The 70,085-nt window shown below is 34.7% G+C and overlaps 8 protein-coding genes, 1 long non-coding RNA gene and 1 other non-coding gene across 11 annotated transcripts in view; 5 read left to right on the top strand and 5 right to left on the bottom strand.

Moving 5' to 3' along the window:
- Positions 1–9,738, bottom strand: part of LOC109165537 (DNA repair helicase XPB1-like) — a 14,467-nt gene extending 4,729 nt beyond the window's left edge. Inside the window, exons 1-15 of the mRNA XM_019314343.1 lie at positions 9,606–9,738; positions 9,412–9,455; positions 9,237–9,306; positions 8,975–9,143; positions 8,626–8,848; positions 8,484–8,540; positions 8,077–8,220; positions 5,413–5,493; positions 5,236–5,323; positions 4,243–4,580; positions 3,973–4,048; positions 3,694–3,887; positions 886–1,049; positions 634–706; positions 132–245 (exon numbers count right to left, since the gene is read on the bottom strand). Coding sequence (XP_019169888.1) covers positions 132–245; positions 634–706; positions 886–1,049; positions 3,694–3,887; positions 3,973–4,048; positions 4,243–4,580; positions 5,236–5,323; positions 5,413–5,493; positions 8,077–8,220; positions 8,484–8,540; positions 8,626–8,848; positions 8,975–9,143; positions 9,237–9,306; positions 9,412–9,455; positions 9,606–9,618 — 1,848 coding nt within the window. The 5' untranslated portion in view covers positions 9,619–9,738. The remainder of the gene's footprint in view (positions 1–131; positions 246–633; positions 707–885; positions 1,050–3,693; positions 3,888–3,972; positions 4,049–4,242; positions 4,581–5,235; positions 5,324–5,412; positions 5,494–8,076; positions 8,221–8,483; positions 8,541–8,625; positions 8,849–8,974; positions 9,144–9,236; positions 9,307–9,411; positions 9,456–9,605) is intronic.
- Positions 9,739–12,808: 3,070 nt separating this feature from the next.
- TRNAR-UCU lies at positions 12,809–12,881 on the top strand. The gene has a single exon. It is a non-coding gene; the product is annotated as a tRNA-Arg (tRNA).
- Positions 12,882–22,907: 10,026 nt separating this feature from the next.
- LOC109164948 lies at positions 22,908–25,218 on the bottom strand. Of its 2 annotated transcripts, none has more exons than XR_002051449.1 (8): positions 24,999–25,218; positions 24,626–24,819; positions 24,363–24,449; positions 24,138–24,269; positions 23,607–23,741; positions 23,438–23,511; positions 23,202–23,323; positions 22,908–23,111 (listed from the first exon to the last, which is right to left on the bottom strand). It is a non-coding gene; the product is annotated as an uncharacterized LOC109164948 (long non-coding RNA). The 2 variants fall into 2 exon arrangements; XR_002051450.1 differs by having other exon boundaries at positions 24,635–24,819.
- A 4,426-nt stretch (positions 25,219–29,644) lies between these two features.
- Positions 29,645–32,992, top strand: LOC109165855. Its single transcript, XM_019314812.1, has 8 exons — positions 29,645–29,712; positions 29,843–29,963; positions 30,834–31,364; positions 31,853–31,997; positions 32,100–32,230; positions 32,340–32,402; positions 32,492–32,563; positions 32,651–32,992. The coding sequence occupies exons 3-8, from the start codon at positions 31,173–31,175 to the stop codon at positions 32,723–32,725; spliced, it is 678 nt and encodes a 225-aa protein (XP_019170357.1). The 5' UTR covers positions 29,645–29,712; positions 29,843–29,963; positions 30,834–31,172; the 3' UTR covers positions 32,726–32,992.
- Positions 32,993–36,967: 3,975 nt separating this feature from the next.
- On the top strand, positions 36,968–39,064 carry LOC109165852 (peptide deformylase 1A, chloroplastic). Its single transcript, XM_019314810.1, has 4 exons — positions 36,968–37,578; positions 38,050–38,139; positions 38,228–38,295; positions 38,569–39,064. Exons 1-4 carry the CDS (start codon positions 37,144–37,146, stop codon positions 38,807–38,809), a joined length of 834 nt encoding a protein of 277 aa, XP_019170355.1. The 5' UTR covers positions 36,968–37,143; the 3' UTR covers positions 38,810–39,064.
- A 91-nt stretch (positions 39,065–39,155) lies between these two features.
- LOC109165853 (metallothiol transferase FosB-like) lies at positions 39,156–40,124 on the bottom strand. Its single transcript, XM_019314811.1, has 3 exons — positions 39,886–40,124; positions 39,697–39,802; positions 39,156–39,595 (listed from the first exon to the last, which is right to left on the bottom strand). The coding sequence occupies exons 1-3, from the start codon at positions 40,038–40,040 to the stop codon at positions 39,350–39,352; spliced, it is 507 nt and encodes a 168-aa protein (XP_019170356.1). The 5' UTR covers positions 40,041–40,124; the 3' UTR covers positions 39,156–39,349.
- A 746-nt stretch (positions 40,125–40,870) lies between these two features.
- On the top strand, positions 40,871–42,067 carry LOC109164759. Its single transcript, XM_019313308.1, has one exon. The coding sequence runs from the start codon at positions 40,871–40,873 to the stop codon at positions 42,065–42,067; it is 1,197 nt and encodes a 398-aa protein (XP_019168853.1).
- A 14,730-nt stretch (positions 42,068–56,797) lies between these two features.
- On the bottom strand, positions 56,798–59,056 carry LOC109164927 (signal peptidase complex catalytic subunit SEC11C). The gene is made up of 8 exons (XM_019313485.1): positions 58,881–59,056; positions 58,389–58,501; positions 57,957–58,028; positions 57,772–57,807; positions 57,617–57,662; positions 57,441–57,528; positions 57,158–57,215; positions 56,798–56,995 (listed from the first exon to the last, which is right to left on the bottom strand). The coding sequence occupies exons 1-8, from the start codon at positions 58,948–58,950 to the stop codon at positions 56,948–56,950; spliced, it is 531 nt and encodes a 176-aa protein (XP_019169030.1). The 5' UTR covers positions 58,951–59,056; the 3' UTR covers positions 56,798–56,947.
- A 604-nt stretch (positions 59,057–59,660) lies between these two features.
- Positions 59,661–61,770, top strand: LOC109165843 (DCC family protein At1g52590, chloroplastic). The gene is made up of 5 exons (XM_019314796.1): positions 59,661–59,939; positions 60,161–60,218; positions 61,073–61,180; positions 61,352–61,444; positions 61,541–61,770. The coding sequence occupies exons 1-5, from the start codon at positions 59,747–59,749 to the stop codon at positions 61,620–61,622; spliced, it is 534 nt and encodes a 177-aa protein (XP_019170341.1). The 5' UTR covers positions 59,661–59,746; the 3' UTR covers positions 61,623–61,770.
- A 1,157-nt stretch (positions 61,771–62,927) lies between these two features.
- On the bottom strand, positions 62,928–63,939 carry LOC109165842. Its single transcript, XM_019314795.1, has 3 exons — positions 63,677–63,939; positions 63,484–63,591; positions 62,928–63,389 (listed from the first exon to the last, which is right to left on the bottom strand). The coding sequence occupies exons 1-3, from the start codon at positions 63,836–63,838 to the stop codon at positions 63,051–63,053; spliced, it is 609 nt and encodes a 202-aa protein (XP_019170340.1). The 5' UTR covers positions 63,839–63,939; the 3' UTR covers positions 62,928–63,050.
- Positions 63,940–70,085: the final 6,146 nt, after the last annotated feature.

Raw genomic sequence — 70,085 nt, 5'->3', positions numbered from 1 at the left:
CATTATATATGCATCATAATAAATGCATTGGTTACAAGTGTGCAAACTAACACAGAATATCAATACAGACCAGACAGATTTTATGACAATGATGTTTGTAATGATAGAACAGTGTTGTACAAGAAGCAAACCTTTGCCCTAAGAATACGCCCAAGACGTTGTGCTTCCTGTCGTCTCGAACCAGCATGAGATGAAATTTGTATTATAACATTTGCTTCAGGAATATCTATAGAATTATCACCGACCTGTAAATGATAGAAGCCATTAAACGGTAGACGAATTAAGGGTGAAGAAAAGAGAACAAGTTTCTATGAGAAAATGGCGATAAAGAAGATCATCCAATTCTCAGCTTCCCACAATAAAAGGCATTCAATTTGACATTAAAAGTTTGCTACAGTAATGTCAGTAAATATAGCAGGCAAAATAGGTCGGATACAACTTTTCAAACATAAAATGCCCTGCTTCCTAAGAAAATAAGAACCAGACAGCATATTTCACCATAGAGCTGCATCATCACTTCAGAAAAAGCCCATTGAACAACAGCATGTCAAGTTGCCTTAAAATACTTTAAAAACACAAAATCCATATTTTATCAGTTCAGGGAGAAATGAAATATCTGCTTCTAGAACATACCTTAGAAAGGAATATGGTGTTCACATCCTTGCTAGTTTTAAATGCCTCAAGAATTTTTGTTCTTTCTATATGGCTGTTTGTAAGGGAAAAAAAATATTACTATAAAATAAACAGAATCATAAAGAGTTCATAGTACATTAGCTCAACTCGAATTATTTTAAATTATAGTACCCCCCTCTCCCCCCAAAAAAACCCAAAAATAAAAAAGTTTTTAAAAAAATTAGAGACTTAAAATGAAGAGTATCAATTGACCTTGTAGCACCATAGATCATAGGTTTCCGAAGCTTCATTGCATATTCGGTGAGAGCAAATAGATTGTCAGCAAAAACAATTATCTTATCCCCACGCTGTTGTTCATGGAACCGGATAAGAAACTCACAGGCCCTGAATTTGTTTGGATTCATCACATAAAGTGCCTGGAACATAAAATTCAACCAGGAGTAAAGGGAAGATCTCAGAAAAGTACAATAACAATGGTTAAGAAAGGGAGAAAAGAATTGTGCAAAGCTTGTAAACCAGATAGCTACACTGCTATACATTATACGGGAAAATGAGAAGTAAAGAAAATTTATCCTTTATTCAGAATGTTTATTACATTCAGGTCATTCGTATGAAGCCTGGAATGAGTGGAACTAACTTAAGATTGCTGAAATTGAAGTTATTTTTGTTCCATTATGTGTCATGGCTTTTCCATTTTTAGATTCATTGTCACTTCAACTTGGGATCCACTTAACACCCAACATTTGAAAAAAATTACAATAATGGAAATAAAATAGTAATGAGGATGAAAATAGGTTAAAAGGGAATACATTTAATTTAAATTTTGAATACTTAAATACTGTGCTCAATAATGAGATTAAAAAAATTTAAAAAAAAAAAAAAAAAAAAAAAAAAAAAAAAAAAAAAGAAGTAACTGCAATATCTAAAACAACAATATTCTCACTGAAAAATAACAAAAACAAACCTTGTCACATAATCTTCAAAACAATATCCATTTCCCCATTGGGGGTGAATAGCAAAGGAAAACTTGTGAACTTTGCTAATTAATAACAAACCCACATAACAAAATCATTAACCCATAAAATTTAGATATTTCAATTATGACTAGTTGAAATCAAGCGTGCAACTAAACTAACATAGTAGAAGGTGGAAGCAATAAGAGAATCAATAACAAAGAAATAGTATTTTCGATACTCAATAATTTAAAAAAAATGAATGTACAAATATTCTAATTTTAGGGAAACTAGGAATCCAATAATCTCAAGGATTGCCAATCACAAGGAAACTAATGCAATGAAGCAACTACTATTACTTGTACCATTCCTAAACTTGAATTTAGGAAAGCCAAAACTCAATTTAGGTGTACCTTAATTATTCCAACAATAATATAATGTTGTTTTTGTCATAACACTAATAAATTCTCATATTTCAGTTCAAAATTTAGTTTCCTCTCAAATTTAAAACTTTTTTCTGTTTTATTACGTGAAAAATTGAAAGAACATATTTTTTCTATTATTGACAGACCAGATTAGAACTTTTGAAACATCAAGGGGCCTAAATGTATTAGCGTTACTGTCAAAGATCCTTGGTAATCCAGCCAAAATTATCCCTTGCATAAAACAGTTTTATTAAAGAGATATGGTGAAGAAAAAATCAATGTTGTAAAAATCACTAGGCACTCATCGGGCGTTTGATGGGTGCCTAGCACCAAGGTTCACAACTAAAAAATATATATTTTGATATTTTTGCATATGGCATCCTGATTTTTTAGACTTCTAACAAATATTTTAATATTCATCCCATTAAATATAAATGTTCAATAGCACATAATAATACTCTAAAAACACACAACACTCTAATCATAACACATATAAACAAAACAAACAAAATTAATAAATAATAATAATAATAATAATAATAATAATAATAATAATAATAATAATAACGGCCACCTAGTTGACCAATTTACCCATTATTCCCTTCAGCCTAGGGGTGCCTAGTGCCAATTTTTACAACACTGGAAAAAAATTAATATTATGGGTGCTAAGTTGCTAACCTTTAGCATAATAATTTCTAAATAGGTACTTATTGAACTAAAATGAGATAATTGCCTAGATAAATATTATAGACTCAGAAACCAAAACCAAAGTCTGTAGCCTTCAGTTCCAGGGGTCCTATTAGTAAAAAGGGTACTGCACTTCAAAGACTCTTTGTACTGGCTATCTGTGTTTTGTTTGTGCTTAGATCTTATGGAGTACTAAAGATACTTTAGTCCTTTTTTAAGGCTTTTGCATAAAATATCAAAGATCTATATGAAGTGATTTATAAACCAAGTTTATTTCAATTTGGACAATAGTCAGTGCGTAAGTTTTCCTTAGGACTTCCATTGTCTCTTTATGAAGTTGGCAACCACAAATTACAGATTACACCACTACAGAATTCACAGAGCCTAGTTATCCAGTAACAATCTGAGTTCCAGCTTCACCAACCCTCAAGTAAAGACATTCCCATCACATTATTAAAACTAACAGCAAATTTGGATCGCAGGATAGGGACAGAATGGAATAGCATTCCCAAGAGGCCAAGAATAGGTATATTCCATTGTTTGTTAAAACTTTTTATTTCTGAGAATAGTTATTCCCCTTGCAAGCTTAAGGCAGTAAATTACTGTTATAGGATATTCTTGAGTTCTTAGGAATAGCCTTTTCTTTAAATCTTTATGATACCTAAATTATCCTTATTTAATTAAAACATAAATTATTCTATTTCTATTCCTTAAACCCACCAAACATTGTAATAGAATTCTTGAAATTTGTTCCTTCAATGAACCAAACAATGGAATAGGATGTATATTCTATTATTGATCTATTCCATTCTTTATGGAATAGGATTCCTATTCCCTAATTTCATTCCATGAACCAATGTTGCTGTAAGGACTTTGCAAATTAAAGAAAAGAATTTATCTATTGAAAAAAAAAAAAAAAAAAAAAAAAAAAAAAAAGTCACAAGGCGAAAACTTCAAATGTATTGACCATGGAGAAGTTGTGGAAGAGTACAAACCTGCTTCTTCTTAGAGTTCTCCTTCTTCAAATATTCAGCAAAAAATTCCTTTGTCATTGGACACCAAACCTCAGCACACTGCACATTCGCAATAAATCCTCCCTTCACTAAGTCCAACCAATTTGCCTCGTACAACTTGGGGCCAATAAGAAAGTTGAGATCTGTGATTCTTTCATCCTCTCTGACAAGTGTTGCTGTAGATCAAAATAAACTCATTCAATTTCCACCAAAACCAGTATAGATGATTTGATTATGCATGTAAGACTATATCGCCAATACCAGTGAGTCCAAGTTTGCAGTGAGATTTAGTAATGCTGATAACCTTTCGAAACATGTGTGCTGGAACCACGTGGACCTAAAAAAGATATCATAAAGAGAACGGAATATATTATGGCATGAAGTGTGCAATTGCAAACATATAGTCCAACTAACCGGAAAATCTCAAAAATATTTTGCATTTACCAGCAGGGCACAATATTTGGACACAGATCTCATAATTGTCACACTTCCATAGGGAAAATGTTAGGTGGTTATATGACTAGGATTTACCTCGTCCATAAGAAGCAAACCCCACTCTCTGTTTCTTATTTCTTCAATGATCTTCTCAGATTCTTCAGAACGTTTTCCACCAAAAGCAACCATGTTATATGTGGTCACCACAACACCAGCATTACCACGGAATCTTTCTTTGCTATCAGATGTGAAACGGCATATCTGTTCTTCTCGAATAGTTGACCATAACTTGAACTGGAAAGCCCATTGATCCACAGAGACAGCATTAGTTGCTAAACAAAGACAGCTTTTTTTAATTCTGGATGCTGCAGACACTCCGACTAAAGACTTCCCAGCACCACAAGGCAAAACAATGATACCTGATCTAGCTCTACCTGAAATGTGAAGCAAAAAATTCAACTGATCAAACTTAACTCTCATTATCTTTAGCGGAGACAATGAAATGGTGAGTTGCACAATGATCATCAGTCTCAAGTAGAAACACAGACAAATAGGAAATTTATTGGAAGATTTTTAAAAAATAAATAATAATAATAATAATAATAATAATAATAATAAGAAAACCCAACAACAACTTTTTTGCATCAAACAGCTGAACACGCTTTGTTCATTGTAGTCTCTATTCAAAAGAAGTAGCAGAAACATCTATTTACTACTGCTGCACCCATAAAATTTTCAGGAAAAAGTATTGCTTAATGTTTAATCCATTACAAAGTTTTACTCTTATAACTATGCTACAAACTCTCAACATGCTTTGTTCATTGTAGTCTCTAAAACAAGAAACTTCTATCTACTATCGCTACACTCAGAAACTTTTCAAGAAAGAGTATTGTTTAATGTTTAAGCCAGTTAACAAAGTAGTGTGCTGGTAGCTGTGCTGCAAGTCTCCTTAGCCGTTCCCTCCATTATATGGACTTGAAGTAGCATAGTTACAACTGAGAGAAGAATCGCTGGACATACTGCACAATCCACCTAATAATTGACAAGCACATACACCTAAAACGTTTCATTTTGGCACAACATTCTTACCATTTCCAAACATCTTACTGAGACTCTTTTCTTGATAAGGTCGTGGTTGTGCATGAGGTTTCAATTCCATATCAAGATCAGGATTGACCTGAAACAATAAGTGAGCATTGAGAATGATATATATATATATATTATGGTTTTTGCAGTTCCTACATAGGAGAATTGAGGAAAACTCACCGTATCATTTCTAAAGTCATATTCCTCTAACATGGGATAATTCAAGGCATTTGGCAAGCAACGTTGCTTCACATTTTCAACCTGTCATACAAAAGTTTAGCATGTTATCTCTCAAAATGAAAATACAATGGATACCTCTATAAGACATTGCCATTCTTCTAGATGGCAAATATACTTTCATAACACTAAGCTGCATCATACCTGATACATGTTGGGGTCATGATTATTTAGGAAATTATTATGATTACATAAGTCCTATTTTATTAAAATTACATTACATAGTTTAGATATTAAGAAACTACTAAATAGTTATTTAGCTTATTACTTAATTTAGTTATTTAGAAACTACTACTAAATAATTATTTAGTTTATTGATCTTAGTCTTCAAATTAGTTTAGCCAATTTAGTTATTTGGAAACTACCAAATAATTAATTATTCTTACTTTGGGAATCCTTGTAATCATCAGCCATATAAAAGTGAGTGTTATTTGGAAGAATGGAAAAGCAAAAATTTAATCCCAAAGAAGGGACTAAGGGAGTTTTGGATCTCAAGCAAACTTAGCGTTTTCTATTCCTTTTCGTTCTTTTCTTTCGTATTTTCTTACCTATGACGTGAGCACATAACATTGGTCTGTTACCAGTGTCATGGGCGTCACATGGTCCAAGTTTGAAGCTCTCAAAGAATCCATGAATAAGTAGAAACAGTTAGTGAAAGAGTTATGCAGGCATCGCCTTGGAGAATTCAGTGAAGACGCGGATGAACTAAGTTTATTGCTAAATTCCTCAACAACCAGGGCAAAACACCAAAAATTAATATGCTCATTCCCTCCGGAATTCAGCAAATAGAGGGTGATGTTACTTCACTCAACATGGATGATTCATCATTCACAATCATTGTTGATCACCCACATGTGGAGATAGCGCCGATGCAACTCTATTTTTCAGCCGATCAGCCTCATGTTGATGATAATCCAACACAGATTTAAAAAAAAAAAAATGAGGTTGTGTCCTTTCCAAAAACCATCCAATAAATGGGACTATGGGAGGGTTATTTTGCCACTTTACAGCCCCATCACAATTCATGATTGTGCATTATGGTATTGGTCAGTCTTTATCTCTTAGATCTCTCTTATTCTCCAGTGTTGTGGTTCCACCTAACTCACCCAAAAGATGTCCAAGGTTGAAGTCCTTTTCCTCATTGTTGTTGGCTCATCCACTGATCCTTAGAATGCCAATTGTGGCTTTACCATTTGCAATTCTTTTGGTGAGGCCATTTGATCATGAGAAGTGTTGGCAACGTGATGCACGAGGTTATTAGCTTCAAGCTTGTGAACAACATTGATGTCACGGGGGGATGTAATGATACATGTTGAGGCCATGATTATTTAGGAAGTTGTTATGATTAAATAAGTTTTATTTTACTAAAATTACATTACAACATAGTTTAGATATTAAAGAAACTACTAAATAGTTATTTAGCTTATTACTTAATTTAGTTATTTAGAAACTACTAATAATTATTTAGGTTATTAATCTTAGTCTTTGAATTAGTTTAGCCAATTTAGTCATTTGGAAACTACCAAATAATTAATTATTCTTACTTTAGGAATCCTTGTAATTAGCCCTATAAAAGGGAGTGTTAATTTTATTTTATTTTTTGGAATAAAGGGAGTGTTATTTGGAAGAATGGAAAAGCAAAAATTAATCCCAAAGAAGAGGCACTAAGAGAGTTTTAGGTCTTAAGCAAACCCGTGATGTGAACACATAACAATACCTATACAAAAAAAAAAAAAAAAAATGTGGAAAGAAGCACTACTATCATCTTGTACATATCTAAAGTGATGAATATAGATGAAGTAAAAAACTAAGGATGGCAATGGGTCAGGGTTGGTCGGGGTGGCTACATCTACCATCCAAGTATCCACCCATTCTTATACTTTCTACACCCACCCCCACTCATGACCCAAAGCGGGTGGGCTTTTTAAAAACCCGCCCCGCCCCCACCAGATGTGGGAATCCACTATAGGTACCCACCTTTTATTAACTTATTAAAAATTTTCAAATATAATAATAATATTTAATTATTTACACATAATAAAATAACAAAATTCACTAGTTATATTAAAACATAAAATAATAAAAATATTTAAATATAATAACTAAATTACTATTTTTTTCAAATGAACTTATTAGTTTAGAACTACCACTACATACTAGTACTTATTTTACTATTTTAATTTTTATATATATAATAACATGGTGTGTTGGATTCTATGTAGGTTTGGCGTATAAAATCCTCATCCAAGTATCCAACCCAACCCGTATTACGACCCACCACCCACTGTCACCTCAAAAAACCCGATCCATGCAGGGGTGAATTCGGGAGAATATCCGCGGGGCATATTTAAATTGCCATCCCTTAAAAAACACATATAATTCATAAAACTCTTCTAAAGCTCCTTATATGCAAAGGCATTGGTGTCTCCAATTGAGATGGTATAAATACAGTTTTTATCTAGCTTACTTCATATCAAAAAATTCTTTCTAGAAACATATTCCAATTGCTACTCTCTCTCTCTACATTTTATTCAAGGTTTGAGGAATCAAAGTGTATTGCTTTTTGTTTATTAAAAACAAAGCATCGCATCAAAATGATCAAATTACCTGAGAAGGATCAATTTCAAATGAATGAGTTTCTTTCTCTTCAGCTGCTGCTGCCAGCTCTGCTTCATTTAACAACTCATCATGTCTACCTTCTATTTCACCCGCAGACTTGCTGACAGTAAATCCATCACTTCCATGAACTCCCTATAAATCAAATTGTTGGAAGTTAGAGTATATAGAGAGATACTCAGAAAAACAAAAACAAAAAGAAGAAATTAATTTAAAAAGCCTGACTGTGAGATCATATAAAAGCAAATGATTTCAAATATATGTAGAGCTTTTCAGAACTTCAATTCCCAACTCTCTAATACCATTTTTAATAAAACAAAGCAAGTGGTATGGAAAGTCATATACATAAACAAGTAAAGAGTGAAAGATATTCCACAGCAGGCAATTCAATGACTCACCGCAGACATAAGTCTAGACCGACCTATAACTTCATCTCGAAGCAACGTTTTCAGTACCTGCAAACATCAAAATGATCCATCAAACAGTTGTGTAATGCAACACAACAAACCAGTGAATTGTTAAGAAAGCTATAAATCTTGCCTCAGGAAATGGAGATTCAATAAAATACCGGTTCTTCTTAAGCACGAGCTTCACTTTGCCATAGTTGGCAGTAGAAGCATGTATAAAATCAATCATCTCTTTCGGAAGCTTAGTTTTTGACAATTTGCTTAAAACAGATATTATAGTTTCAGTCTCCAAACCAACGGACACAGCCGCATACAAAGAGTGAGGTGTCAAATTGTACTCATGCATAGACTCCGGCCTATATTTCAAAACAAACCAATTAGAAGTCAGACCTCAACAAACACAATATAGGATCACAAATATTTAGGTGTGCAATACTGCAATCAATGAGTTATTGTCACCATAGAATTGTGATGAATGGTACCTGCAAACAGGTTCAGCAATGGCTATGAGAAAGTCATATGCCTGTTTGTATAATGCTGAGAATGTTTCGAGGAAAATCCTACCATCAGCACAAGCCCACAAAGGGCGATTACCGTGATCAAGTTTGAGTTCAAGTTTCGTGAAATCTCTTTTCTTCCCTTCACCCTCTCCTTAAATTCAAAAAGAAAAATCCATAATCAAATCTCATTATACACCATTTCTATAACACAAGCGCCATAACTAAATAAATGTACTGAAAATACCATCACGAGGATCATCATTGATTTCATCTGGATAATACGAATCATCTGTTTCAGCAGACCTAAATTCCTCCTTCGTTATGCAAACAAAAAAGAACACACAACTCAACTTTCTGCCAACACAATGATCCGATTAAAGAAATTCAACAGGTGAACAAAAATAGAGAAATTATAAAACCTTCGAGGAAAACTTGAACTTTTTGCTGGGTCGACCTTTATCACCTGCACCCAAAAACGATATTCATCAATCGTATATACACATCGGCATATTAATTATTACAAGCATATACTTCAAATCGTTTCCATTTATTAGATATTGATATTGATTGGATTGCGCTGTTAGTTTTAGTTCAATTTCTCAGCTCAATTTACCGTGATGACCCATCGTTTCAACTTTGAGATCGAGCAACAATGGCTGTTTCCGTGCTGAGTGTCTGATCACAACAGTTATCTGCGTGAGTTATCGTCAAATGCAATTGCACACTGCATAAACATAGCGATTCCCAAACACGCCCTCGCAACACTTTCAATGGAGCCAACCCAACAGACTTACAGTTAAGCTAAACTGGGCCTTAAATATGGGCCATAATGCCCAACCTAACAGAAAACCCTAGGTCCCAGCCTCAAATTTGAGAAAACCGAACTATTAATATGGAAATGGACCGGGCCGCTTATAGGTCCATCATATGCCCATCCAGCAAGGCTCATATTGCATTATTGCTACAATAATGTTATACAATCGTTATGCTGTGCATTCCATGCACGCATGATGCATACGGATGCAAAAACGACATCGTTTTGACGTCTAACTTTAATATAAAAAAAAAATTCAGAATTATATAACTGCACATCCATAATTTCATAACTATACATTCAGAATTACATAACTACACATCCATAATTTCATAACTATAAATCCAGAATTGCATAACCACACATCCATAACTTCATAATTATACATCCAGAATTGCATAAATATACATCCATAATTGCATAATTATACATCCATAACTTCATAACTATAAAATCCAGAATTGCATAACTACACCATGCATAATTACACATCCATAATTTCATAACTATAAATCAAGAATTGCATACCTACACATTCATAATTTCATAACTAAAAATTCAGAATCAATGAACTAAAAAATGAACAACATAATGTTGTTGTTGGGAATCGAAACTGATTTTTTTTTTTAAGTAGGACGCGCGTTTTGATGCAAAACCATGCATGGTGCATACGGATGCACAGCATAATTTGTCAATGTTGTATGGCTCAATTATAATTGTCAAAACGGGTTACCTCGACGGCAAATTATATCGTGCAGTGCGATGCATAATCGATTATGCACCGCGCATCAAAACGACATCGTTTTATTTAATGAAAAGAAACGGAATCCGTTTCGCACTGTTACGCAAAAAATAACTTTGTTCTTCAGTTTCATTTTGTATACACTGCAGTTCCAGTTCAACACAACTACAGTTTCATTCAATATTTATACACTCAAATATGTGAAAATGTTGTTTAATTTTATTTTATATACACTATAGTTTCATTAAAACACAGCTACATGATTATTTCGATATAATTACAGTTTCATTGTACAATATACACTCAAATATGTGAAATGTTATTCAGTTTCATTTTATATATACTGCAATTTCATTTCACCACAACTACAGTATCATTTTGATATAACTGCAGTTTCATTTGATAATATAAAAATAACACGTGAGGCAGTGTTGATTTAGATACACTGTAGTGTCACTCCGTTAACACTAACAGCGCGCTGTTTCTTTACTCAAAGAAACAGCGTCGTGTTGATGCACGGTGCATAATCGATTATGTACCGCGGTCCACGATATAACGACTGTACCTCTACCTATATGAGTTATCACATTAAAAAACTCAGTTCTTTTTATACAAGTTATACTATTGTAAACTCAACTTACATAAGAATAGGTAACTGGTAAATTATTGTATGGACCATGAATGCAATATATATTTTTAATATACTAAAATTATATTATTTGTATACTGAATGTACATTATTTGATAATATATAAAAAAAAAATCATATATTTTTATATAGTGTACTTTATGTATATAAATAATGATTTTTAGTATATTAAAAATGTACTTGTTATTTATATTTCACAAAAATGTGTGAACGATGGCCATGAATAAAGATCGATAAATAAGTTAAACATGCCAACTTGGTAATGTGTTTTTCAGAATTTGAAATTTAAAATTATTATTTGAAAATTACTAAAATAATGTTATACATTAATATTGATATCAATTATTAGTTTGATATATTAAAAATCATTTATTACGGTTTCGGAAACCACACAGAGTTTCACAAGTTCATTACACATAGAGATGTCAATACGGGTCAGCCCGTCCTATATGGGCTGGCCCGTCATGGGTTGGAAAAAAACGGGACTGGACGACCCGTTTTTTATACGGGTTGAAATTTTCTCAACCCAACCCGTTAGATACGGGTTGACGGGCTAAACGGGCCAGCCTGTCAACTCGTACTACTTAAAAAAAAATACATTTATTTTATTGTTAATTTGTTATAAGTTACAATAAATAAATTATTTAGAATGACATACTTCCTAATTCCAACACAACATTCATGAATTCACATTCAAATCTTACAAGTTTTCAACACAATTTTAATAAAACATTCAAAGTGTTCAAGACACACATAACCAAAAGTTCAAAATAGTCAAACATTCAAACATAATTTAAATTCAAACGTCCATAAATGAGAAATCCATTAAAGTCTACAACACAAGTACACAACAAAGATATTAAGAAGCCTTCCCAATAGGCAATAGCATCGTTTTTTTTTTTTTTTTTTTTTTTTTTTTGGATAAGTACACGGGCCGGGTAACCCGTGTAACCCACGGGTCGAACCCGTTTAATCCGTGTCCAGCACGGGTTAAATGGGACGGGTCTAATACGGGACGGGTTGAAATTTCTCCCACCCAATCTATCCAAAATCACGAGTAAACGGGCCCAATCCGACCCCGTTTTGACAGCTCTAATTACACACAATGACACAAACACAAAAATACACCATACTTGAAAATAATTTGTTCAAACTAACAGTCCACTTAACTAAGTTATTCACCATTCAACTTCAATGTCCACTTAAAAATCATGTTGATTTTGTTTTTTTTTTTACGAAAAATTATAATTGTTACGAATATTTGATATATTAATTTGTCAAGGGAAAATGTTTTTTTTTTTTTAATTTTCCTAAAGTTTTTTCTCCCAAACTTTGGCAAATTATACCGTGGGTCATGGTCCAAAACGGTGTCATATTTCTTTTAATGAAAATAAATGACACTCGTTCTGCGTAAAGTAGCTCTGCTGGTATAATATATTCAGTTTCATTTTATATACACTGCAATTTCATTTCAACACACCTACAGTTTTATTTCGATATAACTATAGTTTCATTCGACATATACACTCAAATATGTGAAACTGTTATTCAGTTTCATTTTATATACACTGTAGTTTCATTACAATACAACTACAATGTCATTTTGATGAGGCGCCCATGGCCTAATGGATAAGGCGCTTGACTTCTAATCAAGCGATTGTGGGTTCGAGTCCCACTAGGCGTGATTATGTATAATAATTTAGAGCCAATAATAATAACAACATCGAAGACATTTGGTTTGGACTTCATCCCAATTAGAACTTAATATTGCAATTATTCTTCCAAAAAGTTGAACCCCAACCCGACAGAGCATTTCGGAGGCTAGACCCCCTCGCTGGCAATACTCGATCCCTCTATGACCAGTTCAGTTGCCCATGCGGGTTAATATTTTAATTATGCTTTTATCCATGCATGAAAACTTCTAAAAAAATTTGTAAGTTAATTTTTACTATATTATTATAACAATATCTATTGTAACCTTATATTTTGAATTATTTATTATCATCCTCTATTGCCAGCAATTGTCATTGACAAACTCTCAAAACAATTTGTCTCAACAACGAATGAAAATTAAAAAAACCAATGATTTCATTATGTGAATGAAAAGTATGTATGTCACTTTATCATTGCTCTTATTAAATTAAAAAATAAATTAGTAGCTACAACAAAAAATAATACATATGCATTTAATTAATTTAGAATTAGATGTATATAATGCCTCTATTTAAAAAAATTTATTCATTATAAAAATTGAGAAAATGATCAAATAGTTCCCTAAACTTTACTCCAAAAGTCAATTAGGCCCCTAAACTTTAAAAAAGTGCAATTAAACCTTCAAACAGGTCAAATTGGGTCAATGAAGCCCAAAAACCGGTAAATGACCTGTTATTACAGGCCATTTCAATTCTGGCGACCAACAACGAATTCCGACGTAGAATGCTAGAAAGTTGAAAATAATGTTGCAAAAATGGTTTCAATATAAGAAAGTGAATAAAATGTGAATTTCCTACTTTATCCCTAAAATTTTAAATATTTTTTAATTTTTCCGTCAGTTTTAACGGTCAGGGACCAAATGTGCCACTTCGCTCATAACTGATGGACTAAAAATGGATACGGTCATAACTCAGAGACTGAGTCGTCACTACCATTATAACTCAGGGGCCAAACTCGGCATTTAATATTAATATTAAACTACTAAAATTTTAAAATATAAATATAATAAGGCAAATTATGTTGTGGACCCAGACCCATCTTGCAAGATGGGCCCACGCGTGTCTGGCATAACGACGCCATCAGTCAATGATTTTTTTTTTTTTTTTTTTGTAAATATAGAGTTCAAAAATTGTGAATATAGATTCAAAAATTGTGTTATACTGTTAAATATAGAGTTCTTTACTTGTGAATAACTTAATATAGAGTCATGAAATTGTGAATATAGAGTTCAAAAATTGTGAATATAGATTCAAAAATTGTGTTATACTGTTAAATATAGAGTTCTTTACTTGTGAATAACTTAATATAGAGTCATGAAATTGTGAATATAGAGTTCAAAAATTGTGAATATAGATTCAAAAATTGTGTTATACTGTTAAATATAGAGTTCTTTACTTGTGAATAACTTAATATAGAGTCATGAAATTGTGAATATAGAGTTCAAAAATTGTGAATATATATTCAAAAATTGTGTTATACTGTTAAATATAGAGTTCTTTACTTGTGAATAACTTAATATAGAGTCATGAAATTGTGAATATAGAGTTCAAAAATTGTGAATATAGATTCAAAAATTGTGTTATACGGTTAAATATAGAGTTCTTTACTTGTGAATAACTTAATATAGAGTCATGAAATTGTGAATATAGAGTTCTGCAATTGTGAATATTGAGTTCTGTAATTTTGTATATTGCGATCTAAAATTGTGAATATAGAGTTTAAAAATTATGAATATAGAGAAACAAATTCTGAAGACAAATGACAAGGAAGGAATCATTTTTTTTTAAATTTAGACGGTGTCATTTTTAAGCAAAACAATGTAATTTTGAACCCGGGTTTATGGCATAACAATTGTTTTTTTTTTTTTTATTTTAAAGAATAGCATAACAATTGTTGATATAATAGTGGCAACTCACAATTAAATTTCGACCATCAATAAAGCTTGAATTATTAAGGAGTTACCGGCTTACCGCGGTAATAATTGTCCCAAAAAAATTATTGTACTCCAAAGTCCAAACCCAACGGAAAAAGTAAATGCAAAGCATGTGAGGGTGGACCCCATTTCCATAGCCGACGCCTTCAACCCATAGGCCCAGTCTTTGAATCCCAAAAATCTTTCCAAAGCGGGCTTTCTTTTTTTCTTTTTTTTCTTTTTCCTTTTTTCTTTTATTTATAATTTTGTTTCTTTGTGCGCTCCAGCTGCCCCTGAGCGGACTTCAAATCAAATTTCAAATTTAATGCATAATTTTCCCCCCATCACGCGCTCTCTCTCTCACGCACTCATACACCTCAAAACCCGCACTACAAATACAATACCTCCGCTTTAGGGTATAAACCTTTCTTTTTTTTTTGGCTTTGTTGGGATAAGATCCGACAGCTGTTTAGCTTGACACCTGTAGGTCAACCTGTACGTCCTCCGGTTGCTTTTCATTCGACTCTACTACCCATTCGGCTCGGCTCGGCTTCACTACGCTTTCAGAATGTGTGGTTTCCAAAATATTGTACACGTACTACATTTTTACTTTAAAACAGAATTACATTTAGACTTTAGTCATTTCACATCAAATAATTTTACAAAAAATAACTATATATCTATCTCAATTTATATGTTAAGTTCGACTAATGATATTTAACATAAATTTTAAAAAATTTTACTTTAAAACAAAAATCAAAATATTTAACACAAAACAATTATAGGGTGATCTATGTGGTGAGACTATATTAACATGCACCCGATTCATTGATATAGTTTTAATACTCAATAATATGAATGTGTGATATAAATCTTATTTATTGTCCTAAATTAAAAAAAAAAAAAGAGTATTATCACTCTTGATATGGCTAGTGTTAAGCATACAATTTGGTTGAAAGTGTATTTCTAAATTTGTAAGTAATGTTATCGTTATCGATTGAGAAAATTTGCGATCAATATCTAAGAATGTGTATTTAAAAAATTCAATAATTGAACTCATAATTATTATATGGGTAAATCATGATTGACCCCTCGCCCATTCTTTTAGAATATTTTTCATTTGAGTTTTTCTTTATACAAAAGTGGTGCGTGTCAATTTGCCTAAAAAACGTGAGACAATATTTATATTTTTATTTTTTTCATTCAATAAAATTACATGACTTTAAAATAATAGTTTTAAAATTACAGCCAACATTGTTCTTATTTGGAGTAGTCATTGGCCACCGTCCATCAAATCCCATACTAGTTACCATAAATGTGTCGTTTTCTAAACAACCAATTTGGCTCTTGTTGAGTTGTGACTTGTGAGAGTAATGCTTGATGGCTTCCTAGAGTATGAAGAGGGTAGAGTTGTGTTGGGTTGGGGCTTCCCTCCTATATGGTAAATAGCTCATTTTGGACCAAGCTTATTCCACTGCAATATTTGTTAGCTTGATGAAAAAGTTTGCTGACAATTATTTGGGTTGGAGAATGGGTTATTGGGTAGAAGTTAAAGAGTGGATGTTGGGATGAAGTTGTTGGGCAGAAGTTTGCTTGGGATGAACTTGGGAAGAGATTTCCTAAGGGAACTTGGGAAGAGGTTTCCTAAGGTTTATGGGAGGAGATTTCCTAAGGATTATGGGAAGAGGTTTCATAAGGTTTATGGGAGGAGATTTCCTAAGGTTTATGGGAGGAAATTGAGGAATTAATTAGCTTTCTTCATTCCCAAGGTGGTTGCCTGCATCTATAAAAGGAGGGAGAATTCATTGTTTCATCACCACTACACCAGACACTTCTACATACTACACATATTCCATTTGTATTTTTTCGGCAGAAGCAGTAGGCCAAAAAGAAATAAAAATTCAGTTTTTCTTTCTTTCTCTCTTTGCACGGCCGTATGCAGCAGTTGAAGGAGCAACATCTATTTCTTCTTCTTTTTGTGCTACTTTGTCGTGGGTTTGCCTAGCTTCTTTGGTGGCACGGCGGCGACGTGTGTCGGTAGGTTTTGTCGCACGTCTGATGGATTTGTCGTGAGGTTTGCCGAAGATCTTTGGGGTACTTTTCTTCATCAAATATTTGTAGAGGTCAGTGTTTGTTCCAGGCATCATCGTTTTGGGTAAGCTCGTAATATTTGTATTCTATTCACCTTGTTCGTGGTGGTTGAATATTTTGAAGTACGAGTTGGTATCCCTTTTAGGCCTGTGAACGTGATATATTGTATTTGGCCTAGTTGTTGTATTTGATGATTTTTAGGGTGTTTGGCTCGGGTGGCAGCCAGCAACTTTGTACCCAAGATTTGTTATAGTGGAATATTGTGTTAGTGGTGGTCCGTGGTTTTTCCCCGTGGTTTTGGGGTTTTCCACGTAAATCTTGTGTCCCTTGTGTCTGTTATTTATTTTGGCTGTTTTTGTACCATCTCGTATTTGCGCTCTTGTCGGTCCTTTGATTTTATTTGTCACAGGTAGTGGGATTTTTCCCAACAAAGTGGTATCAGAGCCTTGGTTGTTGACCGGGCACATTTGACATGGAGGCAAATACGATAAATATGGTGCGGTTGAACGGTAGAAATTTTCACATTTGGAAGGCCAAGATGAAGGATCTCCTGTTTGTGAAGAAATTGCATCTACCTGTGTTTGCAAGTGCAAAGCCAGCAAATATGTCAGACGAGGAGTGGGACTTTGATAACCAACAAGTTTGTGGTTATATTCGACAATGGGTCGAAGACAATGTTCTGAACCATGTTATTAATGAGACGAATGCCAGGAGCCTATGGGATAAGCTTGAGACCCTGTATGCTTCCAAAACAGGCAATAACAAGTTGTTCTTGTTGAAACAGTTGATGAATTTAAGATACAGGGAAGGTACGTTGATCAATGATCATATTAATGATTTTCAGGGTGTTCTTGTTCAGTTGTCAAGCATGGGCATCACATTTGAGGATGAGGTACTTGGTCTCTGGTTGCTTAACACTCTACCTGATTCTTGGGAAACATTTCGGGTTTCTTTGACCAATTCTGCTCCCAACGGCGTTGTGGCCATGGAGTATGTCAAGAGTGGCATCTTGAATGAAGAAGCAAGAAGAAGATCTCAAGACACCTCCATTTCTCAGTCAGAGATTTTGGTTACAGAAAATAGGGGGAGAAACAGGCAAAAGGGTCAAAAGGGTAGAGATGTTGAATGTCATTATTGTGGCAAGAAAGGACATATCAAGAAATTTTGCTTCAAGTTGAAAAGAGACAAGGAGCAAGATGATGATGATGTCACCGGGAACCAAGTTGCAATAGTTGGAAGAGATTTACTTGTCGTCTGCGATGAGAATGCCAACAATGTTGCTTGCCATGAGACAACTTGGATTGTGGATTCAGGTGCAGCCTACCATGTTACACCAAGGAAGGAATTCTTTGCTTCATATACTCCAGGTGATTTTGGAGAGCTAAGAATGGGTGATGATGGTCAGATGAAGGTGATTGGTACCGGTACAGTTTATCTTGAGACCAGCCATGGCACAAAGCTGGTACTTAAAAACGTAAAGCATGCACCGGGTATCAGACTGAATCTTATTTCTACTGGAAATCTTGATGATGATGGTTTCTGCTGTTTCTTTGGTGATGGACAGTGGAAAATTGCCAAAGGCTCACTGGTTGTTGCACGAGGTAACAAGTTTTCTAACTTGTATTCTTTGCAAGGCTCTATTTCTGGTGGTTCAGTGAATGTGGCAACAAAGGAATGTGCATCAGAGTTGATACATTCTGATATGTGTGGACCAATGGAAGTAAGGTCACTTGAGGTTTGTTGCTGTATCGCCGGGACGGCGATATCCTCCACATAGTCGGGAGGGGGAGATTTGTTGGGTTGGGGCTTCCCTCCTATGTGGTAAATAGCTCATTTTGGACCAAGCCTATTCCACTGCAATATTTGTTAACTTGATGAAAAAGTTTGCTGACAATTATTTGGGTTGGAGAATGGGTTATTGGGTAGAAGTTAAAGAGTGGATGTTGGGATGAAGTTGTTGGGCAGAAGTTTGCTTGGGATGAACTTGGGAAGAGATTTCCTAAGGGAACTTGGGAAGAGGTTTCCTAAGGTTTATGGGAGGAGATTTCCTAAGGATTATGGGAAGAGGTTTCATAAGGTTTATGGGAGGAGATTTCCTAAGGTTTATGGGAGGAAATTGAGGAATTAATTAGCTTTCTTCATTCCCAAGGTGGTTGCCTGCATCTATAAAAGGAGGGAGAATTCATTGTTTCCTCACCACTACACCAGACACTTCTACATACTACACATATTCCATTTGTATTTTTTCGGCAGAAGCAGTAGGCCAAAAAGAAATAAAAATTCAGTTTTTCTTTCTTTCTCTCTTTGCACGGCCGTATGCAGCAGTTGAAGGAGCAACATTTATTTCTTCTTCTTTTTGTGCTACTTTGTCGTGGGTTTGCCTAGCTTCTTTGGTGGCACGGCGGCGACGTGTGTCGGCAGGTTTTGTCGCACGTCTGATGGATTTGTCGTGAGGTTTGCCGAAGATCTTTGGGGTACTTTTCTTCATCAAATATTTGTAGAGGTCAGTGTTTGTTCCAGGCATCATCGTTTTGGGTAGGCTCGTAATATTTGTATTATATTCACCTTGTTCGTGGTGGTTGAATATTTTGAAGTACGAGTTGGTATACCTTTTAGGCCTGTGAACGTGATATATTGTATTTGGCCTAGTTGTTGTATTTGATGATTTTTAGGGTGTTTGGCTCGGGTGGCAGCCAGCAACTTTGTACCCAAGATTTGTTATAGTGGAATATTGTGTTGGTGGTGGTCCGTGGTTTTTCCCTGTGGTTTTGGAGTTTTCCACGTAAATCTTGTGTCCCTTGTGTCTGTTATTTATTTTGGCTGTTTTTGTACCATCTCGTATTTGCGCTCTTGTCGGTCCTTTGATTTTATTTGTCACAGGTAGTGGGATTTTTCCCAACAAATTGGGAATGGAGTGGTTTTTTTTTTTTTTTTTTTTTTTTTAAATACTACTGACTCCGTTACAATGCAATATTTGTTTATAATTAATTTTTTAACTTATTGAAGCATAAAGAGTCAGTATTACCTTCACTGTAACTCAAACCCTCTATCTCTCATCGACTATAATGGTTTTTTTCAATTTCGTCCTAAACGAATTTGTTGATTTAATGTAGTCCCAGACTTTTGTATTTTTACTCAATTTAGTTCTTTCGTTTGTTATTCTATCCAGTTTGTGTTAAATAGAGTGAAAATTTTCAATATTGGCATCTCTTCACTCCTAGACCTGTGAATTGCAAAATTCCTATGTTTTTTTTACGAATTACTCCTAAATCTACGAATATAAAATTTGATTTGCAGGTCTGGGAGTAATTCGTAAAAGAAAGAGGATATTCGCACTCCACAAGGCTGAGAGTAAAAAATGGTCAATATTGAGATTACTGAATTGTCCATTTATTTAACACCAATTTGACAAAATAACAAACAGATAAGTAAATGACTAAATTGAACAAAAACACAAAAGTATAGGACTACCTAAGGCACCAAAATCATTTAGGACGAAATTTAAAAAAATCATTATAGTGGATACCCATTTTGGATATTAACTCAATAGTATATATAATGAACTAATGTGCATGTAACAACAAGCACTCAAACAATTTATATTTTCTTCTTAAATATTTTTTTAAAACTTAGATTTATTATTTTTTATGATTTTTTTTTACAAATAAAATTAATATATAAAAACATATCATTAAAAAGTTATCATTAAAATCTTTTAAATAACACCCATATTGATATATATTTAAATTTTTAAAAAAATAAAATTTTAACTACATAAAGTCATTATTTTAGTGTAATAATGGTGTACATTCAACTTTGTTTTTATAAACATAAAAAAAGAAACATTATGAACTTAATACAAAATACAAATAAATGGAATAGATTTGATATGTACTTGTAGTTTAGCATTTATGTATATTAACATTATTAAGGTTTAATTTATGTTTATGATCATATGTAACAAATATTATAAACGTATAATATGATAAATGCTACTCCGTATTAAACATAATGCAATGATTGACACGTTAATGACTTAATATAAATTAACATTGTTTGGATCAAGGTCCATCATGCAAGGTGTATCATTATTATCTACTATATATATTGCGTGTACGTGTTCCTACTTTTTGTGCATGCTTCACCTGTGGAAATCCTAACACAAATATAATCAGCAATAGACACTGCCAAATCTTGTCTTTTGTTACCAAAGGCAAAGCTCAAACGACGTTGAGAAATAAAGGCCACTAAGCGCCCCCCCCCCCCCCCCCCCCCCCCCCACACAAAGTGCCAACAAAAGTAGGGCTGAAGAGTAAGGGTGACCTAAAAGATGATGGGTAATTCATTCCTTCATTTATTTACTGGGCGTTTGGTTGGAAGGAATGAATTATGAGGGAAAAAAATTGTAATTCGGCGAGAAAAGAATACGGTGATTATAAAGTATGAATTCAAATTATGTTGTTTGATGGAGAGAAATAGACTTATTAGAATTTAGAAGGAAATAAGTGATGTAAAGACTAATTAAATACCCTTGTGTAATAATAATCAAGGGTATTAGTGTCATTTAATCTATTTTCCCGTTTTCAAATACATTGAATTGCAATTCAGTGGAATTGCAATAGGGATGACAATATGCCCCATCTCCGTCTGGGACGAGGATGGGAATGGGGATGTGGAAAATTTCGGGGATCGGGGACGGGAATACCCGTCTCGTCCCCGAATAATTAAAATATATATATATTATTTTAGAAATTTAGGAGTATTGCCGTATAGATTAGTTTTTTTTTTTGGAAGTACAGATTAGTTTTAATTGTAAATTTAATCATATACTTATAAACTGTATACTGTGAAATTGAAACAATTTAAATTATAATGTGAAACAACATTTAAATTAGAGATTAGCTTGTAAAACCATTGAAATTATACATTTATACTCTGAAAGCATTGAAATTAAATTATATTGTGAAACCATTAAAATTAGATTATCTTTGTGAAACCATTTAAATTAAATTATATTGTGAAATCATTTAAATTATACCGTAAGTAGATTGTGAATATATTAATGAATCATTTAAACGTTTATTTTTTGGTGTATAGACTGTATACTGTGAAACCATTTAAATTATTTAATCATATAATTGTTTCCTATTAGAACATATGGATTTCAATTTTTTATTTTTTAAAAAAATTGTACACACTTTGACTATATATGGAATTGACCGGGCACTACAAGAAAAATGCACATAGACAACGGTCAATAACCGTTGTCGTACGGGTATAATTTCTGTTGTTGAAGCCGGTGTTGTTGTAAGTCCCGCGCATAGACAACGGTTTTTTAACCGTTGTCTTTTCTAGAAACAACAACGGTTTTTTAACCGTTGTCTATTAAGTGTTGTTGAAGCTGGTGTTGTTGTAAGTCACGCACATAGACAACGGTTAATAACCGTTGTCTTTTCTAGAAACGACAACGGTTTTTTAACTATTGTCTATTAAGCGTTGTTGAAACCAGTGTTGTTAAAAGTCACGCACATAGACAACGGTTAATAACCGTTGTCTTTTCTAGAAACGACAACGGTTTTTTAACCGTTGTCTATTAAGTGTTGTTGAAACCGATGTTGTTAAAAGTCACGCACATAGACAACAGTTTTTAACCGTTGTTTTTTCTAGAAACGACAACAGTTTTTGAACCGTTGTCTATTGAGTGTTGCTGAAACCGGTGTTGTTAAAAGTCACGCACATAGACAACGGTTTTTAACCGTTGTCTTTTCTAGTAAAGACAACGGTTAAAAACTGTTGCCTATTGAAGGTTGTTGAAACCGGTGTTGTTGAAAGTCATTGGCATAGACAACGGTTTTTAACCGTTGTCTTATATATCAAAGACAACGGTTAAAAACCATTGTTCGCACATTCATAGACAACGGTTTTAAACCGTTGTTTTTAACCTATTTTGATTTTAAGCATAATATAATAAAAATAATTTATTCAAACGCCATAAATATCAAAGCATCAATTCATTAGTACAATCATCTTTTACAAGTATGTAAAGTATTTCAAAATACACAAAAATTCATCATCTACTTTAAAATACAATGAACAATTCCAATCACTAAATCTAAATATTGTAGTGACCAAAGATACATTTTCAAGAAAGACCTTATGCGCTTCATGGTTCTCATTACATAGACACAAGCATTTTTCCTGTCAATGTAGAAGAACATATTGGATAGGAAGTATATAAAAATGTGGCAAGAGAACTGTCAAAGAAGAAAAATTCACTATTTGACATACGTAGTCTAATTAGCGTCCTTTGTAAGAGTTGTCTTTGGCCAAGCTCCCATTTGAAGTATATGAAATGACTCATACACCCAGATTGAATAGCCTCATTAGGAAGATGGTGCCAACACTTCAATCTGTAGCATGTACATGTGGAACCACAACCAAAATAGAGCAAAGTAATGATGATTTGTAGTTTTATTTTGACTCATCTTACATGAATATAAGTAAAATAGATAAAGAATACTTACAATTACTGAACTTGGTGACTGCTTCATCAAGAAGCTATTAAAGGAAAAGCTTTCAATAGTTTGCCCAACATAAACTAAAACACAAAAATCTTGTACTAATTAATATTAATATTAGTAGTTTAAAAGAAAAGAACAATCATTGAAATCAATATAATGTTCAAAATTCTACCCAGTGATGTTTCTCTTCATTTTGTGGCCTCATTATTTTCATCCAATCAGTAAAACATTTCTTCATGTATGCAAGTTGCTCAGATCCACCTCTGGTAAGATTTGAAGGTCTATTAGTTTCACCCATTTCATTGACCTGTTATATCATACACAGCCTTCAAGTTATGTATCAGAAAAATAAGAAATAGATCAATCACTCATGTAAAGAAGTAAACAGGATGGACATTTAGCCAAACCAAGGAACCTGTAATTAGTTGGTAACAGGTTAAACTCCAAAGTAAACAAAACAGAACACACATGACTAAGTAGAAAGGCAAATTGATGATAGACAGAGGCATATAAATGGAGAAAAAACTGGACCATAACATCAACATATCAGCATTCACTAATAAAATAGATTTAGACTATAACTAATTTAGGAAGGCACATACACAAGCACAGTAATAGGGGAGAAAAAGAAGGAATGGAGACTAAATATTGGGCAGTTTAACTTTTAATTATCCCAAAATAAATAAAGAGGAGATCATTTAACCTGAATAATTGCTATTGTCACGACATCCAGGATATTGTTTGTGGTATAGCTGTTTGATTTAAGCCCGATCTATTTAGGTTCAGTGTCAACAGAGCTTTTGGTCCAAAATGCAAATATATATGAATCCAATACCTATTAAAAATATAAAAGCAAATTTTATCTTCTGGGTAACATGAAGGGAAATAAAATCATAATTTCATATATAGAACCTACACATTAATTTACCTCCCATCTTGCCACATTATCAAGTTGATATATCTTTAGAGTTCTGCTTGTAGCAGGCTCAAGTATTCTAATCCCATCAAGTCCAATCTGAAACAAGATCACAAACCCATCACTAAGTGCTTGTGAATAGTGAATTTCAAGATTATCAGACAAGCATAGAGAACATTTATAATTCATCACAGAGCAGCAGATTTGACATTCAAAATTCTAGCAATTCAAGCAAATGCAAATATCAATAATGCATTACGATAACATTCACGAACCTGACATACCACATCCATGTCAGTCTGGCCATGGAAAACTCTCAGAACCCTTCTATTCCTTCCCACCTGGAATATTAATAGGTCGTCCATAATCATCAAATAACACTTCACTGGATAACTCCGATCTACTACCACCATATGTATCGGCTTTTCCCAACCGGTGCCTTTTTAGAATTACTCCACTGATTGCTCATCTGAAATCAACACAGAAAAAAGTCAAGAACTCCACACTAACACTTACGAACCTATACATCCACACAGGTGCGTAAAAATAACTATCACATAAAGAATTTAGGGATTAATGAAATTATGATTTAGGGATAAATAGAATTAAGATTTTAGGGATTAGGGTTTAAGATTTGAGTAATAGAACCTGTAGCGCAGCAGAGACGGCGATGTCGACGAGCGATTTTGACGGCAAACACCCAGGCGTTGGGAATGATTGTCGCGACGTTGGAGTCTTGGGCATTTTTCTTGTAGTAAGCGGTAGGCGACGGATTTAGGTTTTGGAGATGGAGGAACGGTAGAGGAGATGGAGGTTGAGGTGGGTTGAGAAAGGCGTAAAGGCGGAAAGTTGAGAGGGAAAATTTTTGTTTGAGAGGGAAGAGATTTTTTGTGAAGTGTATGAGAAGAAAAACTTAATTTGTATTGAACGGTCAAATAGATTTATGTTACTTTATCGATTGTTCATTTAAGATCTTGAATTAAAATATGAACCATCAAACTTATCTACTAATATTTATTGTTGCATTTAGACTACTTTAAAAATAAAAAATAAAATTTTAAAATAAAATTTGAACCTACAGTTCAAATTGGATCCGGAACCGTGAACCAACAATTCAAAATAAAAACCAAATCACAGTCATATATACTAATATGTGAGAATTAGAATAAATGTAAAAAATAACATACACTATTGACCCTTGAAAGTCAAATTTTAAAGAAGAGTGAATTTCATTTTTTATCTTAGATTTATAGGTAACAGTCTATAGAACCAAAATTGGTCATGTCAGAATAATATATAGGACTAAAAATGAATGTTAAAAAAAAAAAAATTAAAAGTGAACTGTCACCTATATTGGGAGCGGGTCTATCATAATCCGGGTATATAGATACAAAACTGGGGTAAGAAAATAATAGCTTTATTACTTGGGGCACTAGGCCCAAAATAGTAACGGGTATATAGGTACAGAACGGGGATTGGAAAATAGTAACTTTATTATCTGGGACGCTAGGCAACAGTAGATTCATAGAACGCGAGATTCATAGATTTTTATATTGTAGATTCATAAATTCTATACTGTAGATTTATAAAATCTTTACTCTAGATTCATAATTTCTAAGTCGTAGATTCATAATTTAAATACAGTAAATTGAACATAGAGTTCTGTAATTGTGAATATAGAGTTCAAACATATCGCCCTTAACCCCTTCACACCATTCTGAACACCACACCGCACCGCACAGGGCCATTATATGGCATGTAATTTAATGAATTGAAAATAAAACTTTAATGAATTGACATTGAAATTTTGGTGAACAATTTTAAATTAACTTTTGAATTGTATTATTTCTTTGTTAAATTTTTATGCATTATATTTAGACAAAAAAATTTAATTACATTTTTATTTTTGTTCTAGATCTTCTAAACATCTATTTTTATCTCGTAACAAAAATAATGAAGGTCCAAATTATAGGTAAAAGATAAGGTGTAACACTTTATTACACAAGAGTTGTTATGGTTTGGTGGGTTTAGCTTTGTTTGTTATGTTAGAGGTCATGGGTTCTATCTTTCTTGGTGGCATCCTTAACTTGTATTTTATACAATCATTGTATTGGTTCTCAGAGACAACACAAAATCAAACTCGTTATATCTTAGATATTGCACTTAAGTATATAAGTGTTGGTGTGGCTTAGTGGGTTTAGCTTAGTTTGTTATGTTAAATGTTAGATTATGTTAGAAGTCTCAAGTTCTATTCTTCCTAGAGGCATCCTTAACCTATTTTATAAAATCGTTGTCTTGGTTTTCACAGACAACACAAAAGTAACCCAATTATATACGAGATGTTGCACTTTGGTACATAAGAGTTTGTGTTGCTTAGTTGGTTAAACCTTAATTGCTATATTTGAGGTCATAGGTTTGACTCTTGTTGTTGTTAACATTTTTGTTTATATTTTATACAACTGTTGTCTTTTATAAAATAATGATGCGCAAAGACAACGATTTTTTTATATTTTATAACCGTTGTCTTTGTAGTGTTGTGTATTCAAATACGCTTAAAGACAACATACCAAAGACAACGGTTAAATAAAACTGTTGTTTTAAACAAATAAAGAACGCGCAATGACAACGGTTATATAAAACCGTTGTTGTTGTAGTGTTGTATATTCAAGTGCTATTAAAGACAACACATAAATGACAATGGTTAAATAAAACCGTTGTCTTTTATAAAATAATAATGCGCAAAGACAACGGTTTTAAAAAACCGTTGTCTTTGTAGTGTTGTGTATTCTAGTGCGCTTAAAGACAACACACCAACGACAACAGTTAAATAAAACCGTTGTCTTTAAAAAAAAAAAAAAAGCGCACAAAGACAACGATTTTAAACAACCGTTGTCTTTCTAGTGTTGTGTATTCTAGTGCGCTTAAAGACAACACACCAACGACAACGGTTAAAAAAACTGTTGTCTTTAAAAAAAAAAAAACACAGACAACGATTTTAAAAAACCGTTGTCGTTGTGGTGCTGTCTTTTCACAAAATGCACAAAGACAACACACTTATAACAACGGTTAAGTAAAAACCGTTGTCTTTGACAAAAGTGTTGCATCAAAGACAACAGTTTTGGACCAAACTGCTGTCTTTTATACAAAAGACAACATTTTTCTTAAAAACTGTTGTCTTTCTAGTGTTGTCTATGTGCATTTTTCTTGTAGTGGGGATGGAGATTTCCCGTCCCCGCTAAATTTCCCGTGGGGACGGGGTTCAATTCCCCGTCGGGGATGAGAATGGGGTCGGATTAGCGGGGACGAGGATGTGGAGTATACTCCCCGCCCCCGCCCCCGCCCCGCCCCGTTGCCATTCCTAAATTGCAATTTCTCCCAATCAAACAATGCAATTCACCATGTTTATTAAATCTCAATTCCTTTACAACCAAAATACAGTGTACCAAATTTGCCATTAGTACTTGATTCTGATTATTAAACTCAAACAAAATGAAAACATAACACACTTATAAATTTTGGTTATAGTTAAAAAAGAAATGTTATTTTCCCCTAATATTTTCCAACCATGATATGACTTTTTTTTTTTTTTGAAGAAATGTTATTTTGAGGAATTGTCTGTCTTTTCACATATACTTGTAATAAAATATTCAAATAACTCAATTAGAGGGTGCCACATTAGGATGAGAAATTGAAAGGAAAATGTTAGTAGGGGCCGGTGTCTAACATTACTCAATTCAAAAAAGAGAATAAGGGATGATGATCAAATAGTAAAATTTGATTGATAAGCTAACTACGTTATCAAACATGACTAATATCTTTAATAGTTTCCACATAATTGTCGTTTTTCCAAAAGTGGTAAACAAAATCAAAGGCTAATGACATATGGATAATAGTTGCGACATGATATTTTGATATGCAAGTGTTTTAATTTTTGTTTTTGTTTTGCCCTGTTAAACCTAGAAGCTTCAACAATGTTGTTTCGAGAGGAGTTGATTTGTGAAAGTATAAGAGATTTGATGCTAAATTAGTTTTTTAAATTTTAAAAACAAAAATTTGATAATTTGGTGTGAAATGCTAATTTGAGAGTTTGAGTAGCATTTCAATTTTTGATTGGTTGGGATCAATCAACTAAGGAAAAAGAACCCTATTTACAAAATGCTTATTTTAGTTTATTGATTTGATCAAATAGTTAAAGATGATCAAACAATTGCAAAATGGTTGATCAATCATTTTTCAAACACCCCCATTATAGTAGCCATATAAAATGTTGTATAAATATATGAAACTACTACTTAGACTCTCAAATTTATATTATCAACTTTTATTTACTCATTCAAATTGATGTAGATGCTTTATTTGAGATCTACATGATGAAAATAGCTTGTCATTATTTGTCACCCGATAGTAAATGTAAAGAGGCGTAGAGATTGAAAGTTATGTAATAGAACTCATAAATATATAATGACATCATCAATTTGTAATGGCAATCCCTTGGTAACTTGTAAAAATAGATAAAGGTGACGTTTGGTTGGAGATTTTTTGTACTCTATTATATGATTTGATACCAATTACTCCGTATCATGTTTGTTTCTCTATTTTTATTACTCCGTATCATACTGTTTGATTCAAGTATCTTAGTAATCATACAACCCATTACCCTTATCATCCCATACTTTATAACAATAGAATAAAAAAAAAAACCACTATCTATACATTCAATATTCAACTTTAATCACAATGCGAATATCATCGCGAAAGTAACTCCAGATAGTAGTTACATATTTTCTTGTAAATAAAAAATCAAAAATAGTCACATTTGAGTATGAAAAATACTACATATACTTTCATTCCCTATTCTTAATTTTTACTCCCACACTTAAAATATTGATATAGACACTCTTACAATGACCCATAAATCCCCATACAAAAAAATACTCCGTAATCTATTAGAGTCCCCACATAAGAGGATAAATTTGAAAAAATAAAATTTGGCAGTACAATTTGACCCCCTAAAAGATTTAGAACATGTACATTCCGTATAAATTTCAAATTAAATCAATTGTTACCGTGGCGGATAAAAAAGTGTGGATGGAGTATGGACACACAGGATAATCCTCGGATACCCTTTGTACGACGCAGATAGAGAGAAAATAAAGTTTACCTGACACCTTCCTTTTAGGAAGCAAACAAAAACCCATATCACATCCTCCCGAGCCGAGCCGTTGAGCCGAAAACCATTCGACCCGGTTTTTGAAGCAAAGAGATAAGAAGAAAAAAGCCAAGCAGTGACCGTACTAGTCTCTCTCTCTCTCTCTCTCTCATAGTTTTAGCAAGCAGGTCGTTTCTATTCTAATGGCAGTTGGTAAGCATTTAGTGTATGCTCTCTCTCTTCATTTCTCTCTCTCTATCTCTCTCTATATATATAATATATATTCGGACACACACTACTCTCACACTCTTCAATCCTCAAAATTGGTACAATTTTCTCAGAGAAGGCTAGCATTTCACCATAATCTGATTGCAAAACTGGAATTTTCGGCCTCTGAATCCCCTGTTTCCACTGTCATCTCACTCTGAGCGGAGACGCATTGCATTTCCTTGCTCTTTATCAAGGTACTCCTTGCTGTTTATTTCACGATGCTTTATTGATCTTCACGGTTTGAATTGTGATGCACAAGTGAATTTGTTTCACTCAATAATTTTTTTTTTTTAAAAAATAATCATAAGCTCTAATTTTATGATTCTTTGTTGATCTTTTTACAGTTATTTGAATGTCAATTTGGCTTTTCTAGAATTTGAATTTACCGAATTCTGGAGTTTCGGATTTTCAATGATATGCATGCGCGTGCATGTGTATTATGTTTTACTTAATATTTTGCAATTCAATTTACAGTAGAAGTAAAACTTTTGTTTATTCGAAAAAAGAAAGTTATTACTAGTAATGATTACATATTGACTTTTTATTTTCTAATTCTATTTCTAATGCTAATGGAGATTTCGTAGAAGTTTAGTGCTGTGAAATTGTTATTGTAATCACAACGAGAAAGGGCCATTGATTTGAAGAGCTTTATTAAAAACAGATTGATGGCTATCAATCTGTAAACTGCAAATAGCTCATTAAAGATTGATTTTAATAGATGTGAGAGTGTATTTAGTATATGGTAAATTTATATTTTTGCTTGAATGTGCGTATATGTATATATAGTATATAATTGTATACACTAGTCATTTATTGCAACCAAACTGAGCCCGTGATTCTCTTGCATTCATAATCAATGCTTGATGTCTCAATAGCATTCAACATTCCATTGCAAAATTCGTGTCAGTGTGCCAGATTTTTAGAATATTTACTACTATTATGTAGTCTCTTGCTTCTGTCTAGGTTCCAGAGTGTTTCATCCACATATCCTGCAGTCTCATGCACTGACATACTGAAACTGTGAACTCTGGATTACTTTGTGATGGTTAAAATTTGATTTTCAGGAATTCAATTTGAAGATTGAGCTGTTCTTCGTAAATGCTGCTTCTGATTATATCCCCATTTCAGAGCTGAACTCTATGAAGTTGAAATAAGTAGGTAGGAAGATTTGTGGAGGAGTATTGCTTTCCCAGTTGTACTAATTGGTAATTTGTTCCTTCCCAATTCATATTCTTTCTCAAAATCAAGAAACAGAAGAGAAGGGATTTTTGAATTATGTAGAATTCCAGCATTTTCATGGAGCACTAGTAGCTAATTTAGTTGATCCCTGTTGATAACTTGAGTGGGTCATTGTGAAAAATTCCTTGCTCTTTGGATTAAGAAGACCAATTCACGCTAACAAAATGATGGGGACTGAACTATGTTCTACTCGGGTCTTATCTCCTTTTCGTGAGGAGAGTGGTGATGAAGAATTGTCTGTTCTTCCGAGGCACACCAAAGTCGTTGTGACGGGAAACAACAGAACAAAGAGTGTTTTGCTTGGCCTGCAGGGTGTTGTCAAGAAGGCTGTTGGGCTTGGTGGTTGGCACTGGCTGGTATTACTCTTCACTCTCTTAGCACAATATATACAGTATATGCTTTCTATTTGTGGTTTTCTGGTTTGCATCTCTTTTCCTAGTTCACCACTGTTGATGTATGTGATTCCTTATTTGCTGATGCCATTTGATCTTAACACTGATGCCTCATAGGCCACTTGCCAGTTAGTGTGATTTCCTTTATTTGAAATGATTTGTTCTCCACTTGTTATTTCAAAAGTTGTGATCATCTAAGCATAGCTGAAGAATCAGATTCATACATGACTGGTGATAAACTAATGCAAGAAAATAAATATTGTTTATTTGAAGAAAGATTTGACTGTACTAAATCTGTTTGATTGTCTGTTACCTGAAAGTTAAATACAATGAAGGATGTAGAAATGAATTGTTATTTGGCCTCTTTTAATCATTTATTTTTTCATCTGCATGGTTCTTACTATTTAATGTTTATATAAGAAGCCCTGTTGAGTAAATATTCGACATTGAAGGTTCTGAAGAATGGAGTTGAAGTGAAGCTCCAAAGGAATGCCTTGAGCGTGTTGGAGGCTCCCACTGGGGATGAAGATGATGATTATGACTTTGATGACTCTAGCAGTGGTTCTGAAGTTGGTGAAAAGGACAATCATCATTTTCGTAAGTTGTCACTTTGTGGACCTTTCTTACATGTCTAACCTTTTTTTTTTTTTTTCTTAATTCATTTCTTTAATGATATTTAATCCTTTTCTTATTTTTCAGCAACTGGCGTTGAGTACAGAAAGGTTAGCAAGCCAAGGGTTCGTTATACAAGGCCATGGGCAGCAACAAAATCAAATAGTCGGAGTAGTAGCAAAGATGTTGAAACTAAATATTGCCATCTGTATCAACAGGTAAGTGAAAAACATGGCGCTTTTATCTGTTACTTTATCCTAGTTACCTGGTGTTTATGAGATTGTTTTTGTTTTGGACTAAATGTCTTCATCACTGTTGAATTATCAGAGAGTGAACTTTGCAAAACTAGGAACCAGCTCATTGTGGAGATATTGGCGAAGCCACAACCTCGTAAGTTTGTGTGTTCATTAATCATTTCCTAGCAGATTGTCCCAAGTATTGGCTTGCAACTAAATCAGTTCCGGCATGTTTTTGTTTAGGCAAGTATAAGTACTCCCAACCCCACTAAGGATCAATTGGTTAACGCAGTACAACGGCATTTTGCAGCACAGGTTTGTCTCCCTCCTTCCCTTCCTCACTCTAAAGACAAAACTGCTTTTCTTGTCTTTTTAGTAAAACTCTAATTTACTATGTTTCAGCGGGTTGACGAGGTGCAAGTGGTGGTGGAATTCATCCGTGCTGCCAAGAGACTCAGATCAGCTGACCCGCATTGAGATTGATCGGTGAAAGACTGTGTGTGTTCGGATTTGTAATATATATATCTCTATATATATATAAATATATGCATGCATATAACGTATATACATATGAACAACCCTAACTTAGTCCGCTAATTATAAACTTACAAATGAAGAGTGGGAGCTTCTTTGTCAGCTCACTCCCACCTCTCTCGGATCCTAACCTTGTATTATCATCGGCATTTGACCCATCTTATATATATATATTTATAACCCGTATATCCATACCCTTCTAGTCTTCTAGATTGTTCTGCATATATATATATATATATATATATATATATATATATATATGCTTGTTCTTGTTGTACGTATTAGTGTGAGTGAGCATGTGGGGTATTGAAGATATTTTGTGGGAGGTATACGTATCCACCGCATCCCAAACATGTGTGCCAGGTTGTTATTAGGTGAGTGGGGGTGATGGTGACACGAAGTAGGGTGTGTTGCTTGCTAGAAAGTGCATTAAATATGCACCAACCGTGGTGATACTTATTCTTTTTCCAAAATGTTGAATTCTTAATCTTAAGGGTCCCAGACCTCGGTATGACAGAGCATTTGGAAGGATATAAGTCACGAAGATTCAATGATTCAGCCGACAGAGCTAAATCACGGCGTGCATAAGAAATTTGCCTATTTTAAATATAAATCTCACACTGTTACTGTCGAGGTTTAAACCCGGATCTCTTTTTCTTATTAAGTGAATGGGGGTGATGGTGAAAGGAAGTAGGGTGTGTTTGCTATAAAGGGTATTAAATATGCACCAACCGTGAAGATACTTGATGGAGCGACAGGGTGATTGGTTTACGCGCTTCAAATATTCAAAACAGCATTAGTGGGTTTGAGGTTTATAATAAGTAGGGGGGGTCTCTTTCTCCTCACGTTAGGTTGGTATCAACCATTCTCCCACTTGGCCCCCCCGAAAGATTTTGTGGAAAAGGTTAGAGAGGCTGCTCTAGATTTGCTTGATTATTATGGTTTTTGTGGGCCCCGGCTGTCTCCCCTATAGAGGTCTTCTACTTGTCTTTAGGTTACTAATCCGCATGATTTAACTCAATAATTTGTTCTCTTCAACAGTGGAGTAAGTACCATTTGTTAACATAAACGTGTGGTTTGGACATTCTTAATAAAGACAACAAATGTTGCCATACAATTATCAACGGCTACTAATGTTTTTTTTTTTTTTTTTTTTTTTTTTTTTTTTTTTTTTTTTGCATTGTGCGGACCTAAATTGCGCAATTCCAATCAACTGGATATCAGGATTGGGAATTTGGGAGATCAAACATAGCTCAAGAAACGAAGAATAAGAATTTGTGGTGGAGTTAGGTTATACCTGTTAAATTCATTTGATATGTTACGTTAGTATTAGGGTCAAACCTTAGTGGATCAAGTAGAGAAAGTAGCTATAAACATATACTTCCTTATCCCATTTTATATGTCTAATTTGATTAACGAGATTTGACTGAAGTTATTTTAAATTCAAATTTTCATAATATTAATTTTTGTGTTAGTATACAAAATTTATATATTTAGAAACTACACTAAAAGTACTATTAAACACAAAAAATCAAATTTAAAAATAAGTAAAAAATACTAAAGAAAATAAATAAAGAATCAGTAGTATTAAAAAAAAAGTCAAACTTTAGGGGTTCAAGTAGTTGGTCCACCCTAAATAGCTAAAAGGAGGAATTGCAATGTAAGAATTTCTTTCATGAACTCGTTACCTTTTGTTTGATTCTGACTCTAATACAATGATATTTTTTGTCTCAAATAAAAGTAAAAATGGATAGGTGGATTAAATGATTATATTTATATATTATATCTTCAAAGAAAATTTTAAGGTCAAAGTACCTGCAAGGTCCCTATACTGTAATATTTTATTTAATTTAATCCTTATAACTTAATTTTGATCAATGTAATCTTTGTATTTTAAGATTTAGAACAATTAAAGACAATATTTAACACTGTTTATTTTTTCCGTTAAGTCTGCTCATGTGACGTTGAAATTGCCATGTCAGATTTTGTGATGTGACATAAAACAATATGATTACAAGGATTCAGACAAAAAAGGAGCAAGGACTCGAACTCACAATCTCTTATAATCATACTGTTTTATGCCACATCACAAAATTTGACATGACAATTCCAACGTCACATGGACATACTTAACGAAAAAGATCAACAGTGTTAAGTATTGCCCTTAATTGTTTTAGATCTTAAAGTATATAAATTAAATTGAACAAAATTAAAATAAATTGACTAAATTGAACAAAACACTATCGTACAAGGACCTAGCATATACTTTGACGAAATTATAATGTTTTTTGCGCACAAATTACAACTATACCGTTATTAACCGCGTCAATGTTTTTTTTTTCTTTAAATAAATAGTATCAAATGAATATGGCCCAATCAACAATAACTTTGAGTAGGGCTGGGCACTTCGGTCTTCGGTTTGGTTTTTTTCGGTTTTAGAAAAGTTGAACCATTCGGTTTAACATTATAGTTCGGTTCGGCTTCAGTTCGGTTTCAATCGGTTTGGTTTCGGTTCGGATTTAATTCCGTTCGGCTTAAGACTTTACGAGAATTACGATCATCAAATTTCAACATTTCATAATTTTCCAAACATACTACCAAACAATACCTATTCACATAATCCACATCTAAAATATAAACGTTGTATAACAAAATAATAATTCAAAGTTTAAACATACTACTAAATAGTAAATACTAACATCACATACCAGGACTATGTGTTCAAATGGTACCCGGGTTGGACTTCCATTTGGAATTGTGTTTCAGCAGGTTGAGACATGAATCACGTAATTCAAACTTCAAATCCAATGTTTAAAGAGTACAAACATGAAACATAAAATAAAAATATTCAGTTGGAATAATATTTTTATTGATAAGATGAGTAATCATCTATCTGTATAGTTGATATTAAAAGAACAAGTGTCAATTACTATATAGTTAATTTTTTGACACAATCTGTCATTGCTAATGCACTCGAAATATATTCCAGTACTAGAAAATAATTATAATGCACTGGAAATCAAAATTAAAATGACTGTAAAGCACATTAAATTTATACAAAAACATGAAACTAAGAAAAATACTGAATATTGTAAATATAACTCAAGTTAGATATAATTGTGAGGTAAAGAACAATTGCGACAAACAACAAAAGTACAATGTAGAAAACAAGCTATAAAGAAATCAAATAAAAAATTTAACGTTCAGTACCAGTAAGAATGAGAACTGAACGGTGGAGCAAGCATCAAGGAACTTGGATTTACTTCTTTATTATTATTATTATTATTATTATTATTATTATTATTATTATTTTTATTATTAATTTATTTTTATTATTAATTTATTTTTATTATTATTATTTATTAAAAACATTAGAGTAAATACCTAAAATGGTCCCTCGACTATAGCTAAATTCACAAATTGGTCCTCAACTTTCAATTTCAACCAATTAAGTCCTTAACTTTGCAATTTTGACACGATTTGGTCCTCCATCTATTTGACCGTTTGTTGACCGTGATCAACGATCTCCAGAAGAACCTTCAGCTCTCGTCGGAGCACGTGGAGGCCTCCAGGATGACGTTGCACCAGTTCGGAAACACGTCGTCTTCTTCGCTCTGGTACGAACTCAACTACATTGAATCCAAAGGGAAGATGAAGAAAGGCGATCGGATTTGGTAGATTGCTTTCGGCAGTGGATTCGAATGTAACAGTGCGGTTTGGAAATGCAACTGGAACCTTAAAAAATCGATGATGAACCATGAAATTACATATATATCCTCAAAAATCGCAGTCAACAAACAGTCAAATAGACAGAGGACCAAATTGTGTTAAAATTACAAAGTTAAGGACTTAATTGGTTAAAATTGAAAGTCGATGACCAATTTGTGAATTTAGCTATAGTCGAGAGACCATTTTGGGTATTTACTCAAAAAATTATATAGCATTCGGTTCGATTTGATTTTTACCAAACCGTTCGGTTTCGATTCGATTTGATACTAAACCATTCGGGTTACAAAATTTCGAACCATTCGATTTTCTATTACTAATTCGGATTGAATCGGATCGGTTCGGTTCGGATAAACCGAACCGAAGTGCCCACCCCTACTTTGAACTTAACCTTGATTAAATTGGCCAGTATTAAACAACAAGATGTTGAAACATTGATTTAGAATGTGTTGGGTCAATCTATAAAGTCCATTTTCATTCATACCCAAGAGTAATTGGGCTTCTCAAATCTCAATGCAGATTGGTTCAGAAAATCAAACCTAAACTGAGATGAGGTAACCCGGCCCGCTTCGCCATGATAGTTCTCCTCGGAGAGTCGGAGCAAAATCGTATCTACTACAGCGGTAGAGTCGGCAATGGAGACCATCCAACGACTCACGCACCGTGTTCTTCCCATTCCCTTTACCAGAAAATGCCTCAAACCCTATTCGAAAGCCCCATTCCACACTCGCCCAATCTTAGGCTTGCAACGTACCACGAAACCCATATTCCGACCCGATAATTCTCACATTGAATCAGTTTCGATCTCCAATTTGTCATTTGTAAGAAGCCGCCGCTCTTCTCCTGCAACTGCAAGAGCGGGTTGGTTTCTGGGCATGGGAGAGAAGAAACAGACATTGCCAGACATCGTCAAAGCTGGCGACCCGGTTCTCCACGAGCCAGCTCGGGAAGTCGCACCGGATGAAGTCGGGTCGGAGCGGATTCAGAAGATCATAGACGACATGGTAAAGGTTATGCGAAAAGCTCCAGGAGTTGGCCTTGCTGCTCCTCAAATTGGAATTCCCTTGAAGGTTGGTTTGCCTGAGAATCAATTCATTTCTCTTTATATTTGATTTTCTACTTTCATTTACAAGCATTAGTTCTTACTTACTATTGGCAAAAGAATGGAAAGATTATTAACGTAATTAGCTTATCAAGTCAATTTTGGCTTATTTGATGACTATTAGTGCTTGAATTGGTTAAACAATCTATATGAATATTTGATTAATTAGTTTTTTGTAATAATTTATTGCTTTAAAATACTAAAATTCAAAAAAGTTACTCAAACCAGATTGTTTGATCAGCTTTTTGAGAAAGTCATTTTGTATGTAATCAGTTAACAGCTAATTTATCAAACATTTTTTTACAATCAGCTAATGCTATCAATTAGTCAAACTCACTAATTCAATCGGTTAACAACTATTTACTAATACACGGCAATGTAGAACATTCATTAATACAAGTGGGATAGGCTGATTGCTAATGACTGTAATTGTTGACAGATAATTGTGCTCGAGGATACAAAAGAGTATATAAGTTATGCTTCACCGAAAGAGATTAAAGTACAGGATAGGCGACCTTTTGATCTTCTGGTATGTGAACATTTTAAGTGGTTTATTCTTTGTTAGTGATAATTGAATTTTCTGCATTACATCTCAGAGGTTTTCTTTATTCATGCAGGTGATTATAAATCCAAAACTTAAAAAGAAAGGTGACAAATCCGCCCTGTTTTTTGAAGGGTGTTTAAGGTAAGAGAGGAACAACTGAATTCTTCCCCAATCCTAGTTTTCAGATTGAGCTCCCCTCTTTAATTGTTTGACCTTTAAGGATAAACACTAGACTAGTTCATGCCAACTCATATCTGATGCGATAAAGTTTCTTTTCAAATGTTGTTTCAACCTACTCCATTAGAAGATTATCCCAGTAACTTATTCAAAGTGCCCAGATTATCCCAGGAACAATATTCTTTGAATCTTTGATATCTGCAAGACTGAAAGATCTAATCTTGAAATCATTTGCAGTGTTGATGGGTTTAGAGCAGTGGTGGAAAGACACTTGGAGGTTGAGGTCACGGGTTTGGATCAAAGTGGGCAACCAATCAAAGTGGATGCTTCAGGTTGGCAGGCCAGGATATTACAGCACGAGTGTGACCACTTAGAGGGCACCCTCTATGTTGACAAGATGGTTCCAAGAACATTCAGAACTGTAGATAACTTGGATTTGCCCCTCGCCGCAGGATGTCCTAAACTAGGCTCCAGATAGCTCCTTCTTCTTCCCTGAAACCCTGATTTCATTCTTCACCATCCCTCTCCATTGCTTGTCTGTTGTTTCAAGATGGGATAGGACAAACTTTTTTTATGTTTCTCTTTTTAAGATCATATTTTAGTTTTGTGTCTATATTTTTTGGTATGATGAGAGAAACTTCATAACGCTTTTGGGTAGATAAATTCTATCTTGTAATCTTAACCAGAAAGGATGAGTAAATCAGCTTAGATTACCCTAACTGATCAAGAATTCAAAATTGTGACTTGATTACAAGAATGAATCTTTTACTATCTTGGCTGGTTACCTTTGTTTTGTTATATTTTGATATGAAAGATAAAGAAAGAGTGAAAATTCATACGCAACCAAATATAATTAGGGACTTTACTTTTACGAAACTAATGTCTTGTTAACACCAACACAAAACCAAACACACATAATAATCAAATACAATGATACGAGTATGCCTAAATCTCCATCTCATCTGATCTGTTCTTAGGTGAAGAGCAAGAAAAGATTTGGGTTGGGGTGATGTAGAGTCTAGACATGAATGTGTTGGTGCTTAGATTGCATCATCTGGATATTGTGCCTGGAACATGACCTGGGCATCTCGCCGGCAAGAGGGACCACCGGAAGATTGTCGCAGTTGCAGATCTCTATCATGAAGCCGTCGGGGTCGTGAAAGAAAAGCTGATCCACGTAAATCCCTCCTTCTTCCACCCTTTGCCTCACGTTCTGTATTTCCATATCCTTCAGCTTCTTCTCCACTGCATCTATGCTCTCGCACTATATCATAATCATTACACACAACTTTATCGTAATCATAATTTCATATCTCATCTCATCATATATAATAATTAAGAAAAGGGAAAAAATAAACAAATTACCTGGAAGGAGATATGGTTATCTTTGGGATTGATTTCGGTTTTCTTTGGCAAATTCTCTGGGTCTTCAGATTGAAGGAGATGAATTCCAACTCCATAGCTAAACAGCCTGCATGTTTTTGTAGAAATTAAACCAACAACATAACATTCAAAGACCCATAACGTAAGAATTGAAGGAAGAACATAACATACCAAGCTCCATCGAAATTGAAGGAACCGGGCCTTCTAACAGGGACAAAACCCAGAATGTTCTTGTAGAAATCGATCGATTCCTCCACCGATCTGCACACGATAGAGATGTGATTCAGAGACTTGAGGGCCAATGGGTTTTCAGTATTTTCCTTCATTTTTGGCTTTTTCAAGATAATCTCGAGGAGTTTCAAGAAAACGGATGACTGCGAAGAGACGATGAATAGGATGGAGTTTGAAGATGCAAGAATGCGAATAGAGAAGATGGTAATATAGGAGAGGGAGCGCTTACGTGTCAGCTGTTCAATTGGTTGACACGTAGATCCCACGTTGCTGAGTCAGGTCGTAATGTCATTATCCTTTCTCCCTCACCAATTTGGTTTTAGAAATTTCCAAAATTTTTTTACTCATTATTTAAATTTTAGTAATCCTAATACAGATTAACTAAATCAAATTATATTATCAAATGGCTCCAATACCGATCAAAGGATTGGGAATGATTTTTTCTCTCTAGAAACGCATCTTTGGCTTTCTGGTTCTTTTTTGGTAAGTTCCGCCGTACGCGTCCTAGCCGTTATGGCGGCCAGCGGCGGTCCGGCGGCCATGCAAACATCGATGGAGAGCGACATCCCCCCACCTTCGGACCCTATGGAGGAGGCGGAGACGGATCAACGCTCCCACAACAAAGCATGCACGTATAAGCGTTCTTTCGCGGAAGCTATTGCATCTCCATTGCTGTTGAATGGAGACGTCCCCCCCACCTCGGATCTTAACGACTGGGCGTTTGAGGACCCAGAATTGGAGCCTAATGGTGACATGAATACGCAACCTAGAGAAGATGGGATCCCAAGAGTCTATCCCCTTGGAAACCAGGAGGGAGCTTTGCCAGAAGTGGAAGCTCGCCTTGATCATCAGATATCTAGGTAAAAATATCAGTTTTAATGTGCTAAATAAAAGGCTGCCAACGATCTGGGGCCTTCAGGAAAAAATGGAACTTATCGATATTGGATACGGCTGCTTTGTGGCTCGCTTTAGCAGCAGAAGGGATTATTTGCATGTCCTCATCGATGGTCCCTGGAAGGTGTTCGATAACTACCTTGTTGCTCAACGGTGGGTGCCACAGTTTGATCCATCTAAGGCTAAGCTTGCAAAAATGGTCGTTTGGGTGAGGCTGCCCAAACTCTTTGTGGAATACTTCAGAGATGACATCATTAAGAAGATTTTGAACAACGTAGGGAAGCCGCTGAAACTCGATAGAACCACTACAGCTGTGACCAAGGGGAGGTTCGCCAGAGCTGCGGTGGAAATTGACCTTGACAAACCTTTGGTCTCGGAAATCTGGGTGAACGATCTACTCCATGAGGTGGAGTACGAAGGCCTTCACGTGCTGTGCTTTGGATGTGGCATTGTTGGACATCGCCAGCAAACATGTCCGCACTCAAAAGCACCATCAACTCCGGCTGACAACACGATGGATCTTAATGCAGAACCAGTCGTGGAGAAGGATGTGATGCCGGACCCGGCTCCGGCGGAGCAGCCACCCCCAACTGAGACCGCTAGGGCCAAATATGGTCCGTGGATGGTGGTGACTCGGAAACGTTCCGTGGAGGCTGCCAAGAAGAATCATAATCAGACCAAAAGCAAGAATGCAGCACCCCGACCCAAAGGTAACCAATTCCAATCCTTGAGTGGATTGAAGGAATCGAGTAAGGACAACCGCCAGTCTTCCACTAAAAATAACCAGAAGAAAAAGAATGGTGAGAACGGGAAATGTAAGTCTTCTAATCCTGCTCCTTCTCATCCGTCAACCCCCTATGTTCAGGGGATTAGCGTGACACCCATTCAGAGGGCTGCTCAGGTGGATCGGGTGACGGCCCAACGTTCCTCCGGCCAAGTTGGCGGTGGCCGTGGGGGTTCTCGCACGACCTTCCGCGGCGGTACCAGGATTGCGGGTAGAAGAGGGACAACTGATAATTCTATCTCCTTTGATGCTAGTAGTTTTGCGCCGGGCGAGAGTTCTGGCCTTGGAGCCTCTGCTTCATCCTTCCAGTTTGGGGGCTTGAATGCCACCTTTACTGGTTTTGGTTTTGGGAACTCGGGTCTTGAATACCCAGCCGCCATGGCTTGTTTCACGCCTGGAGAAGGTGGTTGCCAAACTTCTCTGCCTACCGATATCTCTCAATGATTGCCATCTCCTGGAATTGTAGGGGTGTTGTCAATGGACGTGTTAGAAAGCACGTAAGAGAGCTTTTACGCTCGTCCAAAGCCGATATCCTTTGTCTCCTGGAGATCCGTTCCCCCAGAGTGGAGGGTATGGTTAATATGGCTATTTCCATGTGATTCACTAATCATTTTCTAGTTGAGCCCATTGGTTTTGCAGGTGGTTTGCTCCTCTTTTGGAAGCAGGGGCAAACAGATTTACAGGTTGTTAAACACTCCTCACAGGCAATCCATACGAAGGTGGCAGGAGGCTATGTCACATTTGCCTATGTCAGACCTAACCTGATGGCCAAGTCTAGATTTTGGGAGGACTGTAAGCTGTTCAGTAACTCTATTCAGTGCCCTTGGATTCTCATGGGCGACCTCAATGATATATCTATGGTAGAAGAGCAATGGGGAAGTGAATTTATTAACATCCCGGGTATGCAAAGATTCACCGATGTTTTTAGTAGCTGTGGACTCATAGATCCTGGATCGGTTGGTACTAAATTCACTTGGTGCCGCTTTGTGGGTAACCGAGTTACTCAGATGCGCGCGCCGGCTTGATAGAGTTCTTTGGAATATGGATGCTCAGTTGGCCTTTCCCGAGGCCAAGGTTGTGGTCCTTCCACGGCTACACTCTGATCACAACCCAATTCTTTTCATGGATGTGGCGGGCGCACCGCCGGATAGAAATCTCCGTCCGTTCCGGTTTGAGGCAGCTTGGCTTAATAGAGAAGACTATGGTCTGATTTGGAAAAATGCCACGAAAGGAGGCGAGCAAGATATTGATAACATCCTTGGACATATCACAGAACATAGCAAATCCTGGAATCGTGATGTGTTTGGCAATATTTTTAAACGGAAGCGCATCTCGAGGCCAGGATTCGGGGTATCCAATCTAGTCCCTACTATGCTACCTCGAGGGGGCTCCAGGCCTTGGAAAAACGGCTTGCCGCTAATCTCATGCAAGTGCTTGATCAGGAAGAGACTCTCTGGTTCCAAAAGTCAAGGGCCAACTGGATTAAAGATGGGGATAGAAACACCCGGTTCTACCATAACTCTGCCATTATTAAGAGAAACAGAACAGAATCAGGTTCCTCAAAATAAACGGTAATTGGACAGATGACAATAATACTCTTGCTAACCATATCACTTCGTTATTTGCTTCGCTTTTTGACAGAATTGACAGGAATGGGAGCTCAGAATTGGTTCAGATTGCAGAGGATCGTAAGATTTCGAGACAACAAGCCATTCAGTTGTCTCGGAGAGCCACGATAGAGGAAGTTAGGAAAACAGTTCTTGGTATCAAGAAGTTCGGTAGCCCCGGTCCAGATGGCATCCTGGCGGTTTTTTATCAACATTTTTGGGAAGATATTGGACCAACTCTTACGGGGTTAGTCAACCAGGCTCTTAGCACCAGCAAAGTCCCGACTTCTCTTCTGCGGGCGTTTATTACTCTTATTCCCAAAAAAGATGTCTCGGAGATAGCCTCTGACTTTAGGCCCATTACTCTGCTCAATGTGGCTTTCAAAGTGGTGTCAAAAGTTCTAGTCAACCGTATGAGGCCCATCATGTATCGGCTTATAAGACCTCACCAAAACAGCTTCCTCCCGGGCCGCTCAACCTTGGATAACGTGATTCTCACTCAAGAAGTTATCCACACGATGAATAAGAAGATGGGTAGAAAAGGACTTATGGTCTTCAAAGTGGATCTCCAGAAACGGACCAGAAGGCCTATGATAGTGTGGATTGGTCCTTCCTTGAAGAAACTCTTGATGGGTTTGGTTTTCCCAGAAACATCACGCAGCTCATTCTCTTCTCTCTTAAAGAGAGTGACATTTCTATCCTTTGGAACGGTGGACGTCTGCCCTCCTTTTCCCCGGGACGTGGACTCCGTCAGGGAGACCCGCTTGCCCCTTACCTCTTTAACCTGATTATGGAAAGACTGGCCTTTGACATCCAAAAAGAGGTAGCTGCGAAAAACTGGAAGCCCTTATCGGTCTCTAGAGGCGGTATTGGTATCTCGCACCTTTTCTTCGCAGACGATCTAATGCTATATGGTGAAGCCTCGACACATCAAGCTAAGGTTATGATGGATTGCCTAAACAAGTTCAGTCACGCCTCCGGCCTTAAGGTAAATCTCTTTAAGTCCCAAATTTTTTGTTCACCCAATACTAATGCAGGGGTCAAAAGAGACATTAGAGAACACACAGGAATCCCGGTAACTTCGTCCCTAGGTACCTACCTTAGGATCCCCCTTCTTCACAAGAGGGTTTCCAAGACGACCTTTTCAACCGTTATTGATAAGATGCGAAGAAAGCTAGCTAACTGGAAAGCTAGTACCCTAAGCATGGCAGGTAGAAGGGTTTTGGTCCAGTCCTCTCTAGCCACAACTCCAACCTATATCATGCAATCCATGGCCTTACCGGTAAGTACTTGTAACAGTATTGACAAGATTTGCAGGAACTTCTTATGGGGGCACTCGGAAGACACAAGAAAGGTGCACTCGGTCAGCTGGTCTGAGGTGTGTGCACCACGAGACATGGGGGGGTTGGGTCTAAGGCAAGCCCAAGAGGTCAACAAAGCCTTCCTCACTAAGCTTGCGTGGCAAATAGTTTCCAATAAAGATAAACTCTGGGTCCAGGTTATGACCCAGAAATACATGAAAGACGGGAATTTCTTCTCGGTTGACACTTCCAATAATTGTTCCTGGGGATGGAGAAGTATTATCAAAGGGCGCCAAATTCTCCAACAAGGCGTCAAATGGAAAATTGGTAATGGTAACACCCTCAACTTTTGGCACGACCACTGGGTTGGGGACGTCCCGCTTGCTTCCCTCCCAAATGTTGTGCCTCCCCACGATGCGGCGCAACAAACGGTTAGTCACTTTATTTCCCCAAATAGAACCTGGAATATCAGACTCTGCTCAGACTTACTGCTGACGCCTGTAGTCGACACTATTCGGGCGGTCCCGATCAGCATCAACAGCGAGCAACAAGATTCCCTATCGTGGTCTCCTTCAGGTACGGGCCTTTTTTCTGTTAAATCTGCTTATTCCTTAATTGCAGGTCATACCGGGGATCCTACTGATCAAGGCTGGATGTGGAATCTGAAATGCATGGAAAAAATAAAAATCTTCATTTGGAAAATTATCAACAATGGGGTCCTTGTAATGCTGAGAGGAAGCACCGAGGCCTCACTTATGATGATTCCTGCCCAAGATGTGAGAGGGGACAAGAATCGCTAGACCACCTCTTCCGTAGATGCGAGTTGGCAGTTGAATGCTGGAATCTCTGCCACCCCCCGAATCACTTTGATGCAACCTCCATCCGCCCCCTGACAAGCTGGATCATAAATGCCGGCTGCTCGTCGCCACCTTCTGCCAGCGACATCAACTGGAGCATCTTCTTCCCTCACATGCTGTGGAATCTTTGGAAAGTAAGGAATGAACTCGTGTTCAACCATAATGATATACCAGCGAGGGAGATTTGGAGACGGGTTGCCCACCAGACAGAAGAAGCAAAGCATCACCTTCTTAATCATAGAGGCCCGAGCATAGCGAAACAGATTTGGGTAAACTGGTCACCACCTCCTCTGGGATGGATGAAGCTCAACTCGGATGGCTCTAGGAAATCTTGCTCCGGCATGGCCAGTGCTGGAAGCCTGCTTCGTGATCATATCGGTAACTGGATTAGAGGGTTCACCTCTAAAATTGGCATTACAAACAGTTTTATTGCTGAGCTCTGGGGTCTCCGCGAGGGGCTCATTATGGCTAAAAATGAGCAGATCTTGAAACTCATCATAGAATCGGACTCAGAGGCGCTAGTTCAGGCTCTACGCATGGACTCGTGATCCAGTCCGGAGGCGGATACCTTAATTCTGGATTGCAAAGTCTTAATGGAAGGTTTCCTCGACCATGAACTCCGGCATGTCCTCCGTGAAGGCAACCAAAGTGCTGACTACCTAGCAAACATGGGGCATGGCAATCCTTGGGGAACAACTTTGCTGGACTTCCCACCTACAGACATGATCTCCCTTCTTGTGCGTGACGCCAATGGCGTCGCAACTAGAAGGATTGCTTAGTTTCTTGGGGCTTTAAGCCCCTCAATCTCACCAAAAAAAAAAAAATTATCAAATGGCTTGTGGTCTACTGGTACCTAGTTGTTCCCCTAAGTGGGAGGTGAAAGGTTTGAACCTCATTTGAGGCAAGTAGTTAGTAGTGTGTAAGTATGGTATAATTTTTGTATGTACATATAGGCCCTGTGGCCAATTTTGGCCTATTTGACCACTATTAATTGTTTGATTTAGTTAAAATATCAATATAAATGTTTGGTTAATTAGCTTTTTGCAACCCCAAAAGGCTAAAATTCAAAAAGTTACTCCAAGCAACTTTTTCAATTAGCTTTTTGAAAAAAGAAATTATACCAAACTGCTATCAGTTAACAACTAATTTACCAAACACTTTTCTACAATCAGCTAATGTTATCAACTATTTATACTCTCTAATTAGCACAATAAGCTAACGGCCATTTTACCAAACAGGGCCATAGTATATGTGTTAGTATTAGTAAAATAAAACTAGTTAATGTTAACAAGAATTGATTTAGATGAGTTGGTTGAACACATGTTGAGTTATTATGATAAAAGATAGGGGTTCAAATCTTGGGATTAACATAAATTTTTTTGACTCATTCCTTATGATTTCAACGAAAAAAAATTTCAGTTTTTTTTAATTAATAATTGATTTATTTTGTATTTTGAAGTGAGGCCATAAATAGTTAATAATTATAAAAAGATTTATTACTATATTAAGAGGTAGATATGAGCCTTGAATTGGTAGATATGAGCTTATACTAAACTGACCGAGAAATTTTGTAATAAAATAAAAACAATTTTTTTATTTTATTTTTATTTTATGTACCTATTATCCCACAAAAGATTACTCTTTTCTAAAGATTTTTAGTGGTTTCTTTTCTTTTTTTTTTTTTGGAAAACTTTTTAATGGTTTCTAATTGTAGAATTATATATAATTATAATTGAAAAATACTAAGCACTCATATAATTGTCACTCACAAATAACCACTGTCACATCAAAGAGAGTGGTTATTTGTAAATGTGCTATTAAGTCACCGAAATTTACATCTTTCCAAAATACACTGTTGGTCGGGGTGTAGAGAGTCCTTGGGGTTGGGTATTCAACATTTTAAGAGAAGAAAATGATTGTTTGTCAATTGTTATACCATGGACTAGGGGACCCTGGTTCTAAATTGTGTATTTTTAGTATTGAAATTGTAAACATCTAGAATATAAATTATGTTTCTAAGTTTTGAAAATTTGTAAATACAATATATGGTCATTGCAAACTGTAATTTTTCAAAATATAAATCATGAACATTAATATATAAATTGTGTATCTTTAAATTTGGGTCCACCTTACCACTCACAAACAACCATAAATTATTATGTGAATCCGAGTTCACCTTACCCGGGTCCACAAAATAATTTGTCGTTGTTTGTGAGCGGTAAATACAAGAATATGTATGATAGTCCATTATAATTACTCGATCACCCACTTGCCACCCATTTCTTTTCACTAATTATTCGTATTATCACCTACTTATGTACTCCACCCCACATCACCACAATTTGTCCATCCACACTACTACAAAATTTACTACTATCTTTCCTTATTTTAACCGCTGTCAATTGTTTATCATATTTTTCATCTATTTATTTCACAATAACATACTTATTTTCACTCAAGGTTAAACGTTATTTAAATTATTTGGAATAAGGTTCAAATTGGCCACTGAACGTAACCTGAAAATGCAATTAGGCCACTGAACGAAAAAAAAGTGCAATTAGGCCATTGAACACTCAAAAAATATGCAATTAGGTCACTGAACTCTCCAAACGTATGCAATTTTACCGGATAGCAGGTTACCATCAGTTTTAGCAAGTTATCTGCTTACGTGGCAGCTTAGTTGGCATTTTTAATAATTTTTAATAATTAATTTTAATAATAAATTTTATAAAAAATTGGAAAAAATTAAATAAAAAATAAAATAAAGTCATTTTTATTTTTTTTTTTAAAAATTTAATAAAAAGTTATTATTAAAAATTAATTAAAATTTATTAAAAATGTCAACTCAGCTGCCACGTAAGCAGATAACCTGCTAAAATTGAGGGCAACCTGCTATCAGGTGAAATTACACATTTTTGGAGTGTTCAGTGGCCTAATTGCACTTTCAGGTTACGTTCAGTGGCCAATTTGAACCTTATTCCAAATTATTTGAATTACCTTTCAAAAAAAAATTATTTGAATTAAAATTTAAAATTTAAATTGAATTTTTAATTTTGTGTGAACTTAATTGATTATTTGTTTGGATAATTTTCAGTATGTTATATTTGAATATAAATTTAATTTAAATACCAGATGTTAACATTTCACATATATATAACCCAAAACCCGAGATTATAAATAATTTATAAATATATAATTACAAAACATATATTAAATCAAACATTAATTGAATATTTAATCAAAATATTTTCATTGGGATTTAACATATTCACAAATAATTTGGATATTGTTTTTTTTTTAATTATTTGAAAATTTGTCTAACTGAAATAACATTAGAATATTATCCAACCTAACTAAATAATTGATTTATTTTGTATTTGGCAACTAAACACGAGGGTTGCGCTCGTTGCGGGACTTCACCCAACACCTTACGGTACGAGTTGACGACATCCATGAGGTCGATCAATTCATGAATAGTTAATAATTATAAAAATATTTATTACTATATTAGGAGGGTAAACATTAAAAAATAAATTAACAAAAAAAATATAAATTTTTATATACACGAAAGTGTAGATGAGATGGTGTCCGTCTATTTTGACCTAACTAGGGGTTGCTCACTTGCTCTTCCTAGTACAATCATATTAGCCTCAGCAAATTTGAGTTCACCAGTAAACTGATCGAGGAAATTACTTGTAATAAAACAAAAACAAAAAAAAATAGTTTTTTTTTTTAAATTTTTATTTTATTTTATGTACTTATTATCCCACACAAGATTACTCTTTTCTAAAGATTTTTTAATATATGGTTTCTAATTGTAAAATTATACATAATTATAATTGAAAAATGCTAAGGACTCCTATAATCGTCACTCACAAATAAGCATTGTTACATCAAGAGAGTGGTTGTTTGTGACTGAGCCATTAAGTCACAATGATTTACATTCTCTCAAATGCTCTGTTGGAACGAGGTGTGAAGCTCTTGGGGTCGGGCAAATTATGCAGTGTATTGTGGACACGAGTCCAAAACGACGTCGTTTTCAGGGAAAACACATCATTTCAGTTAAAAAAAAATTGATTTTGTCTCGGCGTTATTCATTTGTGCCATTATGAATGTACAATTGTGGGATTATGAATGTACAGTTATGGCATTATGAATGTACAGTTATGGAATTATGAATGTAAGTTATAAAATTAAGAACACAGAGCTCTGACATTATGAACTTACAATTATGAACATATAGTGATAAAATTATGAACATAGAGCTCTAAAATTGTGAACATCGAGCTTTGAAAATTATGATTTTACAGTTATTGCATTATGAATGTACAGTTATGCAATTATGAATGTACAACTATACAATTATGAATGTACAGTTATGCAATTATGAATGTACAATTATGAAATTATGAACACAGAGCTCTGACATTATGAACTTACAATATGAACATATAGTGATAAAATTATGAACATAGAGCTCTAAAATTGTGAACATAGAGCTTCGAAAATTATGAAGTTACAGTTATTGAATTATGAATGTACAGTTACAGAATTATGAATGTACAGTTATGGAGGTATGAATGTACAGTTATGAAATTATGAACATAGAGCTCTGACATTATGAACTTACAATTATGAACATATAGTAATAAAATTATGAACATATACTCCTATAACGAAGTGGTCTGAAATTAAAAAAAAAAAAAAAGAAAAAAAAAAAAGAAGAAGAAGATAACAGTGCCTAACGGCACTGTTACCCGTGTCCATAGCATAATGATTGTTGGGGTCGGGATACAACCTTTTGACTTTTCAGAGAAGAGAGTGATTGTTTGTTAGTTGTTATACCATGGAGTCATGGACCATACAAGGTGGACCCTAGTCCTAAATTGTGTATTTTTAGTATTGGAATTGTAAATATCTAAAATATAAATTATGTTTTTAAGTTTTGAGAATTTGTGAATAACAATACAGGATTATCACAAATTGTGAACATTTAATATATAATTTGTGTATCTTTAAACGCGGGTCTACCTTACCGCTCACAAACAACGACAAATTATTCTGTGGACCCAAGACCCGGGTCCACAGAATAATTTGCTATTGTCTGTAAGTCCTGGATCCACGGAATGATTTGTCGTTGTTTGTGAGTCCGGGTCCACAGAATAATTTGCCGTTGTTTGTTAGCGGTAAATACAAGAGTGTATATGATACTCCATTATAATTACTCACCAACTTGCCACCCATTTCTTTTCACTAAGCTAATTGTTCGTATTATCACCTACTTATGTACTCCACCCCACAAACTACACATCACCACCATTTGTCCATACACTAACTACTACAACTATAAATTTATTACTATGTTTCCTTATTTTAATTAACCGCTGTCAATTGTTTATCATATTTTTCATCAACTATAATAAAGCTATATGGTTTAAGAAGTAATTAATGTTATAATTAATGCCACAACATCCTTTATTAAAAAAAAAAAAAAACACACACACAACATTTGAAAAATAAAATAGTCATATATTATATAATCATATATATAAAAAATGTGTTCAATTAGAATTTAAATTTACTCATACAAAATTTGAAATTTGCTTTCCAAATGTAATTATCTTAGTTATTATTCGTATTGTGAAAATTATAATATAGATGAAATACAATTAAGAATAAATCAATATAATTGTGTAAATTCTCTCTATAAATTTATTTGAATATGCACATAATTAGAGATTATATTAACCATACAAAATTTTAATTTTAATTTTAATTGTAATTTTGTATTCTATAAAAATAATAAATATTTGACCAATGGAAGCTCAAAAATATTATTATATTAAATAATTTAAAATATTTTAGTTTTTTTATTTTTTATTTATATTTATAATAACATAATTTTTTTCCGTGCATCGCGTGAGTGAATTAGTAGTTATTCAAAATAACATACTTATTTGCACTCAAGGTTACACGTTATTTAAATGATTTGAATTAAAATATAAAATTTAAATTGAATTTTGAATTTTGTGCGAACTTGTATGTTATATTTCGATATCAGATGTTAACATTTCACACATATATATAACCCAAAACCTGAGATTATAATTTATAAACATACAATTACAAAACATACATTTATTAAATCAAACATTAATTGAATAATTAATCAAAATATTTTCATTGGGATTTAACATATTCACAAATAATTTGGATATTGTTTTTCTTTTAAAAAAATTATTTAAAAATTTGTCTAATTGAAATAACATTCGAATATTATCCGACCTAACTAAATAGTTTTTACACTAAACATGCCATAATAACACATAAAATCATTGGTTCAAGCTTCACTATATGTAATTTTGATGAAGTTTCAATGTTCATCATTCTTTGTAAGACTTTTACTATTATATTATTTGAGATATTATATTGTGTCTAATTGCCGTAGCGGTCATAATCCATTAATTGTTTTAAAATATTTATTTAATAATTAATATTTTAATTGAAATAATTAAATAGATTGTATGCTAACTGTTTCAATAAAAACAAATATGTAGTAATATATAAAAATCATTTTAAAAAATCAATTCATTATTATTTATAATGTACAAAACATGTTTTAAAAACCAAAAATAAAGGACAATCCCATCTTTTGTAGGTCAATGCCAAATGTCATATTCATCATTTTTTACATGCTACATTTGGATTTCAAATACATACTTCACTACTTAAATTTATTAGTATGTAGAGATGGCCGGTGGTGGGGCTGATTAGCAATAGTTATGCTGTGGAAACGTGTTCACCATGCACATGGTAGGAATACATGGATAGATCGATAATTTCTATACTGTAGATTTATAATATATTTTATTTTGAAAACGTAGATTCATAATTTTGTTTTTCATTTGTTGTTAACAGGATAGATCCATAATTTCTAAGCTGTAGATTCATAATTTCTATACTGTAAATTCATAACATCTATACTGTAGATTCATAATTTCTATATTGTAGATTTATAATTTCTATACTGTAGATTCATAATTTCTATACTGTAGATTCATAATATCTGTAACAACAAATGAAAAACAAAATTATGAATCTACGTTGTCAAAAAAAAAAAAAAATATGAATCTACAGTATAGAAATTATGAATCTACCCATGTTTTCACCATGCGCATGGTAAACACATTTCCACAGCATAATTTGCGGCTGATCAACCCACTAGACCTAATAAGTGACTAGGGGCCAAAATACTTATTTAGTCTAACACTTTAAAGTTCAAGGTTAATATTATATCCCATCGTTATACCGTGGACCAAGATTCATAGTACATTGTGGATCCAAGTTTTATACGATGGTAATTTGAATTTTAATTTTGAAAGTAACCGTTTGTTGTTCAGTTCACGTAACAAGTTTTTGTTTTTGTTTTTTGTTTTTTTTTTTTTTTGTTTTTTTGTTTTTTTGTTTTTTTGTTTTTTTGTTTTTTTTTTTGTAACTATAAAACATGTGTATGTGTCTTGTGTTATGCGTTTATGTGTCTCATGTTATGCAATTTTGTACCTTTAGCATATGAATTTTGTACTTGAAAGTAAATATAACATGTGCTTTTGTGTCTTGTGTTATGCAATTGTGTACCTTAAGAATATTGATTCTGTACCTGAACTAAAGTAAACATAAAACATGTGTATGTTTCTTGTGTGATGCGTTTCTGTGTCTCATGTTATGCAATTCTGTACATTAAGCGTATGAATTCTATATTTGAAATAGATTAATAGTTTTGTAACACACAACATATTATGTGTCTTATTTTACGAATTTATGTCTTGTATTATAAAATTATGTGATTATAGGACATATATTATCTACATAAATCAAATTTGACAATAAGCAACTATAAATAATTTTTTATTGTACATTATAACACTATACCTAATTCTTAAATTAAAATTCTTACATTAGAACTAAGATAACACATCAAGAAAATGTCACATTATTTTTTTTGGTGTAAACCACACACTGTGGTCCAGGTCTTTCTCTATCCGTTTAACGGTCCAGGTCCACCCGGTTCGCTCCGAGAGGTACAGAAGCTAGCCCAAAGGGAATCCTCATTTGTGGGAATCGAACCCAGGTTATCCCGAAATTCTCCCCCACAAAGAGAGCTCATTTGCCACTTGAGCTACCCTGTTGGGTTAGAAAATGTCATATTATATTACACCATTAAACATTGAATAAAAAAGTATGGAAGTTCATCTTCCCTCCAAGATGCATTTGCACGTTTTAAGTATCCTAAATTAGCTATGATATGATGCATGCATGCATGCATTCTTAGATGCTTCAATCAATCATTTTCACAAAACTCCAAAAACAAAACAACAAAAGATACTACCAGGTTGCGGGTGTGACATAACTTTATTCATACCATCAATCTATTACTAAAACTAGGAAAAAACATTCCTTCAAATTTACATTTTTCTTTTCATATGTTTAGTATCCTACAAGCTAGGTTAGTTCATACAATTTACTATAAAGATGTATGCAATATATGAACTTCAAATATTGTCCTCTCATTATTTTATTTATTGCTTCATTATTTTTTAGCTAAATTGATTACAGTAATATTCTATATAAATCACAATTTAAAAGTTCAAACATAGTGTGATGAATATTGACATCTTTTTAAATTTTCTTCTTCTTTAGATTAATTATATTTATGTAATGAATTTCATAGTAGTTAATTAACAAAGAAGTGGTCATATTATTCTGAGCAATAATCATGTGTAAAATGTAATAATCGATCTATTAAGACATTGTGTCTATTATATTATAAATGAAATGGACAGTGATTTGAACTAAGTTAAAATTTGAATATTTAGATTAGACGTATAGTCATATTATTGTATCTGAATATTTTATTAATAATTTATTCACATTTTAAACAGTTTATTTAACAATTGCTCAATAATTAGATTATTATGATAATGAGTAAATTATTAATTAGCATTATTATTCAATCATTGAGTAATTTACTCTAATTTGACTCATACTTTACCTTTCTTTATGTTATGATGGTACATTTTTGTTAATTACATTAATTTTTTCATAAAAAAAGGTTGTGACTTCTCTTAAAATAAATATGTTATTCCACCCTTATAGAAATGTAGTATATGTATATACAAATTTACAGTAGGCAGTTGATGGATATATTAGGAACGGGATCGGGGCAAATCGACCCGGGAGGGCCGGCACGAAAGGCCTAGGGCGGCCCCGGCTGGGGCCGACCAAGGCCTCGGCCTACGTCGGCCCAGAAGCATGAGACGGCCGACACGAAGGGCCTAGGGCGGCCCCGGCTGGGGCCGACCAAGGCCTCGGCCTACGTCGGGGCCTACGTCGGCCCAGGAACATGAGACGGCCCCGAGTGCCCGCGTGGACCCGGTCAAGGCGCGATCCAACCGCCCCGCGAGAATAGGGGGGTTGATTGGGAGGTTAGCTAGTATAAAAAGAGTGATTATTGTCTGGGTTAGGACATCTACTTATTATTATTACAACATTTCACCTTGTAACCCTTCTACAACTATTATCAATACAAAGTTGTCCCCGCGACACACATCTTTCCTATCCCTTATTTATCGGGTTTAGTGATTCGGGTCTATCCCGGATTAATTAAATCCATCAGCAGTAAAAAGGGGATCATGAATTTTTATGATAAAACTGAATATAATAATTATTTGAATGAATCTTAACACGTGATGAAGAACCTAGTGTTCTAATGTTCTATGCAGCTTCTTGTGGCCAGGAATACATGCGTAAGTCTCAAAAAGTGCTTGCAAATTGCATATTGATAGAGAGATTGGAAACGACTCAAAAATAGGGATTTAGAGTTCGAAAGTCCATAACTCAGGGTTCAAGAAGGTGGCCCGAGCGATTCAAGACTTAAAGTCCAAAAGTCCACCACCCGGATAGAGAGCAAGGGCCCCCAGGGCCAGCCTCTAAAACCGGCTCCGAGTCAATAGTTATTCTCACCTTGGAGTCTGTATCCAGGCTCGGAATGATGAGTCTTGACTTAGTCTTGTGGCCACCCTATTTTTAGGGGTTTTAGTGGGCCCCTACTTGCACTGCTGGAAATTATGGAATTTTCGACCACCTGAAAGTGATCTTAAATCAAGTCAAAAACTTGTTCCGACCACGTTTGGTATCCGGAAAAACCTTTGTTGCTATTTCTGACCACTTTTTACTTTCGACTTGATTTAAGATCACTTTCAGTTGGTCGGAAATTCCATAATTTCCAGCAATGTTGATAGATATTAATTTGTCTTAACCTAGAGTCCTACACAATCATATTTAATATTTTATTCTTACACAATATCCATTGTAATATTCTTACATTTGTCCATGCATATCATTACAATTATTTTCTTTACTATTTTATCATTTATTATTTATGCGAACTTATTGATTCATGCATACCCTGAATCAATTTGTTCCATTACATATTCAAATATAATATATATTCAAAATTTACGGAAGGATTGGACGAGTGAATAGAGTAAGATTTTTGAGTAGGAGGTACGTACTAAAGTGTTTTTCTTATATTCAAAATTTTTGAGTGCCGGCCTCTTATTTCGTTGCAACCTACAAAAAAATGGAATAATTTTCTTTTTTTTAAATTCCATACTAATTAAGCACTATTTAATCACAAATATTTAAACTATATACTATATAACTTTAGTGGGCTTTCTGACGTAACCAAAACAAATTAAAGTACTACATAACTCTATTTGCTTTTATTTATGTTAAATTTGTTTTATTTGCTCAGAGATTCCACATCTGTGAAGTTTGGTTAGGTTTTTGTCTACTTGGTTACGTTAAGCCTTTATGTTTTTTTTTTTTTTTTGATAAATTAAGCCTTTATGTAATTAATATGATAATTGATAATATATAAGGGAAAATGACACTTTTTCCCCCTGTGTTGTTTACATATAGCATATTTTCCCCCTGTGTTGTTTATGTAACCACTTTATCCCCCTCAATTATTTTTAAAGTGGCTATTTTCCCCCCTCTCCGTTAAATAAGTGTTAGAACTGTTAAATATGAGGGTAAAAATGACATTTCACTTATTATTATTATTATTATTATTATTATTATTATTATTATTATTATTATTATTATTATTATTATTATTATTATTATTATTATTATTATTATTAAGCCTTTATGTAATTAATATGATAAATTAAGCCTTTATGTAATTAATATGATAATTGATAATATATAATGGTTAACAACTAAAAAGTAAATTAGTTTGCATTAGATTTAGAAATTATTTATTGTTGATCCCTTGTCAACTTTGCACTAAACTCAAGTATTTAAGTGCAGTAATTAAGAAAATGACAAATGTGACAGCAGCTCAGCTAGCTAGCAATTAGCCAAGCTTTAATTTAATTTCGTGCAATCCAACTCTTCTACCAATTACTTTCATATGATATCAATTAAGTACTTAAAAAAAAAAAAAAAAAAAAAAAAAAAAACCAGTGCTGAATCTATAGCCTGTTCCACTGCTCTTTAATGAGTGATGAAAGGGAGCAATCCCAGCGCACCAATAAGCACAAACTGGAAAACAAAATTAAATTAAACCATGTAAAACTGTGATTATATTGCTTCAGATATTCTTGTTTACTGCTACCTAGTATATATACACCACACAGGCATTATATTCATAGGATTTGAAGTTTCAGGAAGCTAATGAATCACAGAAGAAGAGATCAAACATACCTTAACAATTGGCTTTGCAGTCATAATAATGGTCACATAGCCAACATAGGGTAAAAACCTGTCAATGACAACAATGAATGGCATAAGATCAGACTTTTACAAGTTTGGTTAAGTACCCTGTGTTCTAATAACACCGGAAAAGGTTTCAGGGTTCGAATCCCATATAGTACTAATAGCTTAGAATGTATCCAAAAAATAAGTTCGGTTCAAAAACGTCAGCTTGTTCTCATATTTTTGCATATGCAGAAGTTGTAAAAGAAAAGAATGAGGCAAGAGGTTTTACCCCACTGCTCTGCCAATGATATGGTGTCGATTCAGCCATTGCTGACCGGGAGAATATAAACCTCTGTCATCTTCTGGATTGTTATCCCCTGAAAACCAAAATTTGGAAGATGAAGAATGTTCATCAAAGTGTCAATATATCGGAACAATGGAATCAAATATTGAGCATGAAGGCACCTTTGGTTAGGATATCAAATTCTCTGCTGTCATTCCGTTGGTGAACCTGCAAGTTAAGGTCACATGTATTATAATTTGGTCTGTCCATATCCTCATTGCTTCAACTTCATATATAGGTCATGCTTACAAAACAAAGAATATACAAATCCAGTTACCTTGATCACACGGTGAACAATTGGAATGGAACGACCCTGAAACACGAGGTAAAACACCTTATTAATTGTGTCCTTGCCCACGATTTAGAACAGATTGAGCTGCCCGTGTGGGCTTTATGAATGAATCGTAAAGATAAAGTTTGATGAGTGGAATAGGGAAAGTAAAAAAAAAATAGGGCTCTTACATCCACATTAAAGACCACTATTTCCCCAGCTCTTATAGGATCATCATTCATGGTGAGGAACAAAATATCACCCTGAAAATTGAAAAGTAATAAGCTACAACTCAAGTACATACTACACATACAAGTATATTCAACAGGAAAATTAACCCAACGGGGTAGTTCAAGTGACAAATGAGCTCTCTTTGTGGGGAAGAATTTCGGAATAATCCAGGTTCAATTCCCCCCTGGACAAGCTCCCGTGCCTCTCGAAGCCCGTAAGACGAACAGAAAAAGACCCAGTACACCTCGCACTACTGGTGATCTTAAATCAAGTCTAAAACAAAAAGTGGTCGAAAATAACAACAAAGATTTTTCCGGATACCAAAAGTGAATCTAAGATCACTTTCAGGTGGTCGGAAATTCCATAATTTCCAGCAGTGTCGTGTTACATACCCTCTTGATGCCGGGTTCCATGCTTCCAGTAAGAACAACAACTATAGGAGATTCACACCCAGTAACACATACCAATCCCTTCCAAATCATCAGTGCAGATGCTACAATCATACCTGATGAACTCATCAAAACCATGAAATATTATATTAATGAAGTCTTCTACAACCAAAACCCCTAAAGCTGAAAACTTTATTCCCTTTTCCCATCCCATCCAACTGCCCACATTCCCAATAAACCAGTAAAACATCTTTAACCCTCCATTGAGCAACTACTTTTTCAAGGAACAGAAACCTTGATATATATGATCAACATTTTATGTATAACAAGGAACAGCCAATGTTGGGCAATGGGTTTTCTAAATCCAAAACATAAACATAAAAATAATACAGGTTGGAAACATATATATACACAGACATAATATGTTAATATACATACAAACAAACACAGAAAGGCATTAAAAGGGAGCAGGAGAAGTAGAGATTAAGGAGGAACCAAGGGTGATAGCTTGAGAGAGGGCATGTCTGATCTTGAAAGATTCCATTGTATCTCCTATCCTTCCCATTCTTGATTCTTGAAAATTCAGCTGATTCTTAAGTCCTCTTCTGTTTCTCAGTTTTGTTCTTTTTAGAACTCCCCCTACTCCCCTAGTGCCTATGCTTCCCACTCCTTCGGACTATTCCAAGTTTCAAACATTTGACCACCTTAAAATCAAATCTAAATAAAGGGACTTTCTTGTTTTTTTAAATGTATTGTAACATAATTAGCTTATCAGTCAATTTTGACTTATTTAATTACATTATTAATTATTTGACTTAGTTAAATGAGTGTTTGATTAATTAGCTTTCACTAATAGCTTATTGTTTCAAAATGTAAAAATTTAAAAAGTTGTTCAAAAAAGATTTTTCGATCAATTTTTTGATAAAGTCATTTTGCATGCAATTAACTATCAGCTAACATTTAATTTACCAAATATTTTTTTACAATTAACTAGTATTAGTCAAACACACTAATCCAATCAAGTAACAGCTACGAGTATTTATCAAACACACCCTTTATTTTTATTTTATTTGATCTTTTAAATTTAAATTGTGATGACACCAACTGTGATATCTGATTGGTTGGTTGACATCGACTTAGAGGCGTTGGTTGATCCCACGTGGCGCTCTCCAAACTCACACGATTTGAGTTGCCCCTGAGTTCCATGTTTTATACGATTTTGCCATTCGCCCATTGTTTTGAAACTGGCTTCTATGTGTAAATATGATGAACTTCAAGGGCAATTTGATAAAAATCCATTGATTCTTTATTCTTTTACCCATTTTGGGGGTTCTCAGTTCCAGCTTTGAAGGGAGGTGAATATGGCGCTAACTCTACCGGCTGGGTCCGCGCGTTTGACGGTGGCGCCTCGGGTTCACGTGCCGCGCCGCCGCCTCACTGTTTTCGCCACTGTATCGTCTCCGCCGAGCTCCGGCGGAGAGAAAGCCGTGGATTGGGTTGAGGCAACTGCCAGCTTCTTTGAAGCGGACACTCGCCCCATCATGCTGTTCGACGGTATGCCTCAAAGATTAAAATTTTTATTTCCTTGTGATGTTGTGAATGAAGGAAATCTAAGCGATTACTATACTTTACTGATACAATTGTTGCCTTTTAGTGCCGATATATAAACTTTTATTTGCATGAAACTGAATTTGAATTTGAATTTTCTTGTCCATGTTTGGTTGTACAAATGTCTATGCAATTAAATAATAGTTGTTAGCTCATTTGGTCGATAGGTGTATGCAATTTATGCAACGGAGGAGTGAAATTTGTCCGTGACAATGATAGCCGAAGGTTGGTGTTCCTCCCCCTTCATTTCTTGTTTTTTCAGAAAGAAAGTCCAAATAAAAACTTCTTCAACATGAAATCTCTCTTTTCAATGGATTAAGCAATGGGTATTTGGTTTTCCGTGAGTTGATTTTGCAACTGAGTTCTTGAATTAACTTAAAGACTAGTGTTTCAGATTGAATCCTCATTCCTCCTAGATGTACCAAAAGAAACTTGTATCTTGCTACATTTTTCTAAGGTAAGATATAGTGGCCAAATGGACCAACCTCACTTAAATTGGTCAGACTTTTGGGTATCCACAAGGTTACAAATTTGACTCTCAATAAGAGTTGTCTACTGGGATTCTTGGTTTGAGCCAACCAGCTATGGGTAACCAAACTGGTTTACCTCCTTGTGGTCTTCTGCTGGCTAGAGTCATGAGACGGTGTTTACTTAGTGCTCATCCTCAGTAGTAGTTGTGGGTTTCTCTTGTCACTCAAAAAAAAATATATATATAAAGACCATGTTTTATAAAATAGTTAGCATATCAGTCAATTTTAACTTATTTGACCACTATTATCTGTTTGATTTGGTTAAACAATGAATATGGTTGTTTGATTAATTAGTTTTTTGTAACAACTTATTGCTCCAAAATACTAAAATTCAAAAAACAACTCAAAGTAGTTTTTACGATCAGCTTTTAGAGAAAATCATTTTGCATGTAATCAACTATCAGCTAACGGCTAAATTACCAAACACTTTTTACAATCAACTAGTCAAACTCACTAACCCAATCAACTATCAGCATAGTAGCAAATTTTTCACAATATTAAACTTTTGGTTGAAGCTCTTCTCATTTCACTGAGGCTTTTGATTCCCAGGAGAATTCGGTTTGAGGCTCTACAGAGTGAGGCAGGGAAGAAGCTGTTAAGGAGATCTGGAAGAGCTCCTGATGATATTTCAAGTGTAGTACTTGTTGAAAAAGAGAGGTAATAGCCAATTGAAGTTCCATTTATTGTTAAGCTGATTTACAGAAATAGTTTTGAAAAAACAGAGCTATAATTCATACTCCGTATCAGATAAGAATTTCCTTATTTTGTTTGTACTTAGAAAGATGAGATGTCCATTTAGTTACCAACATAGGTTGCCTTGGATTTCAGGTCGTACGTGAAATCCGAAGCTGTTCTGAGAATCATGCAGTACATAAACTTGCCTTTCCCCCAGCTATCTTTCTTCTTCCAATTTGTTCCTCTGTAAGTCATTACTTCTCCGTACTCTTACTATTTAAGTCCATAAAAACAAGCCTCATCTGCTTTTCTTTTCTTTTGTTTCTTCCACAATTCTTGCAGGTTTGTCCGAGATTTCGCATACGATAATGTCGCTAATAACCGCTATGCATTTTTTGGTCGCTCTGATTCGTGTGAGATATAGAATTGTAGTATTCCATTGTGCCAATAGTTATAGTGTAAATGTATATACATAAAAAAGAAAGAGCAATGTAAAACCAGAATACGGCACATACTTACAAGTAATATTTGCAAACATAAACGTAAATTTGCTAGCACAAATAGCTTAATTAGTTTCTGGATTATGAGAAAAACACAAGATTGAGCCCTAATGGCACAGGGTGTTTGGTTGGATGTAGTTAGAATTCTTTTCCTATCTTATTCCATTGATAAGCAAATTACAGTGTTTGGTTGAAGGTAATTGCTATTCTCCTTCCTTTTGCTGAATTGCAATTCATGGCCACTTGCAATTCGGTGGTTGTGAGAGAAAAAAAGGGAAGAAATGACAAAAGTACCATTAAACATTTTAATTTTATACCATTTTTTTCTTTCTCATTCCCAATAATTCTATTTCCTCATACCAAACAATGTAATTTGAATTCTTACATTATTCTCACCTTATTCATTTTACATCGAATTACAATTCCTTCCCTTCTTCTTTTTTTTTTTTATTGAAAACTATTCCTTTCCTTTTTTTTTTCTTTTTTTTTTTTTTTTGAAAACAATCCATTCTCTTCCTAATTCCTTTCTACCAACCAAATATCCTCTTGTAGTTGTTGTATAAAAATTACACTCAATATGGTGGGCTCTTTGTGGACACCAATTATTAATCCTTCCACCTAATAGATCACTAAGTCATTGTGATTTACCAACTATCTGATAGAGCACTAGGAAATTTTACCTTTGAATGAACAACTAATAACGGGACGTTTAGTTGGAAGGAAGGAATTAAAGGGGAAATGAATTGTAATTCGGTAAAAAAGAATAAGGTGGAATTAAAGTAGAAATTCAAATTACATTGTTTGGTAAAGAGAAATAGAATTATGGAATTAAAGGGGAAATGAATTGTAATTCGGTAAAAAAGAATAAGGTGGAATTAAAGTAGAAATTCAAATTACATTATTTGGTAAAGAGAAATAGAATTATTGAAATTGAGAAGGAAATAAGTGGTATAAAGACTAAAATACCCTTATGTAATAATAATAATAATAATAATAATAACCAAGAATAATAATGTCATTTCATATGTTTTTCCTTTCTCAAATTCATTGAATTGCAATTCTATGGGGTACCCCATGAATTGCAATTTATTTTGTGGAATTGCAATTCCCTATAACCAAACAATGTAATTGAGACACGCATTGAATTGTAATTAAACTACAACTAAATTACAGTGAACCAAACGCTCTATAATATCAGCAATAAAATGTGTTTGTCTGGGAAGTTCAACTGATCACAACGTGAAATTTGTAACAAACATAAAAGGGTAGACGGGTAGTTGAAATTGATGAGATAATGAATATGTCCATGAGACGTGCAGAAGAGTAAAAGGCCATTGAAAAATGCGACGAAGCTAATCGTCACGACCTAGCCCAGCAAGGTTGTACAAAATCGTCACAAAAACAGACAACGAACTCCATAGCCATTCTGCCTTAGCTTTGGCACCAGCACCGGAGCAATAGTCAAACCCATACCAGATACCTGCCGGAATAGGAACGTCGTAGTGGAACGTGACGGCCTTGGTATAATACCCGTAGACCGTAATATCATACGGTATCCACCCATCATACCCGCTCCTGTACACGTACAAGTAACATATCTGATACGTACACGGCCCGGATATCTCGTACGTATCCGTGGAGCACCGCTCGAATGTCCCGGTAGACGGGTCATCTAACCTCGGAGCATATACCTTAACCAAAGAACAGCCGACAGCGGATCGGAAATTCTCAGATTCCGATGTTCGAGAAAGTTAAGGACGAGAAAGAGAGAGAGAGAGAGCGAACCTGATTGCCATAAGCGTCGCCAAAGGAAAGGCTGATTTGGTCTCGTGTGCGTGAAGGTGAAGAGCAGCTGGTGCTTATGCTCACTGAGAAAACACAGCTCCCCCCATTCTGTATATCCAAAACAAACAGTGATTTACAGAAAATTTGTTGAGAAAATAGTGATTTTTGCAGAATATTTGAAGATTTAGCAGACCTGGTGGGAAAGAGCGGTTGTGTTGATGTTGAAGGAAGGGAGAGCAGGTTGGGGGAAACCAACAATTGAATTCAATCTAGCCTGAGAGTGAGAGATTGGAATGAACAGTAAAATCACAGCGAAAAACAGAAACACACACTCTACTACTTTACTCATTTTCATCTTTTCTTTTACTTTACTGATTTTCTCCTCTCCTCTCCTCTCCTCTCTGGAACTCAACAGCCAGCCTTAGATGAGTGGTTGGTCACGCTTTAATGGGCGCAACAAATTTAATGCCCGGTTGGGCTCTACAAGTACCGATTAGCCTAGTACTACACGCTGCTGCTGAGGGTATATCAGTCATTTCCTCTTTTAAGTCTATATGGGTGAAACAGACCATCATTATTGTGTGACCATATTATCAAATAATATATATTTAAAATAAAATAATATACTTTTAGTATATTAAAAATATATATTGTATTTAAAAAAATACATTATTTGAATACTGAAAATATATATTCAGTACACAAATATATATTTGTGTGAAACAGAGGGCAGAGATCTGTTCCTTAATGCTTAAGGGTTAAGGGGATTGGATTATTGGATAGGCTAATGAGATTGGGTCTATGGAAGAATAATACTATTATTTGATATATGGTTAATAACATGAAGAAAATTGGGTATAAAATATATATATTTACATATTTATCAGTATTTAATTTTTTAATAATTATAATGGATAGAATTAATAATAAGTAAGTTGTTATAAATAATATACAATTATATTATTTTATTTGTGGTTTTTTTTGTTTTAAAATCTAAATGGATTGCTATATGTGGAAATATAAATTTCTATACCAGCCAAGACGTCAATGTCTCTCCAGCATTCTTTCCTATGGGTTGTCAAATTTTAATTAGGAATCAGTCTATGGAATAGTCCAAATTTGGCCAATTAAGATTTTATACGACAATTTTCATGGTTTTTTTAAAATATATATTTAAAATTTGAATAGCAAAATAAGTAAGAAATTAAATGAAAATTTGTCAATTAACTAATTCCTTTTTTTTTTTTTTGTTTCCTTTTCATTTTTATACATTAATTAAATTCCAATGAATGTTTATTTCTCTCTAAGACAAGACAACACGTTTGACCTTCAAATTTTACTCAGCAAATCAAATTAAACGTGGTGTAAAAAATATGGATTACAATTTTGCATTGACCATAATTTGGTCCAACTTGTGAAAGGATAAAAATATCCTAGCTTCCTTAACCAAAAAGAAATCTAATAAATAAGTCAAAAAATGTGTTCGAGTTAGTAGGTCATAAATTTTAAATGGTTATTTTGTAATATAAATATATATGAGACACACATCCGATTAAGTCGAATCAAAGTAAATTTGAGTTGTAAAATTTGTGCATGAAGTTTCATACTCGAAAGAAGTTGGGGTTATATGAGGGGATAAACCCTCGGATCCGTGATGTTATTTATAGGTCATTCAAAAACACCTACATTATCTAAGATGTCCAAATATAAACCATTTCCTAGCAAGTTGACAAGGGATATAACAAGGAGCATCCAAGTCTTTTGGCCGAAACTAATTAAAGGAATTATTCTATACATGACTTAGTCGCAAATTATGTTGTGCAACTCGGGTGCACCATGTGTGGTGCACACGGTTGCAAAAACGACGTCGTTTTGACTAAAAACGCGCGTCCTACTTTAAAAAATAAAACTAAAAATCAGGTTCGATTCCCGATAATAGCATTTTTTTTATGCATAATTTGAATTATATATCCATAATGAATGAACTAAATATTCACAATGAATGAACTAAATATCCCAATGAATGAACTAAGTATCCACAGTGAATGAATAACTAAAAATTCAGAATGAATAACTAAAAATCCAGAATGAATGAACTAAAAATCCAGAATGAATGAAATAAATATCCACAATGAATGAACTAAATATCCACTAGGGCAGTGCATATCCGATGGAATCCGACGAACCCGCCCGGTCCGAAATTCGCAACAGAGCATCCGACCCGATCCGTACCCGAAGAAGCGTTATCCGAACCGAAGGCACAAACAACGTCGGATTAGAGGTTTCGGATAGGGTAGTGTAAAATCGCATCCGACCCGCCCGAACTATCTGAAATATATTAGGGTCTGCACACCCCTAGTACTACACGACGTCGTATTAGCTAAGTATATAGGCGTATGTTGATCAACTCATTTACCCTAGCTCTTCATTTGCACAGTCGCAGACCTGAGACCTCAGCTTCTCTATTCTCTACTCTCTAGACTCTTCGTCTCTTCTCTGAGACTCTGAGTTCTCTAGTCTGATCTTCTCACTTCTTACTTCTTAGTTCTCTGATTCTCTGAATCTCTAACTCAGAGTTTGATCTCTTCTCCTCTCTTGTTCTCCGATAGTCTCTCTCTGAGTCTCTGTTACTTTAGAATCCTAGTTCTAAAGTCTGATTCTCTCGAATCTCAGACATCTCCGAGACTCCGATAGTCCAATTGTCCAGTACTCCGGTGGACGGTGGTGGAAGCCCTTCTCGTGGTGATTATAGAGTAAAAACCCTTGTTCTCCGGGGAATATTCAGGGGAAATCAAGTAAAGCTGAAACCCTAGTTTTTATATTTATGATTTGTTGATTTTATTCACTACATGTTGATTTGTTTGTGTTGTATTATGAATATGTTAATTTTTTTTTTTGTGGAAGCTGTTGTAATCGCAAACCCTAGTTTTTTTTTGTATGATTTGTTGATTTTAGTCACGGGCTCATTGAATGTTGATTTATTTGTGTTGTATTATGAATATCAGAATATGTTATATTTTAATGGTGGAAGCCCTTAACTGTGACTTGTGATATATTCTGATTATCTGATGTTTTGAATCTTCTGATGGTGGAAGCCCTTAGGCCTTAACTGAAATGTGTTGTGATTATCTGATGTTTTGTGATGTTATATTGTTATGTGATCTATTCTGAAATCTGAATTGTGATGTCCCTTAAAAAGTTAAAGGCTTAAATGTGAAATGGTGGAAGCCCTTAACTGAAATCCAGATAATGATGAACTGGATAAAGTTCCTGAATCTGAATTTCTTTGTGAATATGTTTATGGATGTATGACCCTTAAATGTTCTTAACTGTTTGTGCATAATGTAAATATGTAAATATAATATTATGAAATCTTGATAGATGATGACACAAACAAGTGTCTGAATCTGGATTTCTTCAATTGTTTGTATGCTTGAATGCTTGATCTGTTATTCTGTATGACAAACAACCTAGTTCTGGACCACAACCTTCAACTCAGGAGGGACAAGGACAACCCCAAGGCACTGAGGTACCTCAGCAGCCTCAGGTGACTCCTGTTGTTCCACAGAAAAGGAGAAAAGAAGTTGAGTCCAGATCTAGGGTGTGGGAGCACTTTGTAAAGATACATGATAAAGAGAACAATATGATTGAGGGGAGGTGCATATATTGTTCTAAGATATTTTGTTGTCAGCCAAAAAAATATGACACTTCCTCTTTAAGAAATCATATGGTGGTCTGTCTTAAAAATCCTCACTTGAAGGATACAAGGCAGTCACTTCTGACTTTCAATGCTGTCTCATCCTCTGCACCAGAGGGTTCTGAAGGGGTAATGGGGGAATTAGGCACATGGGTGTTTAATCAGGAAGCCATTAGGAGGGCTTTGTGTGAGATGATTATAATAGATGAGTTGCCCTTTAGGTTTGTTGATGGGATAGGGTTTAGGAGATTTATTCTAGTTGCCTGCCCTAGCTAGGTTCCAAATCCCTTCTAGGTGGACAGTTTCAAGGGATATTTTTCAAAGATACCTAGATGAGAGATCAGTCCTTAAGCAAAATTTTAAGGGTTGCTCCCAAAGAGTCAGCTTAAACATTGACACATGGACCTCTGTACAGAGGATAAACTACATGTGCATTAATGCACATTTCATTGATGATCGGTGGAAGCTCAACAAAAAAAATCATAGCCTTTGTCCCCGTTTCATCTCATAGGGAAGAGTATATAGCCAAGGCCTTGGAGACTTGTCTGGTTGAGTGGGGTATTAAGAATGTTTTTACTGTCGCAGTTGACAATGCCTCTTCCAATGATACTGCCATGGGATTTTTTAAGAGTAGGTTGATGTCTTGGGGTACCACTTCTGTAAGGTCTAAGTACATGCACATGAGGTGTATAGCCCACATTCTGAATCTGGTGGTGCAAGATGGGTTGAAGTTTGCTGATAGTTCAGTTAAGAGGGTTAGGGAAGCAGTTAGATGGGTTAGGAACTCCTCTGCAAGGCTAAAAAAATTTAGAGATCTTGCTGAACTTATTGGGATGGAAGCCAAATCAGCTTTGCAGCTGGATGTTCCTACAAGATGGAATAGCACATATATGATGCTGAACACTGCAATCCAGTACCAGGCAGTCTTTGATGCCTATTTGGGAAATGATTCCTCATTTTCTGCTGACCTTGGTACCTCTGTGCCTACTTTTATGGATTGGTTTGATGTGAAAAGTTTGGTAACTCTGCTAAAAACTTTCTATGACATGACTGTGAGAATTTCTGGTTCTCTTTATGTGACATCTAACACTTTCTTCAGTGAGATCTCTGATCTTAGTTGCATGTTAGATGACATGACTGGTGGTGAATCTGGATCTGAAAAGGTAAATTCCATTCCTGTTAAAGTGTTAATTGTTTAACAAATCTGTCTATTAACAAATGTTAATTCTTTGCTTTTTTTTTTTTTTACAAGAAATGGGCACCCAAATGAAAACTAAGTTTCTGAAATATTGGGGGGACCCTGAAAAAATGAACTGTGTGATCTTCTTTGGCACTATTTTGGATCCTAGAGATAAGGTTGAGTACATGTCTACCCAGTTAACTCAACTTTATGGTGATGATAAAGGCAAAGCCTGTTTTGAGAAGGTCCAATCTGCACTTCTTGAGATGTACAATGATTAGGCTGCCACTTACTCTGTGGATGTGAACACTGTACCAGCTGTTGTTGCCCAACCTTCTCAACCTGTGAGTGTGCAGCCTAGTGCTGTAACTGTTGGTAGGCCACAAGGTAAGTTGAAAAGTCAATTGAAAAGGCAAAGGATGGAGAGTGGTGGAAGCCTTAAACAGACTGACCTGCAAATATATTTGAGTGGCCATTGTGGAAGATAAGGTTGATTTTGATATCCTAAAATGGTGGAAGGTGAATTCTGAAAGACTGCCAATTCTCTCTAAAATGGCAAAGGATATTCTTGCAGTTCCAATATCCACTGTGGCTTCTGAAAGTGTTTTTTTTTCAACTAGTGGTAGAGTGTTGGATCCATTTAGAAGTTCCTTAACTCCTAAGATTGTGGAAGCTTTAATTTGTACACAGGTTTGGTTGAGATTACCAAATCAACCTATACAAATTGAAGAAAATATTGATGATTGTGAAATGCTTGAAAAAGGTAATTAACTACTACTTAAATACTTTTAGTATTATGTATTTTTTTTTATGATACTTAATATGTGTTTTTTATTTGCAGAGTTGCCAACTGGAGTTAGGACTGCTGGAACTTCCCTACCAACAATTGCAGTAATGTTCATTCATTCTGCTCTCAGTTTTATATTTAGCTGTTATTCTGTTCTCTTAGAAAATTAGATTATCATTCTGTTATGAGTTATAGCTTATGAATTCAATTATGTAAGTGCATTTTAGTGTCTTAGCTCCTTCCACGGTTCCACTTTATTGAACATTTGAACATCAGGTATTCAGGTTACAGGCTTACAGCTTGACAGGTATGTGCAGTAGTATGGGCAACGATGATGCTTCCACCTTTGTCTGAATCAAAGGACTTGGGGTTGGTATGTTGCTCAAGTTTTGGATTTTGTTCCAAAACTTTAGAAGCAATTTCCCTCAAATCTTAATGATATGAAACACAACAATCTGAGCCTATTTTGGATTTTTGAGCAAAAAATGTTAAACTGTTATTCTTTTCAGTTTTTTTTTTTTTTTTTTTTTTTTTGTTATTTAAGTTTGCACCTTAAGCAGGAAGATGAGGAATGCTGAGTGCCTGAGTTGCTGGTTTGCTGAGTTGCTGTTGCCTGTTGCCGCATTTAGTTTTTGAATGGTGCCTTAACAGCTGATTTTTTGAGAATTTGAATCTGTAAACTGTTTTTGAATTGTAACTTGTAAGTTGTAAGCTGTAAAGTTTATATAACTCCATTAACTTGTAACAAGTTACTTGTTAGCTGTTAACCTGTTATAGATTTTTAAGTTGTGAACTTGTGATTTTGAAGTTGTAAATTGTTAACTACTAGTAGTTACTACTTACTACTTAGAAGTTAACAAGTTACAACTTAATTAGTGCTGATTTACTTATTTAGTAGTTAATTTGATGTTTTTACGAATTTTTTATTTAAATTCGAA

The sequence above is a fragment of the Ipomoea nil genome, unplaced genomic scaffold (assembly GCF_001879475.1).
Source record: "Ipomoea nil cultivar Tokyo-kokei standard unplaced genomic scaffold, Asagao_1.1 scaffold3069, whole genome shotgun sequence".
Taxonomy (NCBI): domain Eukaryota; kingdom Viridiplantae; phylum Streptophyta; class Magnoliopsida; order Solanales; family Convolvulaceae; genus Ipomoea; species Ipomoea nil.
The sequence above is the reverse complement of the archived record's forward strand: the minus strand, read 5'-3'. Positions and strand labels throughout refer to the sequence as shown.

Excerpts from the sequence above, each read along its gene's own strand:
- LOC109165843 (XM_019314796.1), top strand. The coding sequence starts at position 59,747 with ATGGCGCTAACTCTACCGGCTGGGTCCGCGCGTTTGACGGTGGCGCCT. Across the intron at positions 59,940-60,160 it reads CCCCATCATGCTGTTCGACG|GTGTATGCAATTTATGCAAC; the intron begins GTATGCCTCAAA and ends TTTGGTCGATAG. Across the intron at positions 60,219-61,072 it reads CGTGACAATGATAGCCGAAG|GAGAATTCGGTTTGAGGCTC; the intron begins GTTGGTGTTCCT and ends TTTGATTCCCAG.
- LOC109165842 (XM_019314795.1), bottom strand. The coding sequence starts at position 63,838 with ATGAAAATGAGTAAAGTAGTAGAGTGTGTGTTTCTGTTTTTCGCTGTG. Across the intron at positions 63,592-63,676 it reads CAACCGCTCTTTCCCACCAG|AATGGGGGGAGCTGTGTTTT; the intron begins GTCTGCTAAATC and ends TTGGATATACAG. Across the intron at positions 63,390-63,483 it reads GCGACGCTTATGGCAATCAG|GTATATGCTCCGAGGTTAGA; the intron begins GTTCGCTCTCTC and ends TCTTTGGTTAAG.
- LOC109165853 (XM_019314811.1), bottom strand. The coding sequence starts at position 40,040 with ATGAAGGAAAATACTGAAAACCCATTGGCCCTCAAGTCTCTGAATCAC. Across the intron at positions 39,803-39,885 it reads TTCAATTTCGATGGAGCTTG|GCTGTTTAGCTATGGAGTTG; the intron begins GTATGTTATGTT and ends AAAAACATGCAG. Across the intron at positions 39,596-39,696 it reads ATAACCATATCTCCTTCCAG|TGCGAGAGCATAGATGCAGT; the intron begins GTAATTTGTTTA and ends ATTATGATATAG.
- LOC109165855 (XM_019314812.1), top strand. The coding sequence starts at position 31,173 with ATGATGGGGACTGAACTATGTTCTACTCGGGTCTTATCTCCTTTTCGT. Across the intron at positions 31,998-32,099 it reads AAAGGACAATCATCATTTTC|CAACTGGCGTTGAGTACAGA; the intron begins GTAAGTTGTCAC and ends CTTATTTTTCAG. Across the intron at positions 32,403-32,491 it reads ATTGGCGAAGCCACAACCTC|GCAAGTATAAGTACTCCCAA; the intron begins GTAAGTTTGTGT and ends GTTTTTGTTTAG.
- LOC109164927 (XM_019313485.1), bottom strand. The coding sequence starts at position 58,950 with ATGGGAAGGATAGGAGATACAATGGAATCTTTCAAGATCAGACATGCC. Across the intron at positions 58,029-58,388 it reads TGGAACCCGGCATCAAGAGG|GGTGATATTTTGTTCCTCAC; the intron begins GTATGTAACACG and ends TTCAATTTTCAG. Across the intron at positions 57,663-57,771 it reads TTGTTCACCGTGTGATCAAG|GTTCACCAACGGAATGACAG; the intron begins GTAACTGGATTT and ends CTTAACTTGCAG.
- LOC109164759 (XM_019313308.1), top strand. The coding sequence starts at position 40,871 with ATGGAACTTATCGATATTGGATACGGCTGCTTTGTGGCTCGCTTTAGC.
- LOC109165852 (XM_019314810.1), top strand. The coding sequence starts at position 37,144 with ATGGAGACCATCCAACGACTCACGCACCGTGTTCTTCCCATTCCCTTT. Across the intron at positions 37,579-38,049 it reads AAATTGGAATTCCCTTGAAG|ATAATTGTGCTCGAGGATAC; the intron begins GTTGGTTTGCCT and ends AATTGTTGACAG. Across the intron at positions 38,296-38,568 it reads TTTTTTGAAGGGTGTTTAAG|TGTTGATGGGTTTAGAGCAG; the intron begins GTAAGAGAGGAA and ends AATCATTTGCAG.